This window comes from Rattus norvegicus, chromosome 13, assembly GCF_021556685.1.
Source record: "Rattus norvegicus strain SHRSP/BbbUtx chromosome 13, alternate assembly SHRSP_T2T, whole genome shotgun sequence".
NCBI lineage: Eukaryota > Metazoa > Chordata > Mammalia > Rodentia > Muridae > Rattus > Rattus norvegicus.
Window position 1 is genome coordinate 77485057 of NC_141546.1, and position 72089 is coordinate 77557145.

At 43.0% G+C, this 72089-nt stretch overlaps 2 protein-coding genes across 12 annotated transcripts in view; both read left to right on the plus strand.

Annotated features, from left to right (window-relative positions):
* The first annotated feature begins 5667 nt into the window (after positions 1-5667).
* Vamp4 (vesicle-associated membrane protein 4) lies at positions 5668-28466 on the plus strand. 11 transcript variants are annotated; one of them, XR_015635311.1, is made up of 9 exons: positions 5668-5821; positions 9299-9420; positions 10745-10791; positions 13700-13750; positions 17936-18036; positions 19080-19268; positions 22406-22457; positions 24355-25343; positions 26479-28466. XR_015635311.1 is itself a non-coding variant. In NM_001429889.1 (8 exons), exons 2-8 carry the CDS (start codon positions 9355-9357, stop codon positions 24381-24383), a joined length of 426 nt encoding a protein of 141 aa, NP_001416818.1. In that variant the 5' UTR covers positions 5668-5821; positions 9299-9354; the 3' UTR covers positions 24384-28462.
* Positions 28467-61988: 33522 nt separating this feature from the next.
* Positions 61989-72089, plus strand: part of Myoc (myocilin) — a 10448-nt gene continuing 347 nt past the window's right edge. The window contains 3 exon segments of the mRNA NM_030865.2: positions 61989-62664; positions 69657-69779; positions 71184-72089. The exon segment at positions 71184-72089 is cut by the window's right edge and continues 347 nt beyond it. Coding sequence (NP_110492.2) covers positions 62064-62664; positions 69657-69779; positions 71184-71968 — 1509 coding nt within the window. The 5' untranslated portion in view covers positions 61989-62063 and the 3' untranslated portion in view covers positions 71969-72089.

Consider the following 72089-nt stretch of genomic DNA (forward strand, 5'->3'; position numbering starts at 1 on the left):
TGTTAATTATGAGGATGGTGCTTAAAGACAGGCATTTGACAAATGGTGGCCATTTTTAACTTAAGAGTAAATTAAAACTTATAACACAACTACATGTGTTTCTTTGATCTCGTCTTGAGGGAGGAGTATTTCCCTAAGGTAAGATTCTTATAATGCAATAGTCTATCCCTAACAAAAAATTAGAGGGGAAACAGAGTGTCTCTATGAACCCTTTTTTTAATGTCATGTTTAAACTTTCTGAGGAAGTCATAGGGGCGTTCCCAGTACAACACAAATGAGATTTTTTTTTTAAAAAAAATCATAATCAATCTATATTTTAAAGCCATGCTGTGTAGATTGATGTCTATAAGTAGGGAAGGCAGGCACCAGATAAGGCAAGGCCTGTGACTGGGCAGTGAAAAAGTAAGGTGGGCACAGAGTTTTGGAGAGAGGAGTGAGAGAGAAGGAAAGAAGAACGAAGATGGAGGCAGAGAAGGACGACCCAGATCTGTGTGGCCTTAAAGGGCCACCGGTAGTTACATTTCATAAGTGCTGGGTTTTTATAGGACACTCTGTCCTATCTAGGTGGGCAGTTTTTATCAATATTAATTGGGTCAGAGTTTATTGTGTGGACATTTTGTGGGGTGAGGATTTACTGATACAAATCTGATTGCTAAATTACAAGCTTCATGAGTCTTGATTTTAACAGATTCTGGGAGTTGTGACTATAACCACAGGGGGTGGATGGCTGAATGGGGCTGGCGTGGTGGCAACCTGCGCCATGGGAACTAGAAGTATGGTCACTTCTAGGGATAGCAACAGCACCTAGATAGCCGCAGGGCTCAGAGAGTAGCGGGCAGCAGCATGGGATGGACATTGGAAACCACAGTGAGTTGGGTTGAGATGGTTTATGAATTAAGATGAAAATACCCTGCAGATGCCACGTGGCCCGCTGGGGCTAGCAATAGCGTGGGTTGGTGTATATTTTAATATTTACGGCAATAATGCCCCACATAACTCACTTGATCAAAAGGTACAAAGTATGGACAGGTCTAGATTGCTTAGCGTAGCTCCTTAGTAACTCCTGACTTGGGTGCACTTTCTGTCCAGGGAAATACATATGCTTTCTAAGCAAGATGTATAGTCACCCCACTAATACAGAATGAGCTAACTCAGCTATGACACTATTAAACACTTATGCTAATTCATAATTTACACTGCTATTTCCCAGTGATTTATATCCTTTGAGTCTGACTCCTGATGTACTTATCATAAGTGATCGCAGCCCAGGGATATGTTGCTAAAGAAATTCCACACACAGGAACTGTTCTGTAGGCCAATATTGTTGGTTTGTTTTCCAGGGCGTCTGTATTACTATCTTCATAAAATCACAATCTTGCTTGCTGTCTGAGGAGTGTTTCCCTCTGAAGGAAGAATGGACAGCATATTTTCTGCTGAACTGTCTTCTACTGCTATTCACTGAAACTCAAAATCTTACTCTTTCTCATTTATATTTTGAGTGATGACGGTACATTTGTTCACATTCTTATAATTTACATTCCTTTTTTTTTTTTTTACCTTAAAGAAACAATAGCAACAAAACGTTGAAAGCTGTGAAGTAAACAACTCAAGTAGCATCTGCCTTAGCAGATTTGAGAAACAAGTGTTGGTATCAGGAACCCCTTTTACCTCCGAACCCAGCGATGACAGCGACCCGCACATCTGTTGCCATGGCAACGGCCATACATTCCCAGCCTCCACTGGTTTAGCTCCTACCTTTACCTGCAGTTACATCACGGTTTAAATAAAAAGCGGCCCCTTCCTGCCCTTCTCTCCTTCTTCTTTCCCACCTTTGTCTCCGTTGCCCCTCCACACCCCAAACCTCTCCCACGAGGAACTACATTGGCCTGGTGTGGTCTGTCTGGACACAGGCTGCGATTCTATCACAATAGGAATCCTAAGCGGGCCATGAGACAACCTGATTTACACACAAAAACCTCAAATTCTGCTCAGAAATGGGAATGAGAAATTTTGGAAGCATGAGATGACCTAAAACTAAAAGAAATGGTGGACTGTCTACTTAATCTGGAGCTGGAGAGAGGGCTCAGCAGTTAAGTACACTGGCTGGTCTTGTAGAAAAACCAATTGAAATCCCAGCACCCACATGATGCCTCCCAACATCTGTTTTTGGTCGTTGTTTGTTTTGTATTATTTTTATTTCCTTTACATCCCTGTCACAGGCCCCCTCCCTTCTTACCTTCCAGTCCAACCCTTCAAAGTCCCTCCCTCCACCACCCCCTCCCTTCTCCTGGGGAAGCCCCACTTGGGTACCATCAGGCCCTGGGGCATCAGGTTACAGCAGGAAGGACTAAGTGCATCCTCTCCCACTGAGGCCCCATCAGGCAGTGCAGCCAGGGGAAGGGGATCCAAAGGCAGGAAACAGAGTCACAGACGACGGCCACCACTCCAGTTGTTAAGGATCCCACACGAAGACCAGGCTGCACATCTGTTACCAATGTGTAACAGTCCTAGGTCCAGACCCTGCATGCTCTTTGGTTGGTGGTTAGTTGATCTGTAGGTCTTGTGATGTCCTTGACTTCTCCGGCTGTCTGTCTGCTGTTTCTTATACAGCCATAGAGATACTAGGAGTCCAGTCAGACAGGGTAGCACATGGCTTTAACCCCCAGCATTTGAGAGAGAGAGAGAGAGAGAGAGAGAGAGAGAGAGAGAGAGAGAGAGAGAGAGAGAGAGAGAGAGAAATCTCTGTGAGTCTGAAGCCAGCCTGATCTACATAGTAAGTTCCAGGTCTGCCAGGGTTACATCGTGAGACCCTGTATCAAAACCCAACATCTTTATGATGCTTGTCCTTTCTTCTCCTAGAGCAGTGGTTCTCAACCTCCCTAATTCTGCAACCCTTTATTACAGCTCCTCATGTTGTTGTGACCCCCAACCATAAAATTATTTCATTGCTACTTCATAACTGTAATTTTGGTACTGTTATAAATCATAATGTAAATATCTTGTGTTTTCCGATGGTCTTGGGTTACCCCTGTGAAAGGGTCGCTCAACACCCCTCCCAAAGGGGTTGAGACCCACAGGCTGAGAACAGCTGCTCTAGGTGAAAGACACTACTTGGGTGAATAACATGTGTATGTAGAGTCAAGCAGGATTCTGAGCCAAAGTGGAGAAGACAGACACAATGGAGGCAGCAAGGCCTGGCTTTCAAACTGCTCTGACTTACCTGTGGGACCAATCAAGTAAGGACTCAATGATCAGTGCTTTTAGATGAAGGTGTTTTCTAAGTTACAGAGATATTTATAATGGTCCGTGCTTGCTGGCAATGTGTGACTGTGGTAGTTTGAATAAGTATTGCTCCAGGAAGCTGATAGATTTGAATGCTTGGTCATTAAGGAGTGGCACTACTTGACAGGGATTAGGAAGTGTGCTCTGGTTGGAATAAGTGTTGTTGGAGGAACAGTGTCACTCGGGGTGGGCTTTGGGGTTTCAAATGCTCCAGTGTCTCTTTTGCCCGCTGCCTACAGATCCAGAAATAGAGCTCTCAGAGCCTCTCCGGCACCATGTCCCCCTGATGCCACCATGCTGGTAATGGACTAAACCTCTGAACTGTAAGCTAGCTCCAATTAAATGATTTCTTTTGCAAAAGTTGCTGTGGTCATGGTGTCTCATCACAGCCATAGAACACTAAATAAGACTCACACTGACCATAAAAATCACATTTCCTAGACACAGCCAGAATACAGCAAATGCAGAGGCGAATGCCAGCAGCAAACCACTGAACTGAGAATAGGACCCCCGTTGAAGGAATCAGAGAAAGAACTGGAAGAGCTTGAAGGGGCTCGAGACCCCATATGTACAACAATGCCAAGCAACCAGAGCTTCCAGGGACTAAGCCACTACCTAAAGACTATACATGGACTGACCCTGGACTCTGACCTCATAGGTAGCAATGAATATCCTAGTAAGAGCACCAGTGGAAGGGGAAGCCCTGGGTCCTGCTAAGACTGAGCCCCCAGTGAACTAGACTGTTGGGGGGAGGGTGGCAATGGGGGGAGGGTGGGGAGGGGAACACCCATAAGGAAGGGGAGGGGGGAGGGGGATGTTTGCCCGGAAACCGGGAAAGGGAATAACACTTGAAATGTATATAAGAAATACTCAAGTTTATAAAAAAAAAAATCACATTTCCTAAGTTTTCACACAGAGACTTTCCAGATTAATAAAGAAGAGTTAGGGGCATACGTTCCTGGCCCAAAAGCAATCAAAATAATTAGCCAAATCATGGCATTATGACTAAAACAAAGAAAAATAATAGATTACTCATAAAAGCTAAAGAACATCTCTATCATAGCTCCATGATCATATTTCCTTATGTTTTTTACAGGGGCATTAACTAGCTATGGGGACAAAGTAAGGGAGTCCGACATAGGAAGCAGATATACAGATAAAAACATCAACTGAAAGGGCTGGTAGGACAGCTCAGTGAGTAAACACACTTATTGCTTTTGTTAAGGACCCAGGTTCAATTCCCAGCACCCACATGGCAGCTTGGAACAGTCACTAACTACAGTCCCAAGGGATCTGAAGCCCTCACTGATCTTTAAGAGCACCAGGCATACATGTGGTGCACATATATGCATGCAGCCAACACCACTCACATACGTAAAATAATAAAATTTTAAAAACATCAGGCGAATAAAAACGAACCAACCAACAAACAGAAAAGCGCGCCTGGGCTGTCTGAGGACTCTGTGATCTCACCACCATGACCTGCCACAGACACAGACTAAGACACTTCCATTCTGGGCAGACCACTTCAGCTAAGTCTGCCAAGTTGTGTAGGAGCCGACTCTCAACCAGTGAGCCTAACATCAACCCTGCACTATAGACCGGGTGATGGAGGGGTTTCCCCTGGAATGGTCCTCCTCCTGTTTATTTTCTTGTCCCTGAACATCTTTTATTTTTGTGTCTATAAAATACTATAAAATATATTTTCCCACAGTTAAAAAATTATTAACAAAGGACTCATAACCATTAAGTTTAAAAGACATGTAAGGAGATAAATAAAGAGAGAAAACAAATACAAAAGTCTACATTTTTGGAATAAGTCTAGCATCTAGCCAAGTGGAGAATGAGGGGATGGTGGAATTGCAGTGTAAGGGGCGGTTTCCCGCCTGAATCCCTATGTCTGGATCCTTCCAAAGGAAATGAAACTGAGTAACCCCACCAATTTTCTAAACGTATCAGACAGATACTTCATCACACGCGTCCCCTTTGACTCAGCTCCCTCAGACTGCGCACAAAACAGCACCCTCTAAGGCGCCTACATCCTAGTCACCCTTTCAGGGCCGGGCTCTGAGAGACCTTTCAATGTGCCCTACTCATCTCCTGTACAGCCCACGTACTCCTCCATCGGATCTGAACGTCACAACCACTGGGGATTCTCCGGGATAGAAGAGAGGCCGAAGTGATCGACCTGCTCAGTGTCTCCATTGTCTGAACTTGTCCCCTCCGCCAGAGGACAAGACCCGGAGCGTCGAAAGGCTCGATCTGGGTTGCCAGAGCTTGCTCCCGTGCGCCCTCCCCAGGCCTCGGAGTACCGAGCGGTTCGATCTCCCCGGCCTGAGCCCACCCCCTCTGCCCAGCGCCAGGCGGTGGAGCGCCGAGTCGCTCGATGAGCGGGGGCGCTGCAGCAGAGCGGAGCGGTGGCGGGTCTGTGCCCTCGGCCTTCCCCCTCCCACCCTCCTTCCTCAGCTTCCCGCTCCCTCCCCCGCCCGCCCTGCGCTGCCAGCAGGGACTGCTGCCCGGAGCTCTTCGGAGACCTCAGGTATCCCGCCCCGGCGCGCGTGAGGAGGAAGGAAGCCAGGCGACGCCCCTGCCTACCGCCCCCAACGTCCGCTGGGGCTGGGAGCTGGCCTGCGCGAGGGCCGGGTCGCGAGTGGGGAAGGCTGGGGCCCGGGGTACCCTGAGGAAGGGGCGCGAGGACTGGGGAGCGGCTGGGGTGGCCGGGGAGCTTTGGGATCAAGTTACCCTCCAGGGGAAGAGCTGTTCCCGAGGGGGCACCTGTACCGGGAGTGGGGGGCCAGAGTTCTGAGCGGATGTCGCGGTGCGGGGCCTGGGGCGGCGGCGGGGAAGGGAGCCGAAGAACTGGCCGGGAAGCTCCCTGAGGTCCTTCCTCAGGGGTTCGGAGAAAGCGCGCAACCCCGCTGTGCTTAGAATGACCCGTGGGTAGAGGTGAATCCTTACACGTAACAGGTTTTGCGAGTAAGATTTCCAGGCACGATTTGCGTGGAACTGTCACCAGCCAAGATTGCAGATGAGAAATGAGGGAGAACCAGCAAGAGAATGGAGGCTGAGCAAAGGAAAGCCGTGCCCAGCCAGATTTGAGCTTTTTAGGGAAATGAAATACACAGAGCTTGTTTTGAAGTAAAAAAACAAAAACAAAACAAAACAAAAAAAACCAACGTAGACTAAACAACAGGTTAGACGCGTATTACGTGTAAAGCCACTGAATAGAGAACGTACTACAGAAGATGCATACGTGAAATTTAAGCGAGCAGGGAAGTACACGTAAGAGTCTTGCGATGTTGACACTTCAGTGAACCGGGTAGTGATCCATCCACGAAGTGGAAAGACATCACGATGACTCTTACTACGTAGACACGTTAAACGACAAGAATATTTTTGGTAGGAGGAACTGTAGGCAGAATGTAGTCAACTCTAATATGTGAGCAGTTTATTTCCGCTTATTTTTAATCTATAAATATCATTAGTTGAGGTAGTTTATCAAAGGTAGCTCGTTTATCTGTCTGCTCTTATGCTGGTGGCTTGTTTATTCGTCTGGCCTGAGTTTGCTTCCTTTCTTAGACTGATAGCTTGGATTTTAGAACCTGATTAAGAGGTTTACCCCCCCCCCCCCATTAAAGTTTAGTGTTATACCTTGTAAAAGACATTATGTGAACTTGCTTGATCCCACTTTCCTGTTGGCTAAGATCAGTCGGAATACCTGTTCTTACCAGCCAGTTGTTTCCTTGTGGCTGTGGAGGATAAAAATATAAAGGCCAGATACAGTTAGAAATCTCACTTTCTTCAATTCTTGCTTTATCAGCTTTTTCCCTCAGTGCATTCCGTAACATTTCTGCATGAGATTTATTCTGAGATTAAGATGTAAGGAGTAAGATGGGTCAGATGATTGTAACAGAAGTAATATAGAATAAAGACCCCCAGAGCTGTCACTCCAGCATGGAAGGATAGCAGTTATAAGTGAAGCTGTTTGGAAACAGATAACAGGAAGCTGATTTCACTGGTATTACTTTTGATTCCGGTTTCTCTTAGTGCCTAACAATCAATAAACTCATATCTAAATTATTTAAAGATCTGTTTTTTTTTTAATAGAAGATGGTAGGCTGTTATAAATGTCTTTCTAGAACAGAGTTCTAGACCATGATGGTAACTAAATGAATGGATATTAATGCTGATAAGGCATAGCCACTTATTGATCTGTTTGAGTGATGTGATATAACAGTTATCTTACTAAACTTTCTTAATGCTTACCTGAAAGAAGTGTCAAGCATTTAAAAAAAAAAAGTGCATGCTAAAAATGCTGTTACTGAAGATGCATATTAGCACATACTCAGGACTTTTACTTAGCCACCATACTGGAAATGTGTATTTGCATGACAGCTACTTCCCTGGGAAAAAATGGTTATTTTGCGTACTCAAGTATTTCCTTCAAAAATCACAGTGCACATTAACATCCAAAAGTCTGTGAGGTGCTTCCACAGCAAAGGAACCCAGGTTCATTTAACATCCTTGTTTTTATATATGAAAAAGCACATCTTCTCTCAGAAAAAATGTCTGTGAACCCAGAAAGCAAGGAGGGTGTTTTCCCTCAGAAAGCAAGCGATTTTGCAGGAGATCCTCTACTAGACACTAGTCGAAAGTCCTCTTAGGTGGTTTCTACCACTGTCTTCTAGGAAGTAGCCACAACTGTCCCCTTCTTTAGCGACCACTGAATAAAAAGCGTCCTACAGAAGATGCATACGTGAGATTTAAGGGAGTGAGTGTACTTCTGAGTTTTTGTACCTGGTTGGCTGTAAGTTGAGATGGCCACTGTCCCTTTGTTGGTTTCAGTTAATTTGCTAGAGTGGCTTGCAGAATGCAGATGCTTTGCTTACGTTTGCCAGTTTATTTTAAAGACTGTTATAAAGGGTGCAGATTAACGATCAGATGGGATGGATGGAAAAGTATAGGAGACACCCAGAGCTATCCTGGTCCCTCCAGGTGTCCATCTCTAGGAAAGTCATGTGTTTATACCTCAAAGCCCCCTGGGGCCCTGACCACTTGGCTTTTGTGGGGGGCGGGGGGGAGGCAGGGCACTCGTAGATTATAACAGCAGCTGTCCAGAATCATGTCAGCCTTTAGCCCTCTACCTTCTCCAGAGGTTGGAGTGGTGTGGAATGAAATAGCTCAGCCTTTTAATCCTGACTTGGTTTTTTCCAGTGATATCCTCCATTCTGAAGCTGCTTATAGACTGGGAGACACCTGTCAATCCCATTAGTATAAAAACTCACGTTTATCTCCCATGGGTATGGGGCTTTTAGGATCTACATGTTAGGAGAAAAAGAAGGCCACAGAGAGAGAAAACATGTACATGTACATACATTTGAATACGTGTACATATGTGTAGTGAGTCAGCAGATATGCATATATAAACATGTATGTATGTATATACACATATGCACACACACAAACATGAGAGAGAATTGCCATTCCCAGATCGTCACATTAGTACTTACAAACTAGCCATTCTCACGGAGTGCCAACGGAGCAGAGTTTATAAGTGTTTTTGTATGTGTTATCTCATGTGACCAACTAACTTCATGCGGAATCCTGGAAATCACTATTTTACAGATGAGGAACTGAATCATTTCTTAAGCAACTAATTAAAAGTGCAGTGACAAGAAGTATGCCACTGTTTTCTCACTCCAAGTGAGAATCACAAAGCTCTTTCAGGATTTAGGGACTATTCCCATTTTCTCCCTCTTTGACAGTATCTGCTCTTTCATGATATAAAATCTCCAATTCACCATGTTCTCAACACGTTTCCTTAGGAAAAGAACATCCATTTTTATGATGGCTTTAACTACTTCTTCAGTCTAAGACTTAGCATATAGACTGTAGTCAGTGGAGTGGAGCAAGAGTAGGTAGATAAAGTCACGAGTGAGGAGATCTTATTGTACAGTCCTTGGCACTTTAGCCCTATACCCCAAAGTTCCTCATATGATGAATTTTTTTTCTTAAGGTGGTGGATACTTATTCTGTTGGGAAATACAGCAAGAGTATTTGTGAGCAGAAAGTATGCCTCCCAAGTTCAAGCGCCACCTAAATGACGATGACGTCACTGGGTCTGTGAAAAGTGAGAGGGTAAGTTTAGACTCTTCAGCTTTAAAGAAATTGAATGTTAAGTTGCCTTTCTAGTGAATGATGTATGTATGTATGTAAGTGTGCTCACCTATATGTGTGAGTGAGAAGACTACACATCAACATTGGGTCTCTTCCTCTGTTGCCCTCCACCTCATTTTTGAGACAAGGTCTCTCGCTGACCTGGCACTTGCTGCCTGAGTAAGCTTGCTGGTCAGAGAGCACCAAAGCATCTCCTGTTTCCATACCTCAGCACTGCTTACGGATAGATAGATGCATGGTGCCACACTTGGCTTTTTAACATGGATGCCAAGGGTCCAAACTTAGGTCCTCTTGCTTATAAAGCAAGTACTTTTTCTACTGAGCCACCTCCCAGACCTCATCGGACATTCAAATGTGGTATACATTTGTGTAAGTCCTTAGATTCGATCCGTTTGTATCTTAAGACTTGTTCTTGTGGCTGGTCTAATTCCTGGAGGAGAAATGTCCTCAGGAAAGATACATATGTGATTCATCTCCCACATCTGTAGAGGCACATTACCACAGAGTTAAGGCACGATAAAGCCACTATTTTATATTGTCTTCGGGGGAAGTTGCTCTTTGCAACAAGCTGCTAGAGGCTACTTGCCTTTCTTGGTTCATACCTTTTCTCCATCTTTAATCTCAGCGCCACAGTGTCTCTTTCTTGCCTCCCTCCTCTCTCCTTAGTTGGGGCTTAAATGAATAATCAGTAATAACCTTCAGACTCCTTGATTACCCCTGCCAAGTCTCTTTACTTCACAAGGTAACAGTCACAGGTTTTGGTATTGGGACATGGATATTTTTGAAACACCATGACTCTGCCTACAAAATATATATTATCTGTGTCTGAAGGTCTAGCTTTTGCTTAATTTTAACCTCCTGTTAGGACCTCATGCTCTGCTTTTAGGGGAGAATGTAGCACCATCCTCATTTCAAGGGAGATTTTCTGTTTGATAATATGAAACTGTAAAGTTACCTTATTGGAAAGTGTCTAGAAAAACCTTTATCTCTGCTCTCAGGTCACCCCGCTGTACTCATTCTAGGGTAGCCCTTGGACTCCACACTAAACTGTCAACAGAAAAGGTGGAGGCAGGGGAGGATAGGATCCTGGGATTGAAAGCATTGTCTCTGTAGGTCAGAAAACACCATTCCATTTCTTCTAGCTGCCATGGAAGCGTCTCTAATCTACTGTTCCCTTTTTCTGGAAGATTGTTTTTTAAAAAATGTCAACAGCCTAGCACTTGTCTCTGAGATTTTGTAATTCCTCTGTATCTGAAAACTCAAGGCCTTTTTCACTTCTTGACAGAGAAATCTTTTGGAAGATGATTCAGATGAAGAAGAGGACTTTTTTCTGTAAGTTAATTTTTTATCCAGTTGTAACTAACATACAAGGAAGTGCATCTAGTTAAAGCAGTCATGTGAGGTTTGACATGTGCTAAAATAAATCTTTATAGTATATAGTATAAATCTTTATAGTATATAGTATCATGAAAATAAAGCTCTTTAAGCTCGAGCACTTCCGAGCTTCATAAGCATTGCTCTCCTGCACTCCTTTCTGTCAGTGCAGATTTTGTTTCCTAGGGTTGGATATAAATGAAACTATATGTCGTGTCCCCTCCCACACACACACCTTTTTATACTTTTGAAACTGGCTTCATTTATATAACCTCCTTATTTTGAGATCCATCTATCGATCAGTAGGTCATGTTTTGGTGTAATATTCTATTGTATTAGTACATACAGTCTATGTATCGACTCACGTGTGTGTGAATGTTTTAGGTGGTTTCTAGATTGTTGGTCAAACATGAAAAACTGTTGTAAATGCTTATGTGCAGGGCTTATGAGAACACGAGCTTTAATCTCTCTTGGCCAAACCCCCAGGCGTGAAGGTCGCTGCACACTCACATCTGTGTTCCAACGTGACCACACCACGACCAGAGCTTCGACTTAATTGAAATCAGTTTCTTAACATATCTTCCCTCCCTCCCATCCTTCAACAGGGTCTCACTCTGTAGCACAGGCTGGTCTCGAACTCAATTATCACCTTGTCTCTGTTTCCCAAATGTAGGGATTGTAGATGTGTATCACTGTCTGTCTGTCACTGTCTTTTTCTTTCTCACTCTTTCCTCCCTTTCCTTCTCCCTCCCCTCCCTCTGTGAGCTTCTAGGGCCCTGAGGAAAACACTGTACTAGGGACCTTAAGAGGCACATTCACACATCCAGCCCTTGGAGTCTTGGCCTCCTGGTTCAAATCTTCTGGATAAGGACCATACCAAGGCCATCAGGGCGACTCTTAGGTCCCCGGTACAGTGTTTTTCTCAGGGCTCCAGAAGTTCACAGGTGAAGAGCCAAGCCTGTGCTGGTGTCCTCGGGGATGAAGGTTTTCCCCACAGTGCTGAGAACAGCTCCAAGGTACTAAGGTGTCACTACTCATCAGGCTCTTCCCTGCTATCTGCAGGTGTGTGCTAAGTCCTGCACGCTCGCTCATCCTGGTTAATCCATAGGAGAATGCTGCCGAGGGAAGATTGAGGCATCTCCCCAGGCCAACAGGGAGAACCCCTCCTCAGCCTGTCTGAGGACCCAGTCCAGGGCCAGTGTCAGTACTGTGGCAATGATGGGAGGAGTCGGCTTGCCTTTTACCGTAATTCTGCCCTGGGAGCACCAAGAAACTCACAGACACCCAGACACCAAGGCAGACAGTATCCTGTCCACTTCCAACCACTGTTCCTCTGAAGCCTCTTGGTTTGTTTGCTTCTGTGTTTTTTGTTGTTCCCTTTTCTGTTTGTTGTTAATAAAAATATTTTGTGACAATTGGTTGAAACTGAGTAGGATGGTGCCAGTACCTGTAGTTCCAGATACTTGGGGAGTGGGAGATTGCTTGAGACTAAGTGTTCAAAATTTATAAAGTAAAAAGTAAGTGATAAGCCCATGAAGATTGTTGATAGGCTACAATTCTAATCTAAGAATGGGAATAGTATCATTTGGGCATACATGTGAGATGAACTATGGAAATAATTCTCTGTAGTTAACACGCAGTTGGAACGTTTGGTTTGGTTTTGGTTTTTGGGTTTCTCCACATAGCCCAGGCTGTCCTGGAACTCACTGTGTAGACCACGATGGCCTTGAAATCACAGAGATTTCACCTGCCTCTGCCTCCCTCGTGCTGTGATTAAAGGTGCCAGCTTTTGGAATGGTTCTAACATTTTTTTAGGTAACTACCTCATCCATCACATCCTTTTTCATGACTGATTTTCCATTCTTTTCTCTTGACTTATTATAATTCCTCTGGTTCAGAATATGAAATGTTGTGCTTTGACTTATCATTTTGGGATAGAATGCTGGTCTAGAACTCCAGTATTTAGTTGGAGCTCTGAGGACCAAAAGGGAAAAGCTTACAGAAGTTACAGCAACATGATATTTTCATACTTATAAATGGTATTATTTTAATGAATAGTTTGATTTTTTTCCTTCAAAAACAATTTCTTAGAAATGCATATTTCACTTCCCTTAGAAAGTTTCATGTGTAAAAAAATTAAGAACATAGTTTGTGTGTGTGTGTGTGTGTGTGTGGTTTATACCTTATTCTCTATCTTCAGAAAAATGCCATCAAAATATCCTGAAGTTCTTATTCCTAAAACATTGAAATGAATGGATCAAGATGTTGTTCTTGCGTTTTTCTCTCACTGTATGGGTATCTATAAGAAAGATATTCAAAAATATACTTCAAATTTTTAAATTTTTTAATAAATTCAAGGTGAATGTATTCATAGTCACGGTTATATTGATAGGACATTTCAGAGTTTTATGTATAGAGGAAAAAGTATTACTTAGGATCAGGATTATGTGCTGGGCAGCGGTGGCCCACGCCTTTAATCCCAGAACTTTGGAGGCAGAAGCAGGGGGATTTATGAGTTTGAGGCCACCCTGTTCTACAGACAGGACAGACAAGGCTATACAGAGAAACCCTATCTCAAAACAAACAAACAAACAAACAAACAAACAAACAGATTAGGATTATGCAATTGTACCTTCTCAGGAAGTTTTAACACTTGAAAATTTAGATTATGACCAATGATATGACCATGAAGTCCATACATGATCATGTAGCATTTAGTTCTACCAACACCTGTAAAGTACAGCTCTGTGTGATTAATGATGGTCCATATTTAGAGCCCAGCTTGATTGCACACATAGATGTAATTCTTGTGCTCATCTTTGTGAAATGTTGTCATTACAAATGTATACTGCACTTTTATTTTCAGACGGGGACCATCTGGACCAAGATTTGGACCCAGAAACGATAAAATTAAGCAGTAAGTTCCTAGATACTCATTTGTTTAAATGATTGTCATCGTTCTATGTGGACCACAGCCATCAGACATGGTCTGTGACCAGAACTGCCTATTGTTTAGATAAAGTTTTGGGGTTTTTTTTTTTTTTTGTTTTTTGTTTTTTTGTTTCTTTTTTTTAATTTGGAGGCATTTAGCCTCTTTTTTTTTTTTTCTTTTCTTTTTTTTTCGGAGCTGGGGACCGAACCCAGGGCCTTGCGCTTGCTAAGCAAGTGCTCTACCACTGAGCTAAATCCCCAACCCCTAGCCTCTTTTTTTTTAAAACATTGTTTTAAACATCTATTTATGTATTATGTATACATCATACAGCTTTCTGCCTGCATGTATGCCTGCAGGCCAGAAGAGGGCACCAGACCTGATTATAGATGGCTGTGAGCCACCATGTGGTTGCTGGAAATTGAACTCAGGACCTCTGGAAGAGCAGTCAGTGCTCTTAACCTCTGAGCCATCTCTCCAGCCCATAGATAAAGTTTTTTTTTATTAGAACAGAACATTTATTTGTGTCCATATTAGTCCTTGCCGTTTTTTAACTACAATAGCAGAGATTATCTGGCCTAAAATGCCTTTAGAGTCCTATAATATAGAAAAAGAAGGAGTGGCCAAAGGTCCTAGTTTCCTGCACCGTTGTCTCACACTGCAGCTATAATACCAAAAGCAGCCGGTAACTTCAGTTCCAGTGTGGAGTACCGTGTTACAGGGGAAGTGTTGCTGGACTTCAGCTGAGTGGTTTTGTAGTCTACGGCATACTTCATCAGTACCTGGAAGTTTTAGGAAACTGTCTAATGATGGTCTTGTAAAGTACACATGCCGTGGAAGAAGCTGGCCTCACAAGCCGTTATCTCAAGGCTTTAGGGATTCACAGAGCATTCTGCATATGTGTCTATGAGTTTGTCTGCGAGGGGGTCTGAATGGAATTGAGCTAGAGTGACTGTCCATCTACATCGTCTGTCCATCTCTCACGTCTGAAGTGTCACTGGAGCAGAGGAGTCTGGAGACACATCGGGGCAGTTTGTTCAGCCAGCTTTGTTTCCATCTGACATGCTTCGCAGAGTGACTCTAATGTAGAGTGTCGGTAGAGCCACACTGATGGCATGTGTATGGAAACTTACTGTAACCTTGGCAGGCACAGAATTTTTGAATAAAAAGGAATTACTGAGTGATGGAGTGCTCTTACTCTAGAGCTGAAGGCTGCGGTTTAGTTAGAAGTCAGTAGCAAATGGAAGCTTGATGGCTGAGCCTCATGACCGCTAATCCCACGTGACATGACTCACCAGCACGTACAGGTGACACACACACACTTAAGGAACACTCCCTGATATTGGTACGCCAAATCTGCCATTTTATTCAACCAAAATGCATTGTTACCACTTAATTTATAATAATTCAATAGAGTAGTTCTCAGCTATATAGATCAGCAACATTGTTTGGATTTTACATAAAATACTTAATTAAAAATAACCAAAAACAAAACAAAACAAAACAAAACAAAACAAAACAAAAAAACCCTTTTTGTCAACAGTACCTTAAAAGACCACAAGATGGGGGTATTAATAGAAAATTAGTGTTTTCTCTATAAAATACAGAAGAATGTGTGTTACAGAACATGGATTTTTTTTTTAATGGAAGAGCATTGACCTTATCAAGTACATTACACTTAGTATTGTACACTGTGTAAAGTCTTTGACAGACTATCACACTTAATTCTCATAAGAGAGACAAATTATCATCCTCGTTTTAAAGGTGAGAAAATATAAGGTTGAAAGAGCCTTCCTCGCAAGCAGCATGCACGCAGTAGGTGACAGGCTAACCACACAGTGTGGAGTGTGGTATGGGAGGGTGGGTGAACCGGACACAGGCAGGAGGAGGATACAGATTGAGAGAAGGCTGGGAGAAAGGGAGAACAGATCGTACAGGGGATGGATATGCTCGCAGTACACTGATGGAAATGTCACAACCAACCAACCCTATTTCATTGTGTGTGTGTGTGTGTGTGTGTGTGTGTGTGTGTGTGTGTGTGCGCGCGCGCGTGCACATGCTCCAGTCTGTCTTTACCCATGGAGTCTTTTGCTTACAGCAATTTGGACATAGGACTATTTCTTCAACCTTTTGGTTTTATATTAAAATCATGTATAGTGTATAGTATGGCATATTAATGTCCATAATAACTATAATCTTCCCAACTGTATGTAGCAGCCATAGTACATTTTGTTCATTTCTGTCCTGCTAGTCAACATTTGTGTGACATACAGATGACTTGAAAATGTCAAGACTGTCCAGGCTTGCCCAGACTCACTACATAGCCAAGGACAGCCCTGGACTCCTGATCCTCCTCTGCCATTAGCCATTCAAGTACTGCGTGCAGGTGGACAGCAACGTGCCACAAATACTCTTCAGTTTTCAGGACCTTCCATGTTGATTTCTGTATTAATTCACATCCCCGCCAACAGCATAAGTGTTCGCCTTCCCTGCATTCTCACCAACATTTGTTGTGAGCATAGACTTGCTTTTTAGTGGTTAGAGGGTTTCCTGGCATTGTTTTATAGCTCTCTAGGCACTAGGTCATTTTTACACAACCTAATTGTTGACTTACCTACTAGCACAAACATTTACAACACTCGGCCATAAGCCTGTTGTAGGCATGCTCACTTCCTGTTCAGTCCCTAAATAAGCAAAAAAGTATGGCTGGGCATGAAGGAGAATGTATGAAAGCTGTGATGGGCAGTTTTAATGGGTCCCGTGTCTGTGTCCCCTCTGCCACAGGGCTTGGTGGACACCGCTCTGAGGTTGGGGAATCTGAGCATGGGACACAGCCAGAGCTGGCTCTGGGGTCCCTGGGCCTGCAAGGAGCCCAAGGCCATCGGGTTCTTGAGCTCTTGGGCATTGAGGTGCCGCTGGAAGCCATGGAAGAGCTGAGAATAGAGTAGGGGCCCATGGACTGGATCTAGCCCGGGGCCAAGGGGAAAAGAGGGGAGTTCAGGTTGGTCCCACGAGATGAGTCCTTGGTTGGACAGCGGTAGGCTTGAGCTTGTTGGCTGTCACCTCTGGGAACACAGGGAGACCTTCTGTGGGAGATTAGGCGGTGGCTCTGTAGGTGAAGGCTTTCTCTGTGGCTCCCCATGGCGGGTCCTGATGAAAAGAGTTCGTGGTTTTAAGACAATTATTGCCATGGCAAAAATGGATGAGTAAAACTGTACCCCACTTCTCAGGGTGGGCCTGAGGTTAAATACCTTTTGCAGGGAGGAGTGTCTGGGAAGGAAAGGTTATTGGCTAAGCCTCCAGACCTTTAGGTACCTCATTATAAAGGAGATCTGTCTTGAGCCTACATGACCTGTGGTCATGTCCTTGGGCTTGGGGCATTGCCCTTTAAGAGAGATATTTGTCTGTAGTTAGAGCATCAGAGGAATACTGGACATGCAAGTATTTCTGTGTTTTTATAGGAGGTAACTCCTGAATGACAGTAGGTAGCTGAGGAACATTTGTTAATCAATCTTAAGTTTGTTTCAGTTTTCATTGGACAGTCTGAGTTTGATTAGAAGAGGCTCCCCATCATGTAAGGAGGAAAATATATTCATTTAAAGATTGAATTGCTTTTTTATTTTTGCCTATTGGTGGACATTTCCCAATATCCTTGGGTGCTCCAAGTTGTCTTAAATGTTGCTTATGTTCAAGAGAAAACTAATGGGCACTGAAGAATTACAAGGTATCTAGTGCCTCAGAGGAGTGCTGTGCATTTCCATTTTGAAAACTAGGTATCTTCCATTAGCCTCCAGTAAACCTGATCAACACTGTGGTAAGTCTTATGGTTGAAATGGGTTGCAAAGGAAGGTGGACAGCTGTTTCAGCAGTCTACTGAAAAGAAAATGAAGTATTTAGAGTCAAACTGAGCATTCTGTCCATGTTTGGTTTGTTCGTGAGTGCATTGAAGATAGAATTAAGACTAAAAATAAACCTTCAGTTAACTATTACTTTAAAGTGTATCCTTTGTCCTTAATTACTTGGGTATTCAGACCCAGAAACAGAACAACAATGCTTAATTTTATGGTTTAATGACAACCCGTAGTTCTCTGAGAATTTGCCATATCTAGTTAAAGTTTTAAAAGTGTAGGTATTTCTAAAAGAAGAATAAATTGTTATCTTTTTTCAAACTAGTGTTCAGAATCAGGTGGACGAAGTTATTGATGTAATGCAAGAGAATATTACCAAGGTAATTGAAAGAGGAGAGAGGCTAGATGAACTACAGGACAAATCAGGTACGGCCACTCGCTGTGTTTCTTAATGTTGGGACTGTGTGTGTAGAAATGCTTGCCTTCCGGTGGGGTTGTCTCTCCAGTGTTAGGAATCGTGGATTAACATTCAGTTCTTAAGCTTGATTTCCATGGCTTAGTTTCTGCCCATTAATGTGAATGGTCTTACTGTTTCCTTCTTACGCAGTTAAGAATGGAGAGTTTAAAACTTCATTGCTGAAAAGTTAAATCCTCTCTTTTCTCTTGCCCTGTCACATGCTTTGTGTTTCTTAGGATGTCAAGATTCCTTTCAAACTTGCCTACTATTTTACCTTCTCTTCCCTGGTACTCAGGAAGTCTCTGTTTACCAGCAGATGTTAGTCTCTCTGTCCATGATTCCTAGCTCATATTTAGACCTCAAGTATTGTTTGAATGATGACCTGTGCTTTTCCTGGAAACTTAGGAACTTTTGTTTACAAGGCAGATGTTAGCCTTTGAGCCTGTAATGGTTCTTGGCTCATATTCGCCCTTCATGCTGTGTGAATGGTGAATAGCCAGATTCATTCTTGATAGATTTGCTTGATTTCTTTTTCACTCAAAATCAGTTATCTTTGTTTTCTAAAAAATTTAATTTTTTCTGTGTGCAATTTTTTTCTAAAGATGTGCCAAAGTATTTACTTTGTTTCTGGTGCTGGGATTTAATGTGTACCATTGATCTGCCCATGGGCAGCAAACCCAGCCCCTTACTATTTTAAAAACTTTTATTACATTAATTTGTGTGCATGTGTTTGCAGGGGAGCACGTGTACATGTGGGGGCTAGGGACTTGGCTCTGTCCTTCCATCACGTGTGTCCCTGTGTATCAAACCTAAGTCATCAGGCTTGGAGTCCATCTTGTCTCCCCTGACTATTCTTAGTTTTAAACTATTTTCTTACCAGGATTGTTTATGTGTAAGCATTGAGACCCTAAGAAGAGTTCTGGAAATCTTGAGTTGGTGTCAGGGTGGGGGTGGGATTGGTTGAACAAACTGACCTTCCACTGTGTGTTCCTTTTTTTTTTTTTTTTAACAGACTTTGGGAATACATTTTAAGAAGTAGAAATTAATGTTTATCTTTGTGTGACTATATAAAGAATCCTGTGATGTCATTTAATCTTCTCTCCACCCTCTGTATGATATAGAAAGCTTATCGGATAATGCAACTGCTTTCAGCAACAGATCCAAACAGCTTCGAAGGCAAATGTGGTGGCGTGGATGCAAAGTGAGTAAATGAGGGGCGGGGGAGGGGCAGAGAGATGTGATGAGAGGGGGCTGCTAGTCTCTGAGCTTGTGAGCACAAACACTGTAATTGCCTCCTTAAAGATTTCCCCAGCCTGGGAGCTCTAAAGGAGCAGAGCAGTGCCTGGAAGGGTGTGCTCGCTCTGTCCATGAGAGTGCCCATGTTGTCAGTGAGTCAGCATCTGGATGCGTGATAAACTCGAGGCTGCCCTTCTTAGACCGACTTCCACTTCTTCCTAGCTCTTAGAGAACAGCTCATTGTGGACAGAGTGGGTTTGGATTTGGTGTTTTTTTTTTTGTTTTTTTTTTTTTTTGTTTGTTTTCTTAATAGAATGAAAACTAAAGAAAAAATGTGATTTTTTTTTTTCATAGTGGGAAAAACAGTAGTGGTTTGTATGCCAGAGTCTCTCCTAACAAAAGATTAAGGAAAAAGTCTTGTTTTATTCCTCCATTATTAAATTTTAATAAGGACAAATTGAATCACTGAATACTAATATTTCTGCAGAAATGAATTTTCCTCTTAAATCAAATATAAACAATCATGAAAAATATCTTTTAAGATTTAAAAAAAAAATGTTATGAGAGCAAGTCTTTCCTTTTTCCTCTTGAATTTAGATATGTATTTTTATTTTGCCAAAATCCTGAAACATGGACTTTTTGTTGTTTTTAACCCTTCATTTTAGGATTCAGCAATAATTTTCTAAACCCTACTTTTGCTGTATGTTAAGTATTTCTTCTAAGAGATGTCTTGGATTCACTGAGTTTTGTCTGATTACTTGTTAAATATTCTGTTCCCAGAAATAGAACTGAGGAAAGACAAGTTTCATTGTTCCCTTCATAATGAACTTTTTTTCCATTTATTTTTGTTTTCTTCAGACACTAAATTTTGTATTTTCCTTAATTTATTCCTCTTTGCCTCCTCCTCTAATGTTTTAAAGAGGTTTAGAAGTACAAAGGATTGCTTTTTAGTCAGGCTAGGATCAGGCTAACGTTGTGGGTCAGCAATAGCACCAAGCATCTAATAAGCATTGTTACAGAAGCGATTACCGCCTCGTGTCCCTTCCTGTGGGTTCTGTTTCTTCAATCTCATCCTACATTGTTCCTGTTCATCTGGGGAGCTCCCCGTGCCTCCCGCTTTTTGGATTGACTTCTGTCATAGTGATTTAGGAAGGCTATCAAAAAAAGGAGGTGGGGAAAAAGACATCAGAGGCTGCCACTGGCGAAAGGGTGTGGGGTGGTAAGGCTGTAGCTGATGATGAAGGAGCTTTGAACAGTGATGGAAATGTGTTTGGTTATGACAGTTTTAGATAGATGGTTCCTGCCCCAAAATGGAACCCAAGGAAGAACACTCTTCAATATAGGTTCTTTACACTTTTGTTGATATTTCCACTTTAATTTTGTAAAGTTCAGCTTAGTTATTTTTATAGTAATAGGACAAATTAATATATGTTTTAGGAAAGCTACTCTTAAATTCCATATTACTTAGAAAATATTTTTAGGTTAGATAAAGAATTGAAGTACTTTTTAGTATGCTATAAGCTCAGATTCAAGACTAGTTTTTATAGTTTTAAGTTATCATAATTAAAGACATAGGCTCTTATATCCAAATTGCAAAGCATTTTAAATATTCCTTGGGTGACTTTGTTGGTGTCATGGCTACAATGTCATGAAGTGTTAGCAGCTGTTCTATTTTTAAAACATTTGATTCCTGTTTCTATTTATAATTGTCACTACAATGAATCAGCTTTTTATAATATTGAATATACTGATTTTTTTAATTTTTGAAATGAATGTTATAAAAATCTTGGAAATAAAAAACATCACACCAACATTAACCAATACCTTGATGACCGTCTGTCTAGTTAGAACAGCCTTTCTGAGGCTGTGGAGGCTCGCACTGGGCTGTACAGTCTGGTCTGGTATGTGTCTATGCACTGGTCCCTAGCAACAGTGATTTGCTTGTTTTTAGGACGGGCTAGCCTGAACTCACAGAGACTTCTAATCAGTTCTCTGCCTCCCTAGTGTTGGGATTAAAGGCATGATGACTCATGCCTGGCAGAGTCAGCCATTTTTAGTTATGTATGATGAAAATGTTTGGTGAAAACAGGGCTTTGGATTCATCAAGGAAATAAAATTAGCTTACATAATGTATGACTTTAAAAGGTGATGGAGTGGTGATTGTGGCAATTCCATGTGGAAAGATAATGTGACCTTAAATGTCAAGCACCTGACTGAAGACCGATCTTAAGGCTTCCCTTTCTCACTTGAAACTGTACAATACTCTCAAGTTACTTAAGTGTAGTTATGCATAAAGAAAATATAGGCCTAAAAATGGAGATTAAAACACTGTGAAGGAAGTAAGGTGAGAAAACTACTCTTGGGTACTCCAGGACAACTGCCCCCATGGCGCCTGCTGCCATGTTGACAGCAGTTCCCGGTCCATGGCTGCCTTCCATATTGTGCATATTGTTGCCATCCACAGTGGCCTGCAGTTGGGGAAAACTATTTATCATGGCTCTTGGGAGAGAAACACCAATTCACTTTGCCTTACCATATACTCGTTCCCTTTTGCTGTTGGTTATTAGTCTCTTCTACATAATTTGTCAATTTATTATCATAGGTTGTCTTTATAGGGATAACTCCATGTAGAAGATTTGCTGTGATCCGTGGGTTAGGCATTCATGGGGCGAGGGCACATTTCTAAGGAACATAACTGCAGATACGCAGGACCGTTTACATAAATGATGCATGGACTAACTGCCTGTGGTTTTTATCCAGTTTCTGAGCAGAGCTGCAGAAAGTATAGTTTTGTGTCTCACATTAGAAATAAACCCAGCCCCGAGAAGGCTTCCATTGTGGCTGCTTACTGCCTAGATAGCACAGCCTTACACGTAACATCCAACATACCAAAACCGTTCACATGTGGGGAAAGTTGTCTACTTAACTAGAATACAGAATGTGAATAAGAATCATGTTCATGTGAGAAATATTGACTTGCAAAGCCTTCAGTGAATGTGCGTGTTCATGAATGAGGTAACATAGAGCAGTAAATAGCAGAACAGACAGGCTCGTCTGCTGTGTTAACAAGGTAAATCTTTCCTCTGCCCTTTTGTGTTCTAGATAAAAGCCATCATGGCTTTGGCTGCAGCTATCCTTTTGCTAATGATTATCAGTAAGTATTTATGGGATCACTGTTTCTTGGGCTGTTGTGTTTTATAAGGCTTGGGGTTTGATTTGGTCTTGATTTTTTTTTCCAGAGACATAGTCTCACTGTGTAGCCCAGGCTGTCCTAAATGCCACTGTGTAACTCAGGTTGACCTCTGGCTAGGGTATTATGTTAAAATCAGTCTAATTCCTTTCAATGTTAGTTAACCTAGTATATGGAATATCAACATTGAATAATGGCATGGCTTGATTAAGGAGCCAACCTTTACCTAGAATCTGCCAATCTCTAAAAGATGCATTTAAAATGTATAGCCTTCTGAGTGATTTGCGCATGCACGTTTCTGTGGGGAGTCTGTATATTTTGTTGGAGTCTCAAAGGATACTCCCTCCCCCTCAGCCACATTCCAGACACAGCACAGGACTCAGCTGGTTTTCTTGTTTGTTTGTTTGGTTTTGGTTTTTGGCTAAATCTGGTAAGTGTTATACTTAAAACCAAAATACAGTTTTCTGTTATTGTTGTATTAGAGACAAACCCAGTTAATTTCTCCAGATGGTTTTATATGTATGCATATAGATTTGAACTTAATTTCAGTTCTGAAAGTATAACTCATTATCTGGTTTTCCTTAATATTCTTTTCAAAGTCATATCATTTTTTTTTATAAGTACCTTTCTTCACGGTCTTATGTTTACAGAGATTTTATGAAGAACTCAAAAGGGTCTTTAAAAAACAATTGAAAAATTTTATAAGACTATTTTTTAAACTTAAAAAAACTTAGAAAGAAACACAATCCAGTCTCATTGCCTAGGCCGTTGTGTGATTTGTCTCCTAGTTGAAATGCATTTGTACCCCTGTGTTAGTGCTCATGTTACTTCCACAGACATGTGCAGACGCGTTCAGAGCAGGAATTTTGACTCTCTTCACCCCCAGGTTTCTAGCTGGGGTCAAATGGAGGTCTGCCTTTTCATTTCAGCTTTCATTACATAACCAGTGTCTCTTTCGTAGACTGCATGGTCCACACATTTGTTGACTTTATGGTTTGAAATGGACCTCAAGAATAGTCTAGAAATGCTGGCCTGATTACTAAGTGTCAGCTGGCTGTGATACACCTTAACAGAAAGCATGAGGCTAGGTACTGTGTTCAAGGATGAGCTACAGTGCTACTGGCCTTGGCTTCACAGTAATTTCTAAATTAAGGATATCTATTAAATATGATGTTTTAACAGAAACACTTAAAACAAGATGATGTATTAGTTTATTAAGTGTAGTACCCAGAGGCTCATGGGAACTTACCCTGTATTTTTCCTAGGAGTAGTGGTTCACCATTTAGCAGTTCAGTGCTCATGATAACTTTGTGGGTCAGATGACAAGGTGATGCCATGAGAAATACAGACTAACAGAAAGGACCTTGAGGGCCACTGCACTCTCACTAAGGTGCTAGCTGCTGTCAATATAATTGTTGTACTAATATAACTAGTATAATAAAAGTGTATGCTTTTAGTCTTTTCCCATTGATATGTAAGCATGATTTTCAAAAGCTAAGATCATATCTATAATTTCTAATAAATATTTTATTCATTATTTTCCTGTATCATTAAATATGGTAATAATATTTTAGAAGCTATGGGCTACTGTTTTGTTATGGTTTATTTGCTCAAGAGGCCAGTGTTAGATACCCGGTTGTTTTTATGATATCTTTGCATTCTTCTTATTTCATAGTTGTTATTTTAGATCAGAGTCTGGCCCTCATTTCTCCTTTAGTGGCCAAAATCTACACTTAGGGTTGTGCTTCTAACTTAGCCGTGATATGTTTCTGATTTTGATGCATTCTTTTTCTTTTTTCTTTTTTCTTGTTTTCTTTTTTCTTTCTTTCTTTCTTTTTTTTTTTACTTTTTTCTCTTACAGTTCTTATAGTTGTGAAATACCGTACTTGATTTGATGACAGAGATCCTCATTAAACAAGATCTGGGACAATAACATTTAAAGATTGCTGCATAATTTAAATGAAAACCTATGTATATAATTTTCAAATTTTCTTTTTCAAGAAACTAAAAGGCAAGTACCAATTCAAATTGGAGCATTGAGAATACCTAATAATCATCTTTCCAACTAACAAAATGTGTTTTGAATAAGTATATTTGATGCAAAAATAACTCTATTTTGCTTTATTCCAAGGATCTAATTTGAAACTAGATACTTGCCAGTTGTTGTTTGTATATATAGTTAAACACTGATGACGACATCCCATACTTGTGTTTTAGTGGCATTAAAAACAGTATTGCATCAAAGTGAGAGTCAGTCTGGTATGAGGAAGCCTATGCAGAGTCCTGACTCTGCTGAGAGAGCTGCGTAACCATCCTGTGCGTATTGCAGGAGTGCCACCCCCTTCTCACATTGCAGTTGCTTCACAGGCTGTCCCCTGTGTACGGATTAACTAAAGCCAAGCATTGTAAATGTTTCTGCCTTCAGCTCTACCCGAAACATTCCAGTAAACCTGACTGTATAAGAAAACACGTGGTAATCTTTTGGTATTTGGATTTTGAAAATGGGAAATTTAAACAGTGTGAAAATCGTAATATGGTACATAAAACTGGAGATAATAAACTCACTGGAGAATGTCGTTGGAGTGTTGAAAATGAACAATATGTAGCTCCCAGTCTTGGTCCAGTTGGTTGTCAGTTAAACTACAATAAAAAGGGACTAATTCTGATGTGAGTAAGTGAAATCTGCAGGTAATTTTTCCTGGTTTAATTTTTGTTAGTGGTTTCCCCTCTTTAACTAACCCTGTGCCAGAAGTGCTGACGTTAGCAGTCGAGCGCCTCCAGTGCCGCATTCCTGTCTGGCTGACGCTCTTGAGGAGACAGATGTTGCCAGTGTTCAGACAGCTCGTGGCAGTAAGTAGCCAACTGTCAGGAGCATAGGTGACCTCACATAATCAGTCAGTAACTGACACCTAGGGGCCACCATTGACACCAGCCTGCTCCTATAACAAGATGTGTTCACTGTAGAGAGTGTCGGCCCCTTAATATTGTTTAAACAAAGTGAAGAGGCCGCCTCATGTACAGGGGAAAGGCAGAGACTGCAGGGACTCGTTCACGTGGACGTCTCAAGTTAGAAATCGAGTTCACAGGGGTGGCCATTATATGATGGGGGATGGGGGGTAATGGTCCTGTATAATAGATATTACTTTTTGTGATCATTTTAATTCAGATGTGTAGAACAATTTGGATGTTTCTTTGTTTAATTCTACAATGGTTAATATTAACAGACAAAATGTTTACAATGGAAAGAAATTTGAAAGGGTGGAAGCTAGATTCAGTGATATCCTAGACAAGGTCTGAATATGATTCCTGGAGCTTCCAGTTTGTTGTATCCTATGGAAAATCGACTCTGGCCTTTTCAGTGCTTGTCAGTTCTGTACACATCCAGCATCTGATGTGTTGGGTTTTTTCCTTAAAATGACTCCAAATTTCCAATCTTCTTTTAATAAAGTATGCCACTTTTAAAGAAATAATTATAAAATCATAGAATTATAAAATTAATTTTAAAATATTAAGTATAAAAATTTATATTATTTAACTACTCATATATATAGTTGTTTGTATTTAAATTTATCGCTTCTGAGGAAGCCATGTTGGTATGGGACTCAGGATTTTACAGCAGTGTTGGCTTCAACCCAGCTTATCGCTTTGCCCCTTTTGATCTTACATAATCCTGAGACCTTAAAATGACATTGATGTGAAACACTGGAAATGTGGGTGTTTCGACAATTAGAAGCTGAGAAGATGTGTGATAGCTCGCACCTGTAATCCCCGTTCTATGAGCACTGAAGTAGGAAGGTTTCCCTGATTTTGAAGCCGTTCTAGGCTTTATGGTGTGTTCTGGACTAGCCTGGGCTATAGAGTAAGAACCTGTCTCTTTACAATAATAATAAAAGCCAACCAAGCAAACAGTCAAAAGAGAAGCCATTGTCAGATTGACGCCAGGCCTACCTTCATTCCCTCCTTAATCATTCTTTTTCTCATTCAGCTCAGATCATCCTGCACTTGAAAAAATGAAGTTTTACCACCATCAAAACTATCTTTATTTAACAACAGTGAAGATCAACAGAAAAATCCAAGTAGCTTTGCTAATGTTAGTTGATGCCCAGTGAAATCAGGTCACCACTGCCGTGCCTGACGCGTGCCCTGTGGTTTGTCTGTAACAGAGCCTCTTCCCTTGCAGCAGTCTGATGAGTGGGCTCCTTCTCCATCATAACCCAGTGTTGTTGTTACCTGTGGTCCTAACAAAGCTCATTGGGAATTGTCCCAAAACTTTATAAACTGGGAAACGTATTGATGAAAAGAAGGTCCAGTGTTGATGATGAGCTTGTTTTAAGTGGAGAAAAGGTAATCACATCAGGTACAGAGGTGCATGATGGCGTCCTGCCGACTGTCGTTTCAGTTCACTCCCGGGTTCTGTGTTAGGAAGTAATGCTGGCCTTTTGAAAGCAGAAACTGGCACCTTTCTGCTCTATATGGCATGTGGGTGCCCTGTGAATGCAAACGCACACATAGGGTGAGGCTCAGATGTGACAAAAGCCTGACCTCTGTCCTTGCCACTTAACACCTGTTTTATGTCCTGTTGGCACTGTAGCCCAAACAGACTTGTATTTACTTTATGGCTAGAAAATAAGCAAGAAGTTTTTTTCAGTGTTGAAAACAAATGTCATTAGATGTTCTTAGTTGTACCGAGTCAGAGTGTTCCTAAGTTAGGGACTGGACTACTAATCAGATTTTGTGTTTTCACATAGAAAGGTTATCGGAGTCAGTTTACTTTTCTGTGAGTGATAGTAAGAGCGTGAGTCAGTTGAAACACATTGGGAGGGGTTGCCAAATATCAGCATAAAGACAGTGGCTCAGAAGAGGCAGAAAGGGCCCTCTTAGTCCATAAAATGTGCCCTCCTTAAACTGATGTGGTCTGAGTCTATCTTGTGTGTCTTGGGATTTTTGGTTGGTGGGTGGGTTGGTTGGTTGGTTAGTTGGTTGGTTTTAGTTTTTTTGAAACACGGTCTCACTGTGTGACCCAGACTGGCCTCAGATGCACAGATGCATCGGCCTCCCAAGTGCTGGGATTGGAGGTATGTCCCACCACACCCTGTAGCCTTTTTCTTTTTGGTCAAAGAAAGAATCCTTGGGCTCAAGTGGTCTTTGCAACTTAGCCCCAGAAGTAGCTAAGACTACATGTGGGCACCAGCATGTGCTGATAGACCTTCTTTTAAAGCCTGATGTTAGTCTTACTTGGATATTTATTTTCATATGTCAAGCAGAATAAAGGGTGGGACACATTTTTATTCTGGCTATTGTTTCATTTCACAAGCTACTTAGAACAAGTTAGCAGGGATGAGAAGAAAAACATTGCTAGTCCAGTTGGCTTCAGCTTATAAAGCAAGGGCCATACCATGTTGTGTCCCTCAACTCCAAGTCCCTGTGTGTGTGGCTGTGTCCCAAAGTGACACCGTGCTGGTGGTGTGTAAGTGAGGGCTGATTTCCAGTGTGCGCTGAGAGATGACATGATTGAGGTAGGTGAACCTAGAGATAAAAGGGTTCTTATAATTGAATATAGAAAACTTCTGGTTTGACGGTGTTACATTAGGTTCTTTTCACTTGAAAAGATTTTGAAATAAAATCACATATTTTAAAGCTGTAAATTGTATATGTCTGAGGATTTAGTAAAATGTCAGAGATCAATCTATAAGAAAATTTAAATATTGTTTTTATATCTTAGTTGTCTGTCATTATTTTAGATCCCACAATCCCTAATTTAACCATTTCGGCAAGTGCCTTTGACACTTAAGGAGTATTGTGGGAGATGAGCAAATGTAGGTGCCACACCCCGTTTCCTGGCTTCTCAATTCCTCGTGACAGTATATGTTTTACAGTGCTACAAAGTTCAGTCCTTTGTGTTCATGTGAGATTGTACTGTAGCCTTTCCATAGTAAACAGCAAAATAAACCATTTGCAGAAAATGAAAAGTAAGCACTGTGGCTTGTTCAGTATGTTACCCATTGACCCAGCTTCAAAGCAAAGCACCTATGCAAGCAACCCAATTCCATTGCTCCCTGTTTCTAATAAAGTACATGAACCTATCTGGAAAGAATTTCTCAATGTACAATTCTGTGTCCACTGCAGAGAAGTGATGGGGATACTCTTGCTTATCCTCGCTGGTGTCCATTTCAAAGAGAAAAGAGGACAAAGTCTACCTAATTTTAATACTTCAGTTCTAATCAGCTGGGCATGGTGGTGTATATGCTCATAATCCCAGCACTCAACAAGTGGAGACAGACGAACTGGAAGTAGTTCGAGGGCTACAAGGCCATACACACACACACACACACACACACACACACACACGTTTCCAACAAGAACACCTGGCACCTGTCCCTTAGCTGTGCACTGCTGTCCTTTACAAGCAACCTGAATAGTGACCATTGTCACCAGACCCTAAATGCCATCTCTTTACTGTTCCAAGAGGGTTATAAAGTGCTGTGGTCAGGAATAGAGATCGGAAACACTGTAAGAACATTCCAAGAACAACACTATTTAACATAATCTAATATTTCACCTTATGGGAGAGCCAGTGAAGGCCAGGCCTTCCGTAAATCGAACAGTCACACTTAGATGTGCCCTTCTATGCTAAGCACCGCTGGGTAACATTCACTGCTGTAGGTTCTCAAAGGAGGGTAGTGCACTTAGGTGGCTGTGTCAGGGGACCAGATCTCACTGAAGCAGGATATAAAGAGATTCACAGGAAGCCTGTGAGTAACACTGAACTCGAGAGAGGATGTGCTAGACTGATCCTTGTAACACAAAGGCTTGCTGTTCGCTCCATTTAAAAACTAGGGCCAGAGAGTGTGTTTGTTAGGTAAGAGTGCTTGCCCTGCAAGCGTGAGGACCTGAATTTGCATCCCTAGGACCCACATGAAAAGCAGGTACAGCTGCATATATCCATAACCCCTGCATTGGGGTCGAAGAGCTCCGACCACTCTTGACAAAAGGATCCTCTTCAGATTTACTGAGACACCCTGTCTCAAAACCAGGTAGAAGACCAGAGGAAGACACCTGAGGTCTTGCTCTAACCACCGTGTACATGTAATCACATGCTGACATGCTCGTACCGCACAAATACATAGCCCCATCTTTTTAACCTGATTATCCTGTCACTCTCTACCCAAAACTTTGCTCTGTATAGAGCTTTTTGTTTATTCTCTTAAAGTACTTCAAGTTTTATGTGCAAAACCACCCAATCTTAGTTTCATGAAGGTCACCAATGACCTCTGTGCTGATAAATCCAGAGGTCCCTATTTTGCCTTAATATCTGCATGTCAGCATATGATACAGTTTGTGACTCTGTTTCTGAAAATCCTTTTAATTTTACTGGTTGGTACTCATCTCCCAATTCTTAACATTGTAATAACACTCCCAGATCCAACTCTTGCTCCTTTTTGAACACATCCCCTTAGTAATCTTATCGAATATTATCATAAAACATCTTGTTCTGACATATCACAAGCTCATGTCTCCTCTTGAAATTGGGCTCATAGAGCAGTCCATTTGGAATCTCTCCTTATTGCACATTTCCAAGTGCACACAGTGCAGCTCCAATGCTGAGTGTGCTGGCGCATGCTCATAATCTCAGGGCCGCCTTCAGCGTATCATCAATTCTCTGCACCTCTATTCTTCTAACTCTTCTAATATTTTATAGAAGCTAATTATTTATCCTTGTTACTTCTCTCCCATCATTCTAAAGCTAACCTTCATAAAAAAGGATTTTTGTCTCTTGTTCACTAATATCTCCCAGATCATTTGCTGTAAGAGCAGTAATGGCTGACTGAAAGGCTCCATTATCCTGAAGATACAAAGGACGGCCATAATTTTGAAAATGGTGCACTGCAGGAGCTAAATTGACTTTTAGAGTATGCCAGTAAGAGGATGAAAGAGGTGGCCTCTGATTCAGAAAGTCATAAAGGCAGGGGTAAAAATAAATACATGATGAAGGCAACTCAGGTCAGCTACAAGGGAAACAAAATAACTTGGTAGAGTGTGTTGGAGAGGTGTCTTAGAGAACCTAGCCTGCAAGCATGAGGATCTAAGTTCAAATCCCCAATATCCATGTAAAAAAAGCCAGGAAAAGTGAGTACTTACGACTCAGCATTGCAATGACAAGTGAGTCCCCACAACTCACTGGTCCTTCAGCTTGGCCTAAATAAACCATGTCTTAAGGCAATAGCTCGGAGAGCCAAAAAGAAAAACACCCAATGTGTATACATACCAAGTACATGCATACCACAGTATGCACTAATAGTCAATTGTTCGGAAGTAAACTGCAGTATGCACATTAAGCCCTTCATGGAAGCAGCCGAGTGGGGATAGAATTGCTTGAGAAAGTCAGTAGTGTAAGAGAGGGGTTCTAGAAGCTACCACAAACATCAAAAGTGGATGGACATGGTGCTAATTGGATCTTTAAAATTACCGAGAATAATACAGTGTTCTAAAACTAGTAAAATGGAAGAGAGCTTTGTGTTTTCCTTTGAGTAAAGCTTCAATTTTGAGAAAATCATCCAAGATAAAAAGATTTCTCCAAATACATGTAGTTCAGTGGTGGCCACGTGTGAGGTCCTGAGTCACTACATCAAACAGAAAGTCCCATAAGAACTGGGGGCACCGACATGAATACAGGTAAGAAGCTTGAAATCTTTGCTGTCTCCAAACAACACTTCACTAGGCTACCATCTGTAGAGCTTTCAGAAGAACTGACTATGGAACGTCATACACATATCATGACTACAAGAGTGAAGGTTCAGAAACGTGAAACATTCTTTTTTCTTGTAAAGATAACTTGAAAATTGGTAGCTACAGGAAAAGGGAGATAAAAACTGAGAGTTGAAATCATTTCATTCTTTTGAAAACCCTTTGATGGATTCTCATTGTACATATGGTAAAAACTAGGCTTTCAGTCTTATTTCCCTCAGCTGTTGTCAGCTCTCTTGTTAGCTTTCACCTCACCCAACCTACACTTTAATAAGAGAACTGGCAGGGCTTAAAGAAATGACAAGAATGGGATCTAGGGACATCTGAATAGAAGCCCCTGAGAATGTTCACTCCTCATGTTCTCAGAACTCCAGAGTTTGCACAAGTGGCTGAAACTCCTCTTCCTAAACAAGAAAATTCCAATTTGCATCTGCCTCTGGCTTAAAAATCCCTGCAGAAGCCTCAAACAGGGCAAATGCCTTCCAAGATACTGCTGGGAATCAAAGTTCAAGAGATTGAACTAGGTTCCTAGCACTTGCATGTGTGATGCATGACAGGTGAAACTGAAACCTGAAGTGGGGGCAAGCACCAGATCCTTCAGGCTGCACCACTCAGGCAATCAACTGCCCATAGAAGTCACAAATTCTCTTGGTGCCTATATCTGTTGTTAGAGATGAGGAATAGATGTTCACTATCTCTTGATGGAGAAGTGTCACTAGTTAACAGATTTATTTCTTTACATTCTATCCTTTGTTTCTGTGGTGCTAAGATTGAACACAAGACCTTATACATTCTAAACATGGTACCACTACTATATCTCTAGTCCTGAGAAGGATCACAAGTTCAAATGATCAGGTCAGGGATCTTTTCACCTTGTTCCTGAATTCCTGTTACCAAAGATGACTACAGTATTTCAAGCACCTAGTGTGAAGTTAAAGTGGGGAGGACTTTGCTCAAGGAGCGGGGGGTGGGGGGTGGGGGGTGAGCTAGCTTAAGGTACTAATGTATGAAACATTTCCTTTATTATTAGTTATAAATTATACCAGGCTCATCATTAATAATCCCCGGGGAGACATAGAACCACAATAAAATATAACCTCACATCATAGGATACATTAGTATGAAAGTAATAACACATGTTAGTGAGACATTGGAGGAATTAAGACTTTGTACCCTCCTAATGGGAATGCAAATTGGTAATAGCAATTATGAAAAACAGAACGCTAGGTAGATTCTCGTAAAATTAAAAATAGAATCACCTTATGATCCAATTGTGTAGCTCTTTCTCCTGAATTAAACATTTCTTCCTGGCGCTGTAGAGCTGGCTCAGTGCTTAAGAGCAATCGCTGCTCTTCCAGAGGACCCAGGTTCAGTTCCCAGCATCCACATAGTGGCTCACAACCATCTGTAACTCCAGATCTGATGCCATCTTCTGGCCTCTGTGGGCACCAGCATGCACATACACACATGCAAGCAAAACACTCAAATGCATAAAGCTAGGATATCCCCCTCTGGGAGGAAGCAGGGAGGCTCATAAGACCAAGGAAGTCCCTGAAACAAAAGAGGCTCAGGATGTTCTAAGGTTCATAGGGCCATGTCCAAGGTTATGTGAACATAACAATTGCTGCAGAGGGGAGTCAAGAGTGGAGCCTCTTGTGAGCAGAGTGGGGGACTCCAGGGATGCAACATGCACAATTCATCACCCATGCTAGGGTGGGCTTTTCAGCAATGTGGCTGCTTCTGAGTCACCCCTGGTCCTATAAGCCACCCCAATACATTTATTGGTTCATCAAGCTAGACTTAAGGAAAATCATTTCTGTTTTGTCAACCGTGTTTTATCTGGTGCAAACAGACATTTGATCACATCTCCCCAGGAAAAGTCAGTCTCAGGCTCGCGCTCTCATTCTCTCTCTCTCTCTCTCTCTCTCTCTCTCTCTCTCTCTCTCTCTCTCACACACACACACACACACACACACACACACACACACACACTTCTACTTTGGATAGATTAAAGCAAACTGAGCCAAATATGGTGGCAGACAGCTATAGCTGTCCCAGTACCCAGGATTCTGAGTCAGGAGGAGCAAAGGTTCTAGACCAGTGTGGGCCATACAGCAAGGTTCTAGCTCATAAAGAGAATAGGAAAAAACAAAAGAGAAAGAAAAGAAAGAAAGGAAGAGAGAAAGAAAGAGAAAGGTCAGCCATGGAAGTAGTGGTCACTCCTCAGTGGTTAAGAGCAGTGGCTGCTCTTCCAGAAATTCTAAGTTCAATTCCCAGCAACCACATGGTGGCTCACAACCATCTGTAATGGGATCTGATTCCCTTCTGATGTATGAAAACATCATATGCATACATAAAATAAATAATAAATCTTTAAAAAAAAAACTGGAGACAGCGGTAGGAAGGTGTGGATATACCCATGCTCACAGCGGCGTTTTACATCACTGCCAAGGAGTGGAAGCTACGGAAGGGTCCACTGACAAGTGAGTGGATCAAAAAACAAGGATTTTATATACTGAGACATTATCCAGAAACTCTAACACATAACCACGTGATATATGTTCATGTAAAGTGCTATAAGCCAGCTATAAGAAGGAAAATATACAAGACCTAAGTTCTATGAGAACCCTAGAATAGACAAACTCAGCAGAAAGCAGCACTGTGGTTACCAATGACTGGTGGGAGCAATGGTTCAGATGGGCACAGAATTTTAGCTCTGAAGGATGGTATTTAGGAAAATGGATGATTGTGAAGGCTGAACAACAAATGCTGATGTCACAAAATTGTACATTTCATGGTTAAAATGATAATCTTGTGTCAGTTCTACCACAGTTAACAGTAACAATTGTTTAAAGCTTTCATTTTATTTGTATGACTGTTTTGCCTGCATGTGCACGTGTAGCGTGCTCATGCCTGGGGCCTTTAAAGGGCAGAGGCATTGGGTCCCCTGAGACAGCCATAATGAAGGGTTGTGAGCCACCATCTGGGTGCTGGGAACTTAACTAACCTGAGTCCTCTCCAAGAGCAGTAACTGCTCTTAGCCTCTGTGCTCTCTCTCCAGGCTCAACAGCAAGATTCTTTTTTTTTTTTTAATTTAGAGAATACTTTATTAGTTTTTGTAATCAAACCCACGTAGATAAGACCTTACATATTTAATACAGTGAACAGCAAGATTCTTAATGGTTTAACAGGAGCAGTCATCATTGTAAGGAGCAGTTATCATTATAAGTAGAGGAAAAAAAATTTAAAATTTTTCCTTGTAATGAAATAAATACATTTTAGCATTCATCAGTTTTAAAGACAAATTACAAGAACCTTTTTTTGTGCTTTTTAGTTAAAAAAAATGTCCAGGTATTCATCATCCGAACATTGGTGATGTCACACACACACCTCTTGTATTCATTCATCCTGTCTTTGGCTCAGTGGTGACTACGCAAAGGCAGTCCTTGTAACATGAAAACTATAGGTCGACCTCTCTTCCCCGCTCCTTCTATTGAAATCTCAGCATAAGTGATTGCGTCATGAATAGAAGTTGTAGAAATATGAACAGCTTCGATAAGCCAACAGGTTTCCTGATTTGTATCAATACCTTCTTCTGTGTTTAAGGCAAATGCTGCTCCTGATGGAAAGTGTGGTTTCCCGTGGGCCGTCAGCTCCTGCTGTTGACGTGTCCTTCATGAGTGCACATGGAACAGGTGTCAGTAAACAAAGCACACTGTTGGTTAAGCACGTGTTCGGATGGGAGTCTACTGCACCCAGAGTTCTGATGGAGCCACAGAGAGGGGAGTCAGACAAGACACAAGACCAAGCACATCTTGCAAGCAGAAGCGTGGGGCAGACGTGTGTATTCTTCGGCTCACACACTGCCCCACTACCACATTAGATCTCACATGCAAACCATAAGTTAAAAGAGCAATTATTGAGAATTCAAGACTGTCACAGAGCTGTTAACACCCCTCCCCACCCAGCAATACAAAGATGGTGACTACGCTTTTCATATGAGAACAAAGGCAGTCCTGCTCTTCCGTGGCTCTCTTGAAGCATTTACAGATTTTCAACCTGGATGCTAAAAGACAGGCCCCACCCAGAGCTAAGCAGCGCCATGTAACCTCTTACAATTGGCTAGACCTACACCTATAATCCCAGCTGTGGGATGTTGAGGCAGGAATGCTATTTCAAGTTTAAGGCCATAATGAGTCCATGTTTCAAAGAACCAAAACCAGTAATAAATGGTGCTGGAAATTCTGTCTCTCTGCAGAAGAATGAAATTAGATCCACACCCCCCCAAAAAAATTGTTCAAAGTGGATCAAACACCCCAATTTGAAGCCTGAAATGGGGGCCTAGTGAGATGGTTCAGGAACAAACAACAAAAAGCAAACAACCCTAAGTGCTGGTCAGTAAGTGGGCTGAGGAAATGAACGGATAGTTCTCAAGAGGAGGAATGCAAACCGCCAGCTACTTCTGTTATTATTTGAATGTTCGGCGTCCTTAGCCACCAGGAAATGCAAATTGAAATCACTTTGGGATCCGTCACTCTGTATCAGAATGTCTAATATCAAGAAAACAAATACTAGAGAGTGTATGGGAAAGAACTGTATTCACTGCTGCCAGGAGTATAAACTAGTGAAGCCTTTATGGAACTCGTATGAAACGTTCAGAAATCAAAGGTACCATATGGCTCGATTATATCACACTCCTGAACTCCAGAGAACTCTGTTTCCCTGCCACAGAAATACCTGAACATCCATGTTGATTGGTGAATTAATTCACATTGCAAGACAATACATACGAGCTATGTGTTCATCAATTAAAGAGTGGACAATAAAACATGGCACACAGACACAATTGAATTATGCTCAACTGTAAATGCAAATGAAATTGTGGAATTACCAGGGAAATAGATCTGTAAAGTCTTACATCCTGGGGTAAGGCAAACTCAGAAAAAAAAATGGAGATACTTTCTTGCACATAGTCTAATTTTGAATGTTTGTGTGTATCTAGATAATGAGGAGAGAGGACACAGGTTAAGAAACTATGTATCTTAGATAGGGTTCCCATTGCTGTAAAGAGACACCGTGACCAAGGCTACTCTTATAATGGACAATATTTAATTGGGGCTGGCTTACAAGTTCTGAGGTCCAGTGCATTATCATCATGGCAGGAAGCATGGTGTACCATGGCAGGCAGCTTCCAGGCAGGCATGGTGCTAGAGGAACTGAGTTTTCTATCTTGTTCCGAAGGCAAACAGGAGAAGACTAGCTTCCAGGCAGCTAGGAGGAGGATTTCAGAGTCCAGCCCCATAGTGATTCACTTCCTCCAAAAATGCCACACCTTCTAATAGTGCCACTTCCTGGGCCAAGCGCATTCAAACCATCATAGTAGGTAAGAGACCACAGAGGGGAAAGACATGTTGAGGAAAGGAGGGGACAGAGAAAGGGATCCACGTAACACGAAAATGGGAAGGGAGCCAATGGATGGGAAGAGGAAAGGAGGAAGAGAAATGAGGGAAACAAAAATCTGTTTAAAAAAAAATGCTACGATGAAACAACCTTTGCATATTTCCGAGCCTTCCTGGTGCTGGTGGTTCTCAGGTGCCAACCTCAGTCAGTTCACAGCCTCTGGTCAGTAGGGGAATGTTTGGTCCACCTCTGTATCCTGTTGTGTTAGTTCCCCTAATCTTCACAAAGGCAAATGCACAGGGGCTGTCTTTCTACCGTTTATTCAGCCATGTGGTCAGTCAGGGATATGTTCTAGCCATCTTTGCCCGGCACTCCCATCTCTTCAACTCCCCCATCTCCTTTCTCCACTCGACTTTCTCTGTGGATCAAGAATGAGGAATGGGGGTGGTTGTTCTTGATGTCAAACTGAAGAAAAAGTTCTTCTGCATTTCCACTCGACTCCTCTTAAATGTCTTCCCATTTTTACTAGCCCTTTATTCTACGATTCACACATTTATCCCCTTAACATTGTACATGCAGCAGTATGGCGAGAGAGCTCAATGAATGTATTTGTACATGGAATGCAGTCCTTAGATGGAGGTGGTAAAGCACCAGCTCTGACAGACAGGGTGGTGTTCACACTCTTTCTAAAGTGGCTCGGCAAGGGGGTGGGAGATTGTTAGACGCCAGCCCCAGGGTGTGGCTCCCTGGGACTCTGAGTAGCAAATAACTAACAAGGAAAAGGATGGAGTTCAAGAACTTAGAACTGACAGAGCTGCTCATATGACATTAATCTGGCACAGAGCAATGTCCCATTTTACTTTCAAGGATTCGTGTGTGTGTGTGTGTGTGTGTGTGTGTGTGTGTGTGTGTGTGACTGGTACAAATGCAGAAATTAATTACCTCTGCTAGGACTCTTTGAATGTGGTATTTAGTGTAGCTTCCTGATTCGAGTGGAACTCTATCCACATCCTCTCTTTAGTAGGACAAGCAAGTTAGGATGGGTGGTGGGCCAAGGGGTGGGAAAAGGCAACAAAAGAAAAGGAGAATCGCCTTTAATCTCAACATTCAGGAGGTAGGGGAATCCCTAAGTTTGAGGCCAACCTCATCTACAAAATTTTCAGTTTTAAGCACACAGCTCCTGAAGGGTGTCTGGTCTGGCAGAAAGATATAATGGAAGAATACTATGTCATATGTCAAAATAACTACAGTTATCCTGGTGTTGTGTGAAAGACTTTTCCTGAGGAGATGCAATATATACACACAAAGACACACATGCACACACATATGCACACTCACACACATACACGTGCACATACATATACACACATGCACACCCACGTACACACACCTATGCATGCACTTATACATACACACACACACACAGAGACTCACACATTCACATATGCACACATACACACATGCACATTGTTATGGTTTGTATATGCTCAGCCCAGAGAGTGGTACTATTAGAAGGTGTGGCCCTGTTGGAGTAGGTGTGTCACTGTGGGCATGGGCTTTAAGACCCTTATCCTAGCTGTCTGGAAGCCATTATTCTGCTAGCAGCCTTCAGATGAAGATGTAGAACTCTTGTCTCTGCCCGTACCATGTCTGCCTGGACGATGCCATGCTCCAACCTTGGATAAGGAACTCACAATCGACAAAAGCAACGATTGCAGCAAAGTCCGACTTGGCGATGGGTTTTTACGAGGCTCTGAACAGTTCTGTGAGGAGTTGCATACAGGAGCACAGAAGACTCAAAAGCGTCACCAAAATGCCTACCTGCCACCCGTGATGACACAGAGAGCTGCACCTCTGCAGGACGCGTCTGAAAGGTCTCCTCTGTGCCTTCCCCCAGCAGTCGTTAAAGGCATTTTTAAAGCTATAGGACCTTTCAGAATCTTCCAGTTTTCAGCTTCTCCAGGCATGTGGTATTTGTTTACCTCCTTAGTCCCATGTGCCCCCTCGTTAGTCCTAGGGGGAATGTTTTGGTTTAGAAAAAACTGTCAGGGAGTTGGGGATTTAGCTCAGTGGTAGAGCGCTTGCCTAGCAAGCGCAAGGCCCTGGGTTTGGTCCCCAGCTCCGGAAAAAAAAAAAAAGAAAAAGAAAAAAGAAAAAACTGTCAGGCAGAGAACTCATCCTTTCCGAGTCTTATATTTTCCCTCTAATGTGGAGAGTCATGGTCACCTCACAACCTTTCTAATATTGCCTGCAAAGAAGCTAATCAATGTGTGCCCATTTACTGCTTATTGAGTGCAGTAACCAATTATTTACTGACTGTATATGGACACGGATTTCATTGACTTTAGAAGACAGATGAGAAACTTGAAAGCACTAGCAAGCCTGAGAGTAATATGCCAACTTCCTTTTCTATGCCTCCCCGGGGAATAAATCCTATCTGTCTGATGGGTGTGTACTTCTCACGAGGCCAAGCTGGCATTAATTGGTACCAGAAGATGCCCTGTGTATAAGAGAATGAAGGCCTGGAAACAATTAGACCAAAAAAAAAAGGGCAAAGTTTGATGAAAACCGGGTCAAATCCTTTTATCCCCCATGGCTCCTCCTAACTCCTCCACCCTCCGTATTCGCAAACTTCGAGCCAGTGCTGAGTGAGAAGCAGGCAGGGAAAGCCTAAAGTTGCCTGGAGAGGCAGTGTTAGTGCCAGGAACAAACTCCGGGCCTTTCAAACTTATTGTTTATGGGTGAAGACCATTCGTATTGCTTAAGAGCTGCTCCTTCTCTCCTCAACTAAGCTTCCAAACTAAATCAGTCTTCAAGGCAGCTCGTTCTAGACCCACGGAATTGTGTAGCCCAAGAATGTGGCCCGCAGACTTTGTGTTCTGCTCCCTCCTTTCTCTGCCAACCCTTCCTGCCCCGCCCCACCCCCACCCTCCACCCCGTTGTTTTTTGAGTGCTGAAGGAGTGGCGTGCTTTATTTACATATCCCAGTGACCCTTACTTTGTTAGAAACAGTCTAATGAGGATAACTAATTAATTAAACAAGCCCGCTGATTTATAGTCAGAAGGCGAATATTTTGATCTTATTTTTTTGACATTTTTTGGACAGGATCTTGTTGTATAGCTCAAGATGACCTCAAATGCCCCTCTTCCTTCACCCCCAGAGAGCTGGGATCACAGGCAATCACAGCCAATCACAGCCATGCCCTGCGGTTCAAATGGTGAATTTTTAAGTAGTTCATCTCAACATTTTAAAGTTAATTCAGTGACTGATTGGCACCCGTAGGATGTTTGTCAGTGTGTGGAGACATTTTTGGTCCTCATAGCTGCTGGTGGTGGGGCTGCTGTTGGTGTCTAGGTGGTCAAGCCCTTAACATCCTACCATGCTCCTGTAGGAATGGAGCCACATGCCACTAAGAAAACCTCTACTTCCCACTGAGGTTCACATCTCATCAAACTAAATCGCCACAACATTTTTCCAAAGCACTGACAGAAACACGGCCTAGTACTTTTTAACTTCTGTCACACAAAGAGCGAAAAGTAGACAGTTTAGCATGGTAAAAATACCATCTCCTTAGCCAAAAATTAAAGTTATTGACTCAGTGGGCAGCGTCTTCTTTTTTACAAGGAAACTGGGAAATTTTCACTCTTTTATGTTTTGACCTTTAATCTCCAGTGCTGCTGACTGACCAACCCTAAATTGAACCTGTTTACTCTCTCTCTCTCTCTCTCTCTCTCTCTCTCTGTCTCTGTCTCTCTCTCTCTCTCTCTGTCTCTCTGTCTCTCTGTGTCTCTCTCTTTCTCTCTCTGTCTCTCTGTCTCTGTCTCTCTCTCTGTCTCTGTCTCTCTCTCTCTGTCTCTCTCTGTCTCTCTCTGTCTCTCTCTGTCTCTCTCTCTCTCTCTCTCTCTCTCTCTCTCTCTCCCATGTGGAAAGGTTTAATGAGAGGTGAAGAGGAGAGGAGTAAAGGCTGGCTATAAGCACATGGGTGGAAGTGGGGAGAGGAATGGGGAGAGAAGTGACAAAGGGGAAGAGGACAAGAGAAGGAGAAGAGAGTAAGAGACCTGTTTACACTCTCTAACCAGAAGCTTCATGTTGCTTTCTCCAACTGAGGGGCTTCTTCCAGATTGCAAAACAAGGGATTTGAAAGAAAAGTTTAAATTTCTCTATCTTAAATAAACAGCGAGCTCCAAGAACAACACTAAGCATATTCTTTCTCTTCTGATATTTAACCTCATATTCCGTATAATTTTATCCGTTGATCGTTTTCCTTATTCTCTCTCTTCTCTTCAAGTAATGTCAATTTTCCCCATACTTTCCTAAACCTTTGACACCCTGGCGCTCTCTACCCTGTGCCTCAATCCCTCCATGTCTGCTTCAGTCCCTGTACGCAGAGCCCTGCACCAGCCCCTCAGACAGAGCCTTGATGGCTTTCATACTTGGCTTTTTTCAGGTCCACTGTCAACTGGACCTAGCCAATTTGGCTTAGTGTTGTATGTGCCTAAAGTTGCCCGGAGACGTGTTAGTGCCAGGAACAAACTCCAGGCCCTTTCAAGCTTATTGTTTATGTGTGAAGACCACTGGTTTTGCTTACGAGCTGCTCTTTCTCTCCCTTCACCCTGTTCCAAACTAATCAGCTTTCAAGTCCTCTCATTCTAGAGCTACTGAGTAGCCCAAGAATGTGGCCAGTGGACTTTGGATTCTGAACAGGCTGCTCTATCCTCCTTGAAGGGGAGCTTTCCAGAGGCATGCTGCTAAAATGCTAAGCCGGCTACTTTTCAGAACTGGATGGTTTCTTCCTTCTTTGTTTTGTAAAAAGGGTGGGTTGGAGAACTTCCCTGGGCAGGCACGTTTTTTGTGAATGAGTCTCTCTTGCTAAGGGCTCTCTGGTCTGCAGTCCTCAGTGTCTCCATCCTCGTCCATTTTTCCATACTCTATATCAGTTCCACAAGAAATCTGTGCTGAGATAGATGTTCTCTGCCCTGTGTTAATTGGATTCACAGGTAACAGTAAAGAGATGGATACTTCCCTTTTTGCATTTAACAGATGAGTGTAGTTGATATGGCAAAGTAAATATTAAGTCCTTGCATCTTCCAGCAGACCCATTTGTAAACTTACTCCAGCTGTGACTGGAGGCAGAGGCACGACTGAACAACGAGAAGCTTAAATACTGACATGATTTTCTATTTCCCCACTAACAGTTTGCTTACTGTAAGTAAATAAGACCTCAATATTACCACTCACGTAAAGCTAAGTCTCCTTCCTTTGAGTTCAAGAATTAAGCATTACCATTTGGCCTTTGGTTTACCTACCTTTCACAAAGGTTCTTAAAATTGCTTCCACTTACAGGCTGGGTATCCTATGTCCAAATGGCCCTCTTTGACCCATGTTTGCCTTCAGAGCAGCCATGTTTTGCACATAACCGACATTCTAGTAATTCTAACTCTCTAATTAAATAAAAAAAAATCATAGGATTGCATCTGATATTCCTTTTGTGCTTATCTGTGTATTTGTGTGTGGTGGTGGAATGCATGTGTGCATACATGGAGAGACAGAAGACAGCCTCTGGTACCATCTACCTTGTTTCGTGAGACAAAGTCTCTCGATGGCCTGGAACTCAGAGTGGGTTCACCTCCCCAGCCCTGGGATTGCGAACACAGGCTAAGATCCAAATGTCTTCTTTATTTCTCAGTATAAGAAAGATTTAATCAGGAAAAGTATCCCCTATCTAATTGGGAATCTCTGGTCTTACATTTGGCTGACCCAAATATCTCCCAAGACTTTCCCCTGTATGTTTTTGGTCTTGGAAAGTGGATAAAGGAACTTTTTGACTTAAAATAGATCCAACCTCTCAAGAAGAAAAAAAAAAACCACTCAAAGGCCTCATCTTAATGGAGCTGTTGACTCACCTCTATGGTGTCACATTTCCTGCCTCTTATTTCTCTGTGATGTTGTCCTTGTACTATATAGTTATCTTTTTCAATATGTCCACCAAATGCCTGACATTTCTTTTTTGGTAGTATTATTCTTTTTCTTAGGGCTTCAGTGATTTCTTCTAAGAAGTCAATTATGGTTTCTTTTTATGGTTTGCAGCGTATTATTGTTTAGAGGAGGAGTTGGGGAAATGTCGATCAGAGCATCACTCAACCTCATCAGAGAAACTGCTTCTTGCAATAGAGGGAATTGACACAGAGACTGGAACACTCAGTCCTAAATGGCGTGTCCTTACTAAACCCCTCCCATCAGGGTGCAGGAATCTAGTTGGAAGAGGAGGCAGAAAGAGCGTAAAAGCAAGAGGTGCTGGATGACTCCAAGGAAGCACTGTCTTCCAGACACAACAGGGCTGATACACACATGAACTCACAGAGGCATCATCATGTACAAGCCCTGCCCAAAATCCCAGCAGAGAAGGCACAAAGTCCCACCCCTAACTATGAAGCTGCTTGTAGCTGATACCTGACAAGAGAGGGAAGATCAATTTCCTTCAATGAAATGTCATTGAGTATGACAACCACACTTGCATGGAGGGCACAAGCTCAGGAGTAGATGGCCACACAAAGCAGACTTCATGTTTTACTGTGCTCTTTTCATTGTTCTTCTTATGGTTTAGTGTCTTAGTCTACTTGGTTCAGGGTTTGTTTTGATTGTTGGTTGTTGGTTTTTTTGTTTTGTTTTGTTTTTTTGCTTGTTTGTTTTTAGACAAAATGTGAATTGGGTAGAATCTTAGGGAAATTTATAGAAGGGGAAAGAATATGGTCAAAATATATGAGTTTTTAAAAATAATTTTTATGGTAAGTTAAAAAAGAATTTGGACAAGTCAGAGCCATTCCATCTCATTTTTGCCAGTTTTGACATGGGTATATTCATTCATTCATTCATTCATTTATTTATTCATTCATTCATTTATTTATTTATTTATTTATTTATTTATTTATTTACTGGGTGCTCATAAACAGAGGCTTGGCTTCTACCCAAGAAAGGTGTCTATGCCTTTGCATTTGGGGCCATGGTGTTTCAGACTCCTGTTTGTAAATCACTGCTCGTCGTATAACCTTGGACGAAGGCTAACTTCCCTCATCTGTAAAGGATTATGAGAATATTAGTATTTACTTGGTCAGTGTATTGTGGAAACTTAGAGAGGTGATTGTGGTAAAGTACTCAGCATGGCTCCTGGCACAGGGATATGCCTAATAAATACCACCTACTGTTATTGCTATAATCTGCCCTGCTGGCCTCTTTCTCCGAGCATATAAACACACTAAGTTTTTTCCATCTTAAAAAAATGTATTCGTCTGGGTCTAGAGAGACAGCTCAGTGGTTAGGAGTACTTCTACAGGACCTGAGTTCACTTCCCAGCACTCTTGTCAGATGGTCCACACTGCCTGTTACTCTAGCTGCAGAGAACCTGATGCCCTCTTTTGGACTCCATAGGCACCTAGACACACACTGCTAACTGTTAACATTCCTCCTATGCTCCACCCAACAGTTATGTAGCAACAGCTTGGTAGACCTGGCTTACTATAAAAGGGACTATTTGACCCCCTCCCCCCTCTGTGTGTGTGTCTTTCTCTGTCTCAAGTCCCCATTCCCTAAAGAAACCTTATTCTATACTAACACTATTCTATCCTAAACCCATCATATGGCTGGTACCTCACGGGGAAGGGGTGTCTCAGCATAGGTCCACCAAGGTATGCCTCCCACCTCACCATACCTCATTCTTCAAAACCGTTCAGGGGCTGGTCCTGAAGCTCACCCAGCAGGTTGCTGCATGGCAACCTGGTAAATCCAGTCTGGCTGTTCGTTATTAGCTATGATTTATCCTTAGGACTCTGGAAGCAATAATATCCTGGTTTCCCACTGAGACGCCTCCATTCCCACTCAAAGGGATGCCTTCACCACTTACAGGCACCCTACAGAGGTACCTCCTGGTCTTAACCGCTTCCAAATTCACCGGCTAAATTTGGCCCCCTATACCGGCTAGACAATTACTCTAAATGGACACTTAACAGAAACTTTGGGGAAAAAAAAAACATAGAACTCTCGCCAGTGATCCAAAATTGGAAAGTTTTCTATGTAGGTGTTTCCCTACCTTTGTGCCCAACTGCTTTAGTCCTTAGCTCCCCACTCCCACTCCCCTCCCAGCCCCTTTACTTTTAACAGCACTCTCCAGATCTTGTTTTGGATTTACTTTGTTCTGCCTCCCTGTTCCTGCAGCCCCTGCCCACATCCACTGCTGCCTGCTGTTGGCTCCACAGGGCAGTCTTAAAGTTCTACTTCCCGGGAAATTTTTATCTCTAGTCTCTGATTTCCTCCCATTCTGGCCCACACTAGTTCTAAACTAGGTGTGCCAGGAGAAGGGATCCCTACACGCAGCAACAGAGACTGCCTGCATGACAGGAAGAGACCTCCTGCCCACCAGACAAAATGTGTCTGTCTCTGATGATCTATAGCAACACTGCTGCCACTCAGTTCTAAGGTATAATACTTCAACTTCCCCTACAGGAGGAGCTGTAGCTCCAGCGCCATCTTAGCTAAGGGCAGTCACATGGCTGGCTGCAGCTTCAGCACCATCTTGGTCATGACTATCCGCCATCTTTGTTATGGCCGGCTCCCACCTCACCGCCTTCTTACTTTAAAAAAAAAATAATCTGACTTAAGGTCTCCGAATTCACTTTTAAGATAAGGTTTCACATGATTTCTATCCTGCCTTGGTAAATAATTTTAATATTAATTTAAAGATTTACAACAATAAAAAGGTTAAAGATCTCTCACTGCCTTAAAGCTATGTTTAGCCTTGTTTTTGCTACTGTCGCTAGGTTATACAATGCCCTCTTTGTTTGCTAGATCCAATCCCGGACAAGTAATTAAAAACAAACCCAGATTGTTTAACTCAGATATGCTTACTAGATATTAGTTCTCAATCTTGTCAAAAATCTGCTAAATGTAACATTAAATATTTAAGCTTCTAATGACAGAGACGCTTAAATCCTCACAGCGACCCTCCCACGGTCTCTGAGAAGATGTGGGCACAGCAATAAGACACTGCCTGGATTGTGGTGGGATAACCACTGAGAGACACTGCTCTGTTTCCTTGCTGCTGGGGTTTGGCCTACACTGTGTACAAACAGGATACCCAGAGAGTTAATGTCTCATATTGCCTAAGACAAGGTGAGTCGTTTCTCCCACATCCCTACTCCACAGGAATAAGCTTCGCATCTTCTGAGCCTGACAGCCAGACTGACTTTGCCCGAGTTGTGATGGAGACCACAGGGACTGTTTAGGTAGTGAACTACAGACCAACTTCTGTCATTTTAATTGATAAATGACATCTAGATTATAATTTATTCTTCCCAGACTCTGCTTACATTGACAGCTAAGATAACTACAGATCAACAGCTAGAAAACAGACCTCTAGCTCCTTACCCCAAGGTAATCCACCACTTTCCTAGCTCACTAGTCAATTTGATAATTAGTTAAGACTACCAAATCTCTTATCAAAAAGACAGACAGGTTTGCCTTACTCACAGGCTTAACGATAAAGGATACACAAGTTCAGATATAACCTTTCATAGATGTCACCTTCTGCTACTTCCTTGTTTAAACTCAGTTTCCAGTAACTAAAGGCTTCATATTTTCTTCCCTTATTATGCCACTGATCTAACATTAACTAAACTAGTTCTTGTAAGTTACCTTAGCTCTAATAAAACATTCCACTATATGATCCATTTTCATAATCACAAGTTCAAATTTTAAGTTTCCTTTAGTTACCTTTTAACCATGGACTTCAGCTCTTTCTCATGCTAGACTATATGATTTACTATCATATTCACAAGGTCATCAAAACTTCAAGCTTCCTTTAATTGTCTTTTAAATGTATACTTCAAAATGCTTCTCGCTATACTAAGTTTATATGTATTTTCAGTCTTTTAGACAAAAAAGAAAATGCTGTTCTTGCTCCTTCTACTCCACAAAAGGTTTTCGCCTTTCTTTTTTTTCTTTTTTTTTCCCTTTTCTTTTTTTTCGGAGCTGGGGACCGAACCCAGGGCCTTGCGCTTGCTAGGCAAGCGCTCTACCACTGAGCTAAATCCCCAACCCCCTCCGGTTTTCGCCTTTCATAAGCTCACCTTAAAGATTGTTCATGCTGTTAACAACTTTATCTCTTTTATAAACCTATAAGCTCCAAGAAACATACTCAGATCTACCTCTCACGGACCAAACAGACTCCCTCCGGCCAATCAGTAGCCTAAGTTTTACCTCCTGTGAGGGTGGGATTCCTCTCCTGTTCCCTGGGATTGGGACACCCCTCACCCCAATCACCAAGACCTAAGGGTTTCAAATGTACACCTAAGAAAGAATTTTTCTCTCAAACCTACTAAACTTTATTTTCTGCCTCTGATATTTTGTGTGTGTGTGTGTGTGTGTGTGACAGCATCTTGTGAAGTCCAGGTGCTTACTCAGAATCTATATTTAAGACAGCTCCAGAGATGCAACTCACAGAATATCCGGTCGACTCTCACAGACATAGACATTCCTTCCTACCCACAGATGGTTCTACAGACCCTAGACAGCAAGAAAAGAGCCGACTCTCCTAAGACTGGACCAACATTCCTGTCCCCATTTTCTTAGGTTTCCCAGAGACATGTTGCCTGAAAGTCAACAGGAAGTAACTAAAGATCATGACAACCCTATTTCTGCTTCACCATTGCCTCTTTCAAGTTTCTCCTTCTTTAATTAAATCAAAAATGGAGGAATGTTGGCATATAGTCTAGGCTCTACTCTACAGTTACCTGGCAACAGCTGGGTAAACCTGACTTGCTATAAATGGGGCTGTTTGGTCCCTCCTTGCTCTCTGCTTCTTTTCTCTCTCTCTGACTCTCTTTGTTCTTCCTAATCCATTTCTCCCTCTCTCCACTTCTCCTCTCCCCTTCTCTCCACATGTTCCTGTCCAGTTTCTTCTCCTCCCTCTATCTCTCTCTCTGCCCTACCCCCCTCTGTGTGTGTGTGTCCTTCTCTGTGCCCTCTCTTTCTCTGCCTCTATTCCCTTCTCAATTCCCCTGCTCATACCCCTAAATAAAGTCTATTCTGTATTAGACCCATCTGTCATATGGTCGGTACCTCTGGGGGAAGGGATGCCTCAGCATGGGCCCAACTGAGAGACCCCTCTCACCGCACCATTCTGTGCCCTACCAAACACAACACACACAACACATATTCACACAAAAACATACATACTACAAAAAATATTTTTTAATGTAGTAGCGACCTTGGGTTTGGAATAACTCAAATCTGTATTACTGGCTCTGTCACTTAAATTTGGCTTCAAAATAAATGATCTCTTATAAATCCTTTTTTTAAAAAAATGTAATAGCCAGCCCTGTAGTAATCACTTTTATTTACAGCCCTTCTTTACCATTTTCTTCACTCGTATCTGTCACTTTGCCTTTAGCACATATATGAAATATAGCATGATGCTCGAGGAGGCATTAATGACCACCTGACCACACCCCAGCCAAGGACTATGGACAAGGCAAGCACAGGACACAGAAGGAAGAGCACAAACTTGCGAGCCAAAGGCCTCCATCTTAACAGTTTCTTAGTATGTAACTTGGGGCAAATTTCTTGTTATTTCTGAACATAAGCTAATGACAGAAGAATCGGCAATATGTGTTTGCCTACTGTTAAAAAACATCACTTCAAAACTTATCTAATTAAAACAAGCATTTATTGGCCTGTAGACTCCAGAATGGTGTAGATTAGATGGCTCTGGCTTGGGATCTCTCATGAGGTTACCATCAGGTATCTGGATGGCACGACCCATGTCCAAGTTCATTGGTGATGGTATATTGTTGCTTCATTACTAGACAAGTCCCTCCATGAACAGCTTACTAAATAGTTTCTCAAATGAATGCCAGAAGAAGAGGAGAAAAGGAGCTCAAGAAAGAAGCCTCAGCCTCTTGTCACCTCATCACAGAGTGGCACGCCACCACTCTCGCCAGTGTTGTCTGTCATGCAGCTCAGCCCTGGTGTGTTGTGGGAGGTGACTTATAGATGGCACAGGTATTAGAAGCAGGGTTCCGTGGAATCTTTATGGCTATCTTGGAGGCAGGTGACCAAAGGTGAATTCCTCAAGCCATCTTAAGAGATCGTGAGAAATGTACGGATTTGCAAAGAGCATGGCACACACACCAATACAGACCAGAAGGAAAGACCATCACTAAAGACTCAGGAATACCAGTATTGCCTCAACCCCCGTGTGGTAGAATTCCAGAAGAAATGGAGAGGCAACCGCCATGATTAAAAAAAAAAAAAAAAAGCTTAAACAACAAACACAACTAAATAAAAAAAAAACAAAAACAAAAAACAACAACAAAAAAACCCTATTTAGCTTGAGCTGTGCTGTGTTGTTGGAGTCTGTTTTGTTGTTGTTGGTTTGTTTTTGTTTTTGTTTTTTAGCAGATTTACCTTTTAAATTCCATCCTGCTGTTACAAGTAGTAAGACCATCTGAGTTCTCTGGCATAGGCTAGATGCACAGTAAAGTAGCTAGGAGATTAGAGCTTATTAGGAGCTGGCTGGACCTGAGTTTTATCCACAGATAACCCACAGTGTGTAATTCCCAGAAGGATATCTCAGAGCCAGTGACACAGACATCAGATTTTCCACATCTGATGTTTTCTACTTCTGCACAGGCCAAAAGACCACAGAGAAGATAGTTTTTTCTGTTAAGGCAATTTCCCCCTGAGAATTAGATGTGGCCTCCAGAACTAGGTTTTTGAAGGACAGGCTGTTCTTGCTTAAAGCCAGACTTTGAATGTGTGCACCTGCACCTGCCTCCCCAGAGGTCTGTCATCCCCTGACTTTGCTAGCGGAAGGTCACAATTTCTGTTCACAAACAAAATATGTTATAATGCTTAATTAAAAACACTTTGAGTCATGCTTGCCGATGTGTGTTATGTCGCTTAGCTGTGGGGGAGAGGTTTCCTATTCTCTGCAGAATTAAATAGCCAACAGAGGAAATGAATTGATGGACATACCAGAGAAGGGATGTCCTTTCCTTCACCACACGTGCCATGCTGGACTGCCATCTGTGGAAGCTTCTTTGTCACTCAGATGGCTCAAACTGCAAGTTACTTGTTCTCATTTTAACACTCGTGTGTACCAACATGTATTTGAAACTCTGAAACTGAATTTCTTTGTGACTAATATGGAGAAAGCCGCAGGTCACCTGTTACTGTGAAGAATCAGCAGTGTGTGTGAAGCCAGTAATGTTTACAAATAAAGAGTGGCTATTTTGTCAGAAAGCCTAAGGTCTTGTACATGCTAGGCAATCTCTCCCTCACTGAGCTTCATCCTCAAACAGGGAGCAATTCTCAACCCTTGCTATCCACCACACAGCACTTGGGAAGTGAATTCCGGGCTTTTTCCCATCCTGTTTGCCAGATGCAAGTGAGGTAGGAAAGGGTCCTGCTCATGCTGCAAAGTTCTAATGGTGACATCTGACCTTCGTGAGAACTTTCTGAGGCATATTAGATCTGGAGAAACTGAGGCATGGCCAGTCAACTGGTATTTTTAGTGATACAGGGAAGCGAGCAGAGGATGTAGAGACATCTGAGTCTATTTTCTAATTAATATGCTGGCCATGAATAGAGAGAAATAAAAAGAAATGAATGGAAGAACCAAATAGAAGCCTACAATATTCTAGAATATTCCTCGAAAAGAAATTAAAATAAATTATTTAATATTTGCTTTAAACAATTTCAGATTATTTGTATAATAATCTGATTACTATTAATAATTAGATTACTATTAATCTTTTAATATTAACTAAAACAATTTGTAAGGTATATATCAGCATGTATGGAGGTATATACCTGCAATCCCAGGGCTTAAGTAAACAAGGTAGTAAGGAGTTCAAGGCTATTTTCAACTACAAAGCGAGTACAAAGCCAAACCGAACTTTATGAGGGAGATCTTGTCTTCAAGGATATTTTAGTCTAGCATGAGCAGACACTTGTAATTCTGGCACTCAGAAGCCCAAAGATCTAGAGTTTGAAGTGAACCCAGCCTATATGGCAAACCCTGTCTCCAAGCAGAGAAGGGCAACATGTTAAATATCTATAATATAAAGTTTTTATGAATAGCATTTTGAAAATATTTATACAAATTATCTTCTGAGGAAAAGAATCAGTACAAACTTAATATTGATCAGGGCTAAAGTTTTAAGTTTTTATATATCACGTTGGAAGAGGAGGTGAATGGCAGCTTAGTGGGGACGGGGAATCCAAGAGGAGACTCACGTCATTCTAACCACTGCAGGAATTACATCACTTAATTTCCTGCTTCCTGCCTTGGAAAATACTGTCAATGTTCTCCATCCCTCATCTTAAGTTTCAAAACTAAAGCAGCTTGATACAATTCATATAAAAATATGTATAAGTAAGAGACCACCGACATAGATAAAACCGTTTTATCTATCCATGAACTTCCTCAAAAGCCAAGCTTTGGTTGGACTTTTTTTACACATTCATTTCTCTCTGCAGTTTCCCATGTGTCACTCCCTACGCCGTACATGGTCTTTCTCAAAGTCTTCAGTCCCTCCTACTGACTACCAGCACTTAGTTAACATTATTAACCCCGAGAGAGGTTCTGATTCCATACCAAAGAAAGTAGACTGCGCTTGATTGGTAACGTACAAACTTCCAACACATGGCGAACGTCAAAAATGTATAAAACATCAGAGCACTTCTCAGATCCTTATTGAATTGGTGTGAGACTGAATTCCTGGTGACATCCATTGACTAAGAAAACACACATGGCACAGGTCCTGCTCAATCACAACAGCTGCTCACGATGTAGTAGTTCTTTTTCCTTCCATTTCACCATGTGAAGTCTTTTTTAATAGCACGAGGTGTTTTTATTTTTTTCCTTTTTTAATGCAAACCACGAGAAGTATTTCATCACAGAAAAGTGTAAAAGGAAGTGCAGTTCCAGAAAAAAAAATCAAATCTCTTCTACCTGTGGCTGTTATCTGACCAGCGCGTGCAGTTTTTTCTTTTATCCCGTGTGTGGCTGAGAAGGGAGCAAAGATCGTCAGCAAGTTGTCTCTGTCTTCTCCAGCTCACAACTGTTACCAAGAACCTGGGAAACACTGGCCAACCACAAAGAAGCACAAGCATTGGCTGAATGCCACACACACACCCCTACCCTCACTTTGGGATAAGAAATGCCTGGTCCCAAAGAGGAGGAAACTGGCTTAGAGCACTGAACTACAGTGAGTGAATGTCTCTTGATGATACACGTCTCTCTCCTTAAGGCACTGGTCTTCCCACAAGGTCACATATCAGATAACTTACATATCAGATAACTTACATATCAGATGTTTACATTACAGTTTAATTCATAGCAATAGCAGAAGTACAGTTATGAGGTAACAACAAAATAACTTTATGGTTGAGGGTCACCACACATGAAGAACTGAATTAAAGGGTCACAGCATGGGGAAGGTTGAGAAGCACTGTCCTAAGGGGATCCTTTCTTCTCTGTTCAGTCCAGTCTCTGTTCTATTTCTGGTCCTCAGGCTCCTCATTACAGCATAACTTGCTGGGTCTGGGCTAAGTGTCTGTCCCAGGATAGCAGCTTGAGGGCCTATAGGACAACCTCCAACTAGTGTGACCGCTTCCCAGTGTCTGCTCGGCTGCTGAGTGAGAGGCTTCTCAAGAAAGATGGTTTGGGAGACAGAGGATGTTAGTAAGCAGACTGAACTATGTTCCAGATAGCCTCACATCACAAGGGCCCAGTATGAAACTGGAGCCAGCAGCCAGGTGCTAGGGAAAGTGCAGAACAGACTGGGCACAGAGAATACACAAAACTGTGGTACTGGGCTGGCAGGCAAACAGCACATACTGACCCTTCTGTAAAAGGTCATCTTCAGTTCTTGTTCAACTGGCTCTCAGGCTCTGATGTGCCATGCCCTATGCTGCCTTTTCCTTAAAGGAGCTTGACAGGGAATCTGTGCATTAAAGCTGAGGTGGTAAGACTTGGTGTTCTTCCTTAGGAAGTTCTCTCGCTGTCTCATAGAGGTCCTCAGGGTTGACCCAAGACGACACCAGGACCATCAGGGTCATTGGAAGCTTGTCATTATGTGTGAGGTGATCCCATAGCAAATATCCTGCATCCATTTGAGCAAATCTGGCCCCCAAGACACAAGCCAAGCTATTGTGTGGGATAGGAATATTCAACTATACAGCCATGCATACTTTTATTGGCCATATGATCATGAATATACAGTTCCTTAATGTGCAAAGAAGAAATTATATTCTTATATAGTTTATTCAGGACTCTTGTAAACATTAAACAATACACGTGGGAATATCTGATAGGTTCTTCAGCCCTCGGTGAAACTGGTGTCATCATTTGACAGGAGGCGGGGAGGTGTAGCAGTACTAGTGAGGTGTTTGACCAGGCTGGCACCTACTTTACTGGCCAGAGTTGCTCCTGATGGAAGCCGTCCTTCAGCAAACATGAGCTCCCATGTGCTCTGTCCGCTAAGAAGTCTCTGAGACACAGAAACACAAAGGCACTTCTCTGAGGGGAAACTCCCGAGAGCAAAGAATGAAAAGATCAGAAAGAGAAAGAGATAGAGAAGCAGAGCAGCTTTAAGCACTATGAAGAGACATAGACTGGACTCGAGGGTGGAGAGGAATAACCAGGTGAGTGGCGACACTTGGCACCATGCTGAGGTCCCATGCCTCTGAGGGTCATGTTGGGTCCATGGCTATGTAGCTACAAGGAGCAGTCTCAAATTACCACTAAAGAACCTGGGGGCATCCCTGGTCAGGGAAGGTTTGGGAGGACCATGTGGATGCCCAGGGGCTGGCCATAACTGGTCTCACCCCTCACTGACTACAGTGCTCTGGAGAGCTGACCTAGTTCTTCACAGGCTGCAGCAGTTGGGAGAGTGGGCCCAGTACCTTGCCTGGGCAGCACAGTGGAGCTGGCTCTGGAGGTGTGAGTGTGGACAAGCTGCCCCGAGGGCATGATAGCAGGAGAGCTGGCTCTGCCTCCTGCTGAATGACAACACTGGGTGGCCCAGCCTGAGGAATGCTGGAGAGCTCAGCCTGGTGGTGTGGATAAGGAAGAGCTGGGATGGCTGACCAGCTCATCTACCACCAGATCCAGACACAGGGTTCTGAGTTGACTCATCCTCAAATCTATCTCATCTGTGAACGGTTGGGATGTGTGAAGCGTCCCAGTCCTGCTGATCCAAAGCTGCAGGATTTCTATGACACAGGGCAACAGGATGACCAGGAGGAAGCCTCGTTGAGGATCCAATATTGATGGTGTCACAGAAGTCAGAGACCTTGAGTCAGACTAATGCCTCATTTGAATGAACATTTACGAGGGAAGATGTGTGAATAGAGGTGTACTATGGGACAGTCGGACATAGTAGAGCTTCCACATCAGATGTTTTCAATGCTCTGTGTGTGTGTGTGTGTGTGTGTGTGTGTGTGTGTGTGTGTGTGTGCGCATTTTATTTTGTGGAGAAGGTTGCATGGCAAAGGGTGGATATGAAGGGACAGAAAGATGAGTGGGACTGGGACGCATGATGTACAAACATTCACCCAAACGCATAAAAATAAATACACATTACACAAACTAAAATAAAAAAAACCATATGGGATTGCTAGGAGAAGGAAAGCTGAGAAGGACCAGGCCAGCAGAGACAAAAATACCAGCAAATCCAAAGGCAGGCAATACAGTGGCTGGGTTGCTTTAGTATCCAAGGAGGACAGATGGCTGCATGGGCACCTGCCACTCCTGTCGGGAGACACAAGCAGACAAACATCTGGCTTTTAAAAAGAAAGGTCACAAAAACGGAATAAGTCAAAAGACTTAAAAGGCAACTAGAAATGATGCCAAACCCAATCAACTGAGCCTGTCTGCAGGGACCTCGAGGCAAAGGCATCTGGAAGCCAAGTTTTCCTGGAGTCTTAAACTCTCAATAATTAGTTATCATCTTAAGTGCAAGATAAATATTACATTTTTCATTATTAATTTAGCAGTAGTAATAATTTCATAAAGTATTGTACACAAGGGCACTGTTACAGCTTCCAGAAATCATTAGAAGCCATGTCATCTCCACTCTACCATTTCTAGACGGACATCTCAGGACCTCCAATGCAAGGACCTGATTCTCTTGCTGAACTTTGTGCCATTTTCAGTCTTTTGAATGACATTTTTCTTATGTCCATGTGCCTTGTGGGCATCCCATCCACAGTTGTAGTAAATATCATTTAACACACCATCTAACAAGCCTTCCCTCAGATGTTCATGTAGTGAAGAGTAGAAACCACTGACCTTCGCTTGCCAGCCATGCTATTGGGATGACATGGGTGAGGCTTGTCTTTCATGAGATACCAGCCTGACATCTGAGTGCTCAGAGCTCTGTTGAGAAGAGAGTTGCTATACTCGGTTAGCCCTGTAGTGTCCTGCCTCTTGGACTAGGATCAAGATTCTGCATTATGCAAACGTGCCTACAGCTGCAGAGCTCAACTTCTACAAACCTGGCTCTTTCCAGATAGAAGAAGGATGTCCAATACCCAGGACCAGTCTGACTCCCTGATCAACACTAGGTAGCCATTGAGCAGACACTTGTACAATGGGATTGTACAAAACTCTCTTGTCTGAATCCCTCCCTTCCTTCCTGCTGGAGACTCAAGAGTGGCAAAAGGGGAACTGTGACAGAAGGCAGCAATGAACATACTGTACATGTTTACTCTGGAAAGGACCCCAAATTTCTTGATCCCACCTAGATGTAGAGACCTGAACCCAGTGTAGACCTGTAATCAAGTCTCTAAGAGGAGTGAGTGCCTTGGTACCGTCTTAACAGGCCCATCACCTATGGCATCTTCCCTTTAAAGTCTGGCTTGTCCAAAGGCAGTCTCCCTCTCCTAGATTTCTCTGCCGTTTACTTTAGGTGAGTAGCCTTATGTAATGTTACAGCTTGAAAAATAGCATGAAGGAGGCCGAATCAAGAGGAATATAACTTTGATGCTAACTTGGACTGCTTCCCTCAACCCCAAGTACCACCTGAATTTTTTTTAAATGATATCCTAATCCATCTAGAAAACAGATGAAAGTTGTTGCCAGATAGAATAAAGGAACTCCAGAGGAAAACCACGAGCTCAGTTACTTCCTAGTCCTAATTTTCATGCTACTGAATTACCATTATGTTCACAGGTTTATGTGGTAAATCTTCTGTTGCTTCATGAAGAAAAGCAGACCAAAAAAACAGTCATTCCATTTGAGATTGCATGTGTGTCTGCAGGAGGAGCTCACCCTGAAAGCCCTCCCAGTTTCTTCTCCAGCTTCTGGAACTCTGCAAGCAACACCAGGGAGGTCCAGCATGTTCCCACCAGCCTGTATGATGTCACCACTTAACACCCTGCTCTTCCCCCTTGGGACACTTTTCTATCTCTGCCTGCCTGATTTTATTCCTCATCTTGTTTCATCTCATGACATCTTGGTTGTTGGGACAAGGTCCTTTTATGAAACTCAGGCTGGCCTGTAATTTACTATGTAGCCCAGTCTGGCGTACAATCCTTCTGCCTCAGCCTTCTGAGTGTTAGGATTATAGACATAAGACACCACACCATCTGCATAACTCATCCATCCATCCATCCATCCATCCATCCATCCATCCACCCACCTATGCATCCTTCTGCCAGGGTCCTGCTCTGACGGGTAGGTTCCCGGGGAAGGTAGTGAAGACATTTAACTCTTTCTTGCTATTCAGGGACCAAAAACTGATGGCTTCTGGCCATTAATGCCTGTTAATAGCCACAGGGGAAAAGAAACTTTATTTGTGTTCTTTTCTCTTTGACTCAGGGACCCCTCCCTGGCCAGGTGAGAGACTTAGAGTTTGGTAACTCTTCTGAGTCAGAGAGAAAAAAAAAAGAAGGGTAAAGGAAGAAAGGAAGGAAGGAAGGAAGAAAGACAGACAGACAGAAAGAAATAAAGACAGACAGAAAGGCAGAAAGAAAGAAAGAGAGAGAGAGAGGAAGAAAGAAAGGAAGGAAGGAAGGAAGGAAGGAAGGAAGGAAGACAGGCACAGAGACAACACACATACTAGATGAAGCAGGAAAAGGGCTCTGCCACAGTTTTTGCTGTTCTTAGTTTTCATAGCTTCTCAGGACAACCAATCACATGGTTTTGGAGCAGTGTTAATGGCTTTCCATAAGTTCATAGTAAGTTTAAGCAATAGTTCATGTCACAGGATGTTAGAGCTTAAGGAATTACAGCCGAACTGTTTACATGTCTTTCCATTAAAACTAGTACCTAACCATTCATTATCTGTTTTCTAGCCCCCCAAAAGATCACTATAAGTTTAAAGCAATAATTTTTATGTCATAAATTAGCAAAGTTTTGTCAAGAGACAAACCATCTGCCTTATGTCTCATTATTTTGAAGTCTTGTATAGATAAACTAGCCCATCATTTATTTTTCATCCTTGTACCTATAATAAATTGCCCATTCCCAGTTATGACCTTTAGTTACTAGATAGTGGCCTCATTCCTACCCGGAAGGAATGTTTTCCTTGATCATAAATGTGTTCCAAACCTGCATTCTTTTCCTAATGCAATTAGCCCATGTCTGTTAAGGTTCACAGGGCTCTGTTTGCAGCTTTTGTTCTCTAGGGGGCTTGAGATAACTTGCATCAACTTAGCAGTTCTATAAAATCATTTTCATGAGTTATGAAATCATCAGTTCATCTACACAGCATTACTACATCAAAGTACATCTTCATATTGATTCTTCAGGAAATCTACCCAATAGGGTGGGTCGATGCCCAGAAATCATTAGGCTACGTGATACCAGCAGTAAGAGGCGTTCCTGAGATGAAGTCTCTGAGGACTCTGCATCCCAGAGCTCACCCCTTACAGCCATACAGAATGGCTCTAGAAAACTCACTTTCTTGGCATAGCCTTTCCTAAATGGCTTCTGATGGGCAACCCAGTCATGATAGCGTTACAAACTATACAGGATCTAGGATCACCTAGGAGACAAACCTCAATGCACACCTATGAGGGATTACTTAAATTGGCTTAGCCTCATGCCTATAGGGGATTATCTTGATTAGATTGACTGAAGTGAGAAAGCCCACCATTGGTGGTACCATCCCCCAGGTTGGGACACTGGCTGCATACAAAAGAGGAAAGGGAGCTAAGCCCAAGCAAACATTCATTGTTCTCTGATTTTTCTTTTGCTTTGTTTTTATATTTGTTTTATTTATTTATTTATTTATTTATTTATTTATTTATTTATTTATTTATTTATTTATTTATTTGAGACAGTGTCTCAATAGGTAGACGTAGCTATCCTGGAACTCATTATATATATTGAGCTATCTGAGAATGCACAGAGATCCATCTGCCTCTGCCTCTGCCTCCTGACTGCTGATTGGAAGCATGCACCACCATGCTCGGCTGTCCCTGCTTCTCAGTTGTGGATACAATATGCTCAGTTGCTTTAAACTCCTTCTGTCTTGACTTCCCCAGCATGATGAGCTGTATCTTTAAAGCATAAACTAAATTAGACCCTTCCCCGCTTAGGTTGCTTTTGCCCGGCTCTTTTATTGGCAACAGGAAAAGAAAGACAATCGGCAGTACTGGTGTATCATGTAGGGGATTATTGTTTCTTATAGGAGACCTGCGGAACAAAATCAGTAGCCAACAAAAATGTGAGCCCACGGCTAAAGGAGGGGAAGCACAAACAACCTTGAGGGGTTGTGCAAGACACCCTTGATAACGTCACCTCCCTGGAGGGGCCTGTTGCCTTCATTTCTCCAGGCATGCACCCTCCAAATCTTTCAATAATAACTGGGCTGCAGCTGACCTGACGCACCCCATGAACATCTTCCTGGCACATCTGAGCAGGAGACTCCCTGGCTCCTGGCTCCTGGCTCCTGGCTCCTGGCTCCTGGCTCCTGGCTCCTGGCTCCTGGCTCCTGGCTCCTGGCTCCTGGCTCCTGGCTCCAGAAAGGATATGGAGATGGAATATAGTCTCCCTGAACATTTGGAATGGCCAGTGTTTCCTCAGTGGGAAAAGAGTCTCTGTGTCCAGAAATCCAGGAGGTGGGGACTGCAGGGAGGGCTGCTGGCCTGCCAGGAGTGACAGGAAGGTGAAAAGGGTAGGCTAAATCTCACCAGATGTTCGTCGCTGCTGGTGGAGTAGGGAGGCTCCTGTTTCTCCCACAGGGCCCATTTCTGGGCTTAGAGGAGAACGGTTCTATCTTATGAAAGGATGCAGTTTCATGAACTCATTTGCTAAAAGCTCAAGGGTGCCGTAAGTTTTCCGGCACTGAAGGCTTTCATTTACTGGGGAAAGCAAGTTCATTTCCTAGCGCATTGGCTCATGGGAGAAGTGACTGATGTGTCTCATGACTTTGTGGCAAAGTGGTGGGCAATTTCTCTGACTTGGCTGACATGAAAAGGTGAAGCCTGGGATTCAGGAGGTGTTCCTTCTGGCCATGCTATTTAGCCTTGGCTGTGTGACCCAGAGCAAGAATCTCTCTCCTTTCCGGGCTTTAGTTTTGCTCAACTCGAAGGGCCCGCAGCCCCGGTGTTCTGTATGTAGGAGAAGCTGAGAACTGGTAGGAGGCTGGGCTCAATCACTGAGCGTGAAGAGGTGGCGTTGGTTGGTGGAGGCAGAATGTGGATGCTCCATCAGTCCCTACCTGCCGTCCGAGGTGGGAGAGAGCCGGAGTGACTGAAGAAGCGGGCTCAACAACAAGAGAAATCCCTATCTTCTTTCCCCTAAGCATATGCATCTGCCAGGAACTAGGAAGAAAGCAGACAGTGACAGGTTGTCTGTGCTGGGTATCTACAAATGGGGCTGGAGTGAGCGGAAATGCCAGGGACCGTTGTCCATTTCACCCCTGGCCAGGATCCACACAGCCGGACAACGGCTGTGGTGTGGCAGACTAACCTGCAGGTTACAGGCGGACGCTGAAGGGAGTGAGGGAAAGAGACAGAGATCTACAAAGGACAACGCCCACTGACTGTAGAGGACGGGCAAGCATGGATGCTGGGTCCTAAGCTGTGCTGTGTGGGGGAAGGAAAATTGACTCAAGTCAGAAGCCCTACCCTAGTTCTGTGTTCTTCCTTCAGAAGCAAAGCAGCCCCTCTTGCTTACATTTCTCTTTTCCAGAATTCTTTTCTACTACACAGCTGGCAGGACAAGAATCATCTTAGTCCTTTCAAAAGAAAGAAATTTTCCTAAGAGTATAGGCAAATAGATTTGAACCTCATTCCTGCTGACTATGGGATTGTTTTTTTAAAAAATCATTTTCAGTAATTCTGATTTACGAAAAGAGAACAGCACTTGCTTAGTCAGCAGTAAACAGGAAGCCGTTCTCTACGTCCCAGGCTCAGGTTTACTTTGGAAATCCTGAATAACAATAACAGCTCAGGAGGCAGGGGAGACAACTCCGTGGCGCAGAGGCTTGCTGCAGAGGCTTGCTATGCAAGCGTGGTCACTTTAGCTTGACAGCCAGTAATACTGAGAGCCAGGAGCATACCAGTAATCCCAGCTTTGGGAAGGCAGAGACTGAAGGATACCTGGCACTTGCTGGCTAGCCAATCTAACCAAATCCGTGAGCCCCAGGCTTAGTGAGAGAATCTGTCTCAAAAAACAATGTGAAGAATGATAGAAGACAACGCCTGACACCAGCCTCTGGCTGCCACATGCACACCTATACACATGCGTGTGCACCCACCCAGATGAACACAGACACACACATCGACCACCCACACCAGAGTGGATTTAGAGCAAGATGTGCTCGTTCAGTCTCCAGGTGAATCTGGTAGGGGACATCAGGGATTATTTTATAACACAGGATGAAGAATGCTATCATTAGTATCTGAGAAACAAATTTTGCTCAAGTGCGAATGTTGCTTTAAGGTACTAGTGAGGGGGCGGTGAGGCGGCTGAGAGGGTCCAAGTGCTTAGGGAGCAAGCATTACAGACTGAGTTCTATCCCCAGAACCCATGCCAGGAGGAGAGAACTGGACCCCAAAAGTCGTCCTCTGACCTCCACACACACACATGCATGGCACATGTGCACTCATATGTCCCCTATGTGAACATATACCAGTAAGCAAACATTTTTAAAGATTTCCATGAGGTTTCCATTCACATGCTGACTTGTGTGAGCCTCTGACAGCCCTTGGTACTTGGTGCTCCTGCTCAGGTTTTCTTTTCATGTGTGTGTGTGTGTGTGTGTGTGGTTTACCACTTCTGGTTTTTAGGAGAAGTCTCACACTATTGCCTGGTTCTTGAACTCCCTCTGAGACCTGACCATTCCCCTCCGTTGCACTCAGAGGAGTTCGCTTTCTTTGCAAAGCCGGTGTTATTAGGCTACAGCCCACGAATTTGAATTGGAAAATAAATTAAATCTCTATTTTTCACAATTTCTCACTTGGTTATTTCAGCTCCTCCTGGTTATCTTCTACCTAAACCTAAAGTTATGCTAGCAATACCTGTAATTTCATTCCCGTGTTACAGCTGATGCAGGTTCCATGAAATGTTGTATGTACTCAAGAGTCCTTTAAAATTAGACCTTAGGTCGAGTATCTTATATAGCATATATTCCAGGCGTTTAAATATTTTCATAGTCTTAATAATGGGCTTTCTTTTTTGATTCCTTACATTTTATGCATTTGGACCTTTCTTTCAGAGATGGACGCACAGATTTCACCAGTAGACTTTTGGGGACACACTCATCATAAACTGGCCCAGAGCATCAGCACAGCTTCCTGAGACACGAGGCTGTAGTCAGGGAGTTTTTCTAAGGACACACACATGATTATTCTACACCTAGGGCGGCATCATGTTCTCACCCCTTCTGTGGGAGCCTAGAGCCTGTGGGCACTGGCCTCTTCCTCGGGCTCTTCCTTGTCTCGGCTACAGGGCATGTCTGCTCATGTCTGTCTCCCTAGTTCCTTACACAGTGACTGGTCCAGAGCAGGGTCCTATGAAACACAAAATAGACTTATATCCCTGTTCAAATGAGCCCAGCCACTCCTGTCAGACGAGGTGGGCATACGGGCACATGTACAAACAGGCTAGAAACTTAGGGGTTATTATAGGGATGTGGGGTACATGCCGGGGGACTTCTAAAAATAAATTCAAAATAGCCTCTGGCGCTTTATTTTTTTTAAGAATCTTGCTGGCAGTGTGAGTCCAATCCTCCTATCCCCCCATGGCTGGTCCAACCCAGCTTCATGTGATCACCTCTCCCTCCCTCCACACAGGGCTGGCTCCCCAGGATATATAAACCTCTTTGGATTTCAGGCTTGAGCCAGCAGGGCCACCCATCCAGACACCTTGCAGCAGAGCCTTCTAGAAGAAGCCTCACCCAGCCTTCATACCGATGCCCTCCTGTGCATACTGCTGCAGCTGCGGTCCCAAGATGCCAGCTCTCCAGCTGCTGTTTCTGGCCTGCCTGGTATGGGGAATGGGGGCCAGGACAGCACAGTTCCGAAAGGCCAACGATCGGAGTGGTCGATGCCAGTACACCTTCACTGTGGCCAGCCCCAGTGAATCTAGCTGCCCAAGGGAGGACCAGGCCATGTCAGCCATCCAGGACCTTCAGAGAGATAGCAGCATCCAGCATGCAGACCTAGAGTCCACCAAGGCCCGGGTCAGATCCCTGGAGAGTCTCCTCCACCAGATGACCTCAGGCGGAGTTACTGGGACCCAGGAGGTCCAGGAGGGGCTACAAGGCCAGCTGGGTGCCCTGAGGAGAGAGCGGGACCAGCTGGAGACCCAAACCAGGGATCTGGAGGTAGCCTATAACAATCTCCTGAGAGACAAATCAGCTTTGGAGGAAGAGAAGAGGCAGCTGGAACAAGAGAATAAAGATTTGGCCAGGAGGCTAGAAGGCAGCAGCCAGGAGGTAGCAAGGCTGAGGAGAGGCCAGTGTCCCTCAACCCACCACCCCTCTCAGGACATGTTGCCAGGCTCCAGGGAAGGTAAGAATGCGGGGTGGAGGGGCTGACTGACCCGGAAGGTAGCAAGTTTGCGGGTGACCTATTACAGGACTCCCAGGCTTCTCCTTTTGTTTTGTCTTTTCTCTCAGAAACTGAAAGTCCAGTATGCAGTAGTTTCATTAAGGAAAGCGAAGCAAACACTTTTTCATGTTTCCTGCAAGTTGACTCGTTGTTTAGGCCAGTGGATCTGAACTCTTGTCCTCAGTCATGACAAAATGATCACAGCCCACAGCCAAATGAGAAACACGGGGCCAAGTGAGAGGTGCACATGGTGAATAGAAAATGGCCTGCTGTGCCCTTTGGGTCATTTTCAAGCTTTGCTTAGGAATTGCAATTCCTGCAAAAATGACCCCCATTTGAGATGCCAAATGATTTGTGCAACAAAAACTAGTATATTATTATTACTACTACTATTGTTGTTGTTATTGTTATTATTAATGTATTTGGTTTTTCAAGACAGGGTTTCTCTGTGTTGTCCTGACTGTCTTGAAACCCTCTACAGACTTAACTGGCCTTGAACTCAAAGGTCTGCCTGCCTCTGCCTCTCAAGTGCCAGGATTAAAGGTGTGCACCACTATGCCTGGCGGTGTTCTATTTTTGAATCTCCTACCTTGGTAAAGAATGAGGAGACAATTTCTCTCTCGGGTCCCTTGGTGTGTGGCTTTGGAAATTTTGTCTTTTGTTGCTGAATCAAAGACTGTCTGCTTTCAGGTCACCAGAGAGCTCTGCAACGAGTGGCCCTTATCACAAACGGCCTGTGTGTGTCCTGGTTCCTGCTGGAGATGGGTATTCAGTGCATGAGAGATGTGCACATTGTTTTTGATGGTTAGAAAACAGTATTTGTGCCACTTCTTATGAGTGTTTTGTTCCCAAGTAGTCACTTGTTTCATGAACAAACACATTCAGATGTGGGATAATTAGTCTTGGCTACTTAAAAGTGTTAGTGACAAGCACCACATTAAGAGGAAGGGTTGATTTTAAACAAAGGAGCCTAAGAAACCTGGTAACCAAACACGTGGGCACCCTCCATCAGCTCCCCATGTCACAGGGTCCATGGTCAGGTGACAGTTGCGGAAGGGATGCTGGGATGGTTGGGGAGAAAGGCACCTATTAGAGGTTGTTAGATTAGCATTGCCTTTCTCAGGTAATGGTGTATGTATGAGGGACATGTGTTTAAGTGCCTAGAACCGAACGAACTGTCAGGACAAATCTATACAGTTTACTGTCTGTGAAAGGAGGAGAGGCCACACTAAACCTGCAGTAACTGGATTCCAGTAAACCATGTACCACGGGGAGCATGATCTCAAGTGTCCTACCACCTCCTTGGGCTTGAAAAACCTGCAAAATGGTGTGATGGAATAAATTATTTTCTAAAAGAGATCTTTTTAAAAGGTAAGATCTGGAGGACTGTAAAGGCTTCAGACACAGAGTTGATGCTGAACTCGGCAGGAGGCAAGCTATTTCCTTCTCCGCCTGTTTTCTTATCCGTAACGTGACAAAGAATTTACTCTGTAATCACTTTTGTGACTACAACTGAACAACTGTATAAAGAACTATAACATAGGAGTGATGTTTCCTGTTACTGAAACTGAAGTTAGAATACAGAATCACAGACTTACCTGATGTTAAGACATGATACTGTACTCTTCTACCTCCCTGTGCCCCTCCTGACGTCTACCTTCCCTGCTGGTGCCTGCTTCTGCTTTTACAGTGCGTGTCTTCTATCGCACTCTCTCTTCCTCCCGCTAATGATTACCTAATTAAATATTTATATTTAGGCTGGAAGAAATCCAATTCTGAATTGGACGACAGAGGAAGGTTGAGGTCCCAAGTGGCTAAGGGTACCAAGGACTACCCAGCTGCCCAGTGGTGGCTAAGATTTCAACTGGGTTCTGAGAGGACAGACAGGGAAATACCATCACTAAAAGTTATATGCAAATTTCAGGCTTGAAGGTACACTTTCAACAAAAAAATCCTATGTAATTGTCTATATGTGGAATGTATGTGTGCACGTAAAAATCAAGGCAGTGCTTTATGCCTTGACTGTCTATGGTCTTTTGACTAAAAGGGCATGCTTGGCCTTAGAAATTTATTGGATGTATTCTCTAAATTTATTTCCATTCTCCTTTGCAGCTACTCTACTTTTGACATAGGTCAACAGCCCATTATAATAAATTTCAAATGTGGAAGTCTTTTTCTATAGTGGAGAATTATCAGACCAGGGATTGTATCTGGACATGAACAGATAACTGGAGAGGAACCTTGAAAGCATTTAGCCATGGGCTCATTTGTGAAAACTGAGGCCAGAGAGCCTGCTAGTCCATGGCCACCCAGTCGTTAATATACAATGAGAATCAGAATTCTGCCTTTTCTAAGAATGATGACTTTCATGACCCCTGCTGTCTTCAAGCTTAAAAATGTCAGAGCGCCAGGTGGTGGCAATGCATGTCTTTAACTCCAGCACTCAGAAGGCAAGGGGAGTGGATCTCAGTGAGTTTAAGGTCTGCAAAGCAGGTTCCAGCACAGCCAGGGCTACACAGAGAGAACTTAGTTGGGATGGGGTGGTGGGAGAAAAAGTCAAAGAGCTAAAGAAATACTTGGAATAAAGTCTGTTTCCAGGCCCCAGGCTTGGAGATCAGTAGTACTCTGAGGGGCTAGAACTCAAGTGGCAAGAACTGAGGTATGAAGGTCTGGGGTATGAGTCTCAGTAGATAAAGGCAAGGCTGAGGAGGTAGGCTTCTTCCTACCCCAACACAGTTCAAACCCAGACCACCACATTAGCATGTAATTGTCACATAGAAAAATAATCTCCTCAGAACCACAGAGATCACTCATGTGTCTGCATATGGAGTTAAGCATGTGCGCCTACACAAATGTAAACTGAAGATAAAGTGCAACAACAGTTTCCGCTGAGACTGAGGAGTTGGACCCAGACATCAGTGAGGGCCTGTGGGCAAGTGGTTTGCATGGGCCCTGAGGCCAGGAAAAGAAATGGGACACAGAGGAGAGTGATTCAAGGAATGAAAATAGGAAGGGGGAGGGGTGTCATCAAATTGATTGCCACATGAGAAACAAAAGCTCAGCTCCACGAAACACTTAGTCCTGGATCTGATAGTCCATCTGTGAGAAATAAGATGCCAGGCTGGTCCTCACAGAACTCCTGCACAGTCAGAGAGACTTGGGCAGGAAGCTGATATGTGGTCCTGGCAGCTGATACCTCTAAGAGTCAGGTTGCCATAGCAACTGCTGGGGAAAGATGGACAGGAAGGGCTTGAGCACCAGAGTATTCAGCAGGACGCTGGGCTATCATGCTGGTAGCAGTGAAAGGAGGAAGCAACCTGGGCCATTTCTGACAGAGTGGCCATCCAGGCAATGGACTGCAATTGTACTGTTTTCTTCTCGTTGAGTCCTACCATTGTGTGCAAATGTCAGGCAGTCCTTAAGAACCTTGGCCACACTTAACATAAAGTCTCTGTGGCACACTGCATCTAGAGTTAATACCCAGGACAACTGACAACCAGGCTAGCAGCTAAACTTCCTTTTTCCTAAGTATTATTTGTGTCAACATGGAAATACCATGGCATTGTTTTGACCTATTCTTTCCACTTAAATAATACTATTTTTTCACAGTAATAGAAAATATTTACAAACATCTTTATGGTGACATCTGCATGCAAATTAGTTAATAATTTAACTGGTCCATAGTCTACCTCCACTACAGTATGAGGTTAAAGACAGAGCAGGCAGAGTGTTTCAACAAATTTTAACAATAGAGGAATGAATCTCAATACCATTAAGGATAAAAATAAGCAAAAGGCATGAAAGCTTCAAATATCTGACATAATACAGACATTACTTTCCACAATCATTTGCTTTCCTTCTATATTCAAAATTGAATGATAGTGGTTTAAAATAGTCCCCAAAAAATCAGAGTTTGGGCATCTCTTTATTTGGGATTATTTGATCATGGTACTATTTAATCTTCAAAAACAAGCTGACATGTTTGTACAGTTCAGAATGCTAGTGTTCAGAGAGGTTGACTCATTTGTCCAAAGTCCCACAGCTGGGACTCAGTGGAAGCGGAGGAAACTACAACTTCTGGCTTAGGCCGGCCCCCTTTGCGCAGACTTTGCCAGATGGCTGTCCTCTGGGAATCTGAATGCTGCCAGCAGCTCCTGGCTGAGATGACTGCCAAGCCACCAGGAGTTTCCTAATCCAACCACCACACCTGCCAAGTGGAAATGAGTCAAGTGGTCTCTGGAAGGCTTTCCGTGATCTTCTGCGTTACTCTGGCTCTTGTTTACCACAAGGAAAGTGCATGAGGTGTAGTTCCCTGTGAAGAGCAAGGGAAGACAGGAAGAGAGCCAGAGCTGAGGTCTCCTGTTCCCAACCTTGGTGGGGGTCATGTTGGGACCAGGATGGGAACACAATCCCATGTTCCTGTGCATCTGCCTCTCTGACAGGAGAGCTGATGGGCGACTGTGCTCTGTGGTATGTTGAGCCATCATCTAGAACCTGAGCTCTGCCCCAGGAGGGGGTCATTCTACAAGAGTGCACTGGCTCTCCTGAAGCCTCTAGCCACTCTCTGGGCCCAATGAAGCTGCAGAAGCCACTCAGTCCATTAATCCAGGGAAGTTTACCAGAAGGAATTATAGCTTCTTTTACTGACAGATTTTTTTTTATACAACATATTCTGATTTTTCCCTCCTTGTTCCTGCCTCCCCTCTCATCCAGATCCATCTCTTTCTTTCTCTCTTTAGAGAACAAACAGGCATCTAGAGAATAGTAATAAAATTAAAAAGGTGAAATAAGATTAAATCAGGATAGGACAAAACACAGAAGGGAAAGAGCCCAAGAGAAGGCACAAGAGATAGATACAGATACAGAAACACATATCAGGAATCCCAAAACACCACACAATTGGAAGGCATAAAATATATGCAAAATATATGCAGGGGAAAAAGCCCTGCTGCCATATTTCCAGACAAGGAAACTCAAGACACCATTGAGCTCATTCTCTGTTGGCTGTGTCTCTACTGCTGGGCATGTGGCCTATACTTAAGAGTAATTTGTTTCCCCAGTGACAGTCCCCTGGAGAAAATTATTTAGTTGCAAATGGTTTTTCAATGGGAGATTCTGCATTAGAGTTGGGGCAAGGTCCACTTCTCAGCTCTAGGACTCCATCTGGTGCAGACCCGTGCAGGCCCTGTGCATGCTGCTTCATGTATATACGGAACTCTGTGACTTCATATATGAGTCATTCTTCTTGACTTAATGGACCTTGTTTTCTTGGCGTCCTCCATCCTCTCTGGCTCTTATACTTTTTCTGCCTCTTCTTCTACAGGGTTCCTGAGCCCTGAAGGAAGGGGTTTGATGGCGACACCCCCTTTAGGGCTGAGTGTTACAAGGCCTCTCACTCTCTGCATATTGTCTGGCTGTGGGTCGCTGTAATTGTTTACATCTGCTGCAGGAGGAAGCTTCTCTGATGATGGCTGAGTGGCCCTGATCTATGAGTATAGCAGACTGTCTTTAGGAGTCATTTTACTGCTCTTTTCCTTTTGTAGAATAGTAGTGCTTAGTTTTTCCCTGGGTCCCTGGGCTATCTGGCCTCAGGTTCTTGGTCACTCAAGTGGAGTCAGGTATGGGTTCTATCTCATGGAGCAGGTTGTAAATCAAATATTAGTTGGTTATTTCCACAAGCTTTGTGCTACCATTGGCTGGTAGATCTTACAGGTAGGACATCATTGTAAATCAAAGGGTTTGTAGCTGGGTTGGTGTTTATGGTTCTCCTTTGGTAGAGTGCCTGAGTACCTTCTGGTACCAAGAACACTAGCCAGTAGGGCTTTAAGTAGGCACCAGTTTACCTTCTCCATGTTCAATAAGTTGTATAGGTGTAGGACAGTTCTGATGCTAAGGTCATGTTCCCCAGTTGGTTCTTGAGCTGTTAATAAGGAAAGCCATGGGCCAAAGGCTAGGCAGAAGGAATAGGAAGGACTTCCAAGTTTGTGGAGGAAAAGTAGACAGAAACAAGGGGAGAGGAGGAGAGTTTAGCATCTGATGAAGAAAAGTTGACCAGCCATGTGAGATCTCAAAATGGAGTGGCTACACAGGCTGCTCCTGCAGGTGGGTGGTCAGGGATATTTAACAGGGATGAAATTTAACTGAGTAACTAAAGTTAGGGGAGGTGGGAGGAGGGCAGGAAGAAGGAGCAGAGATAAGATTATCAGCAAGTACACACTTTTCAGGCAGGAGATAGCAGTGCCCAGAAGTTGGGCCAAGAAGGCAAGTTGAAAATGAACCACTGTGTGTGTCGCCATAGATTCTAGGGAAGCTGAGTGGGGGCTGGCAGTGTGGCCAGATCCTGGGGCAAAGGCAGGTAGCAAAAGCTAAACACAACATATAGGCAATGCTTTTAGCAATAGGATAACCTTCACAACAGCCTGAGTTGTTTGGAGGTTTATATGGGACCCCTTTTACCAACAACCCATTCCCAATCGTAAAGCTTCATTCGGTGATGTGAGATGTTTCCTTGGGGCTTTCTCTCCCCTGATATTTGGTGATTTCACTTAAATCACCTTTGTATATGTATGCTAATAACCAAGTTCTATTCCTTGAAGCCATACTTTACTAACAATTTTCCTAGTGGAATTTATATAACATAAAACTCTAATTGTACTTTTACTTTGTACTGAATATTCAACCCAGTGTTAAACAGAGAGCTGTGCAATGTATTATTTGTAAGGTTTTTAATTATGCAAATTTCCCAAGAGAAAGAATAACCCCTAGTGAAGCCATCACCCCAGTTCCGATGAGCTACCAATGTGATTCAGTCATGCTACACCTTCCCTTTCCAGGTTCCCAAAGCAAATTTCAGATATCAAGTCTTTGGGAACATATCAAACATCACCCTCCACAGAGTCCATTCTTGTGCCCTTTCTTCTCCAAGTATCATTGATTTCTTTCTTCGAATACAGTCTCTCAGTGGAATTTGGACACGTTGGCTTTCCAGGAACTGAAGTCAGAACTAACAGAGGTTCCTGCTTCCCAAATCTTGAAGAATCAATCTGGTCATCCCAGGAGCAAAGAGGGAGACAAAGGTATGAAGTTAGATTTCTCCCTTTTGAGCTTACCTGCTTACCTGAGCACTCTCGCTCGTGCTCTCTCTCTCTCTCTCTCTCTCTCTCTCTCTCTCTCTCTCACTCTCTCTCTCTCTCTCTCTCTCTCTCTCTCACACACACACACACACACACACACACACACACACACACACACACACACACACACACACCTTGTTATGTGTTCAGTTTGGATAGAACAACGGTTAACCTAGAAGAGAAGATAGGTGACTCCCAAGAGGCAGAGCTGGGGAGAGGGAAGCTGAAACCTCCCTGCTGCCTTTTCTAGACACATGTACAGGGAGCCAACCTTGGAGGGCTAGGTATATACTATAGATCATCTCAGCATGTCTGTTATGAAAGGGATTTTTCTGATCTTTGTCTATCAAGGAAAAGTGAATTTGTCCCTCAAAAAAATGTTTCATGGAATACAGTTGCTGTTTCCAGAAAATAACATTGACTGTGTTATTAGCAATCCCTGCTGACACTGAAGAGTATGGAGGGGGGTCCTGAAGCATTTACAGTAGGACTCCCTGAGAGATAAGCATCACTGTTGTCTTTTGTGAGGAAATCAAAGGCACCCGTGAATGAAGAGAAATTGATCTTAACTCCACTAATCTGAAATTCTCAACTATCTATTATTCATTTCACTAAAAAACCATAGTATTTATGACATTTAAATGGATGCATCAAGTATGTGGCCCATCAAGTAAAAATGGAAAAACTTTGCTATATAGATTATGCTTACAATGAGCGGATTTCTCTTTTTAAATAAAATAAACCCAATTTTAAAGCCATGAAGTACAAAGGAATCAATACCCTCTGTCTCTCTCTGCTATGCTTACGGAGAGAGTTTGGACAGAGTCAAAGCTCTACACAGCCTTCTATCTCCCGGGTGAGAGATTCACTCGCCCCACAGACTCATGTTTGCTGTGCTATAGAGAAAGCACTTGGGCATGTCTAATCACCTCTACATTGACAACCTCATTACCCCAAACCTTTATCCCCCTATATAAATGAGAAAGCCAGGAGATGGCTCAGGGGTTGAAAGCATTGGCTATTCTTCCAGAGGACCCAGGTATAATTCCCAACACCCACATGGCAGCTCACAACTGTCTGTAATTCCAATTCCAGAGGTTCCAACACCCTCACACAGACATATGTTCAGGCAAAACACCAATGAACACAAAACAAAACAAAAACAAATGAGAAAGTCAAGGCTCCCAGAGCTAAGTACCTCACTGGTTACATGGTCAGTGGGTAGCAGGGTTCAGATGTCTATCCACTGTCTCCACCTTCTCTGCTTCACTCCTACCATCCTGCTGTCTGTATTTGGGAGACTTATAGATATTAAATACATGGCAACTTTTTTTTTTAATTCATCAGGATGTGGAGTGCTAATGTGGGTAGGAGAGCCAGTCACCCTGAGGACAGCTGAGACAATCACTGGAAAGTATGGAGTATGGATGAGAGACCCCAAGCCCACTCACCCCTACACCCAGGAGACCACTTGGAGGATTGACACGGTTGGCACAGGCATCCGCCAGGTGTTTGAGTACAGTCAGATAAGCCAGTTCGAGCAGGGCTATCCTTCAAAGGTCCATGTGCTCCCCCAGGCACTGGAAAGCACAGGTGCTGTGGTGTATGCAGGGAGCCTGTATTTCCAGGGTGCTGAGTCCAGAACTGTGCTCAGGTATGAACTGAACACAGAAACAGTGAAGGCAGAGAAGGAAATTCCTGGAGCTGGCTACCATGGACAGTTCCCATACGCATGGGGTGGCTACACAGACATCGACTTAGCTGTGGATGAGAGCGGCCTCTGGGTCATCTATAGCACAGAGGAAACCAGAGGAGCCATAGTCCTCTCCAAATTGAACCCAGAGAACCTGGAACTTGAGAGTACCTGGGAGACCAACATCCGTAAGCAGTCTGTGGCTAATGCCTTTGTTATCTGTGGCATCTTGTACACGGTGAGCAGCTACTCTTCAGTCCATGCAACCATCAACTTTGCCTATGACACTAACACTGGGATCAGCAAGACCCTGACCATCCCATTCAAGAATCGCTACAAATACAGCAGCATGGTCGACTACAACCCCCTGGAGAGGAAACTCTTTGCCTGGGACAACTTCAACATGGTCACCTATGATATCAAGCTCTCAGAGATGTGAGGAGCCTCTATCCCTACCAGAGAAGGCAGAAAAAGGGGGAAGTTCCAGGCTCCCAGGTGAAGCAGCTGCAAGAGGAGGCAGCCAGATGCTGGGGGCTTCTGCTTCTCAAGATTTTGTTTGT

What these genes read in the sequence shown, in the direction of transcription:
- Vamp4 (NM_001429889.1), top strand. Translation starts at nt 9,355, where the DNA reads ATGCCTCCCAAGTTCAAGCGCCACCTAAATGACGATGACGTCACTGGG. An exon ending in GAAGAAGAGGACTTTTTTCT is followed by an intron (nt 10,792 to 13,699) that starts GTAAGTTAATTT and finishes TTTTATTTTCAG; the next exon opens with ACGGGGACCATCTGGACCAA. An exon ending in TGAACTACAGGACAAATCAG is followed by an intron (nt 18,037 to 19,188) that starts GTACGGCCACTC and finishes TGTATGATATAG; the next exon opens with AAAGCTTATCGGATAATGCA.